Source organism: Amia ocellicauda, chromosome 7, assembly GCF_036373705.1.
Source record: "Amia ocellicauda isolate fAmiCal2 chromosome 7, fAmiCal2.hap1, whole genome shotgun sequence".
Taxonomy (NCBI): Eukaryota; Metazoa; Chordata; class Actinopteri; order Amiiformes; family Amiidae; genus Amia; species Amia ocellicauda.
This window is the reverse complement of record NC_089856.1, coordinates 47,737,031-47,807,356: the sequence shown is the minus strand read 5'-3', so window position 1 is coordinate 47,807,356 and position 70,326 is coordinate 47,737,031. Positions and strand designations below refer to the sequence as shown.

The following is a 70,326-nucleotide window of genomic DNA, read 5'->3' as shown; positions in this document are numbered from 1 at the left end:
CCCAGATTTCTGACTGACAACTAAAAAAAAAAACAGAAAGAGGACGCCATCGTTTTAGCCAGGAAAACCTCTGAGCAGAATCCCCTTGGCCCACAGGGTCAGACCCTCAGTGCCTCTCGTACCCCGAGCCTCGTCTCTCTATAAGAACGGCCCCGGAAGTACGATTCAAGTGCTGCCCCCCCCACCCCACCCCACCCTCTGTACATAAACCCCGGACTAACTACGAGCACAAAAACGCTGGTCAAACACTTCAAAGTTACCGGACAAAAAAAAAAGTAAACCTTGAACTGTTCCGTGAATTCCGTTTTCATACGTTTGAGGTTTTTCCGAAGCGAAAAGTGCCGTCTCAAGCTGAGAATTTTGATCCTGATCCCCCCCCAACCCCTGGCAATTCAGTGTTGAAGAAGCACATTGACAAACCGTCTCATTTATTTTGCCCTCGCTGCCTTTACTTCACACACACACAAAGATAATTATGTGAAATGAGTTCCTGTGGGGCCCAGAGTGGCATCTGGTTTGTTTTATTCCAGAGGTAGCCCCTGGAGCCTGCGGGGCCATGCAGTCTGTCTTCTGGGTCCCCTCGGACTTAACCGGACCGGTCATCGGCTAAACTGCAGCCCCTTAGCGCTGTTTCCAGCAGCTTTGGGCAGGAGGGTGGGGGAGGTCTCAGCAGGTCCAATGAAGAGGTGCTGCTCATTTAACACGCTCAGCCTGCACTCCACTAGAGCCGTTACAATCCGATGAAGCTACCCGTCACTACGTGTGAAAAACATTAAACTCAGTGGCAGTGTGTGTTGCTTAAAAACATTTAAATAGAGTATAGTATAGTATAGTGTAGTATAGTATAGTATAGCTGCAGAAATGGTTCTACTCTCACGTTCTGCGCAACAGGTACTGTTGGCAAAGTCGGGAGGCGCAGGGCCCTCAGACACATGAGCGGTTTGGTTGGTTTTGTTTGTTTTAATAAAAATAAAAGTAAAAAATAAAAAACCCTCCCCCGATCGCAGCAGCCTCTCAGCACGGCGCCAGAGTGGAGAGTTTAAACGCTCACACAACTCAGGCCTGGGGGACCACAGTGTCTGCTGGTTTTTGCTCAGGAGATCCCAATGACTTGATATCATTATTTACTCAGATGAGCTTATCTAAAACTTTCAAATTATAGTTTTATAGCCAATACCCGACAATTCGTTTGATTCAAAACACTGAACGCACAGAACATTTCAGAGCCTGGAAGAGAAGGGTTCAATTAATTAGACCAATTAAGGAGCCGGGTTGGAATGAAACCCAGCGGATCCTGCGGCCCCCTAGGACTGGAGTCTGACACCCGTCTTAGACTCCGTCCCCAAAAAAGCCATCGGTTTCCCCGACACCCACCCAGCCAAACCCCTGCTCTTCCGCCTCGTGTCCCAGTCGAGCTCACAGATCCGTCAGGAATGGGAACCCGTGCAGTTCCCCGTTTATAAAACAATAACATAATGGCTTTTGGATTTAAAGTTAATTATCCAACTCTAAGGACAACTGAAGACTGACTTTTGTTTTAGTTTAAGCGTTGAAAGAGAACGCCAAAAACTAAAACAAAGCTTCAAACGCACAGACTACGAGTGCGGCCGGGGAGCCCGGGAGCCGGCTCCACCCAACTCAAGGGGCAATAATAATAATAATAATAATAATAATAATAATAATAATAATAATAAACCAGAGTAACGCAAGAACATTTGGCGAGGGGGGGGGAGAAACATTCAGTTTTGTGTTTTGTTCTCAAAAATAAAAACAAATTAGTTTCCATGCACATAAGAAAAAAAACATTAATCAGAAGAAGAGAAAATAAAATAAAACAAACTAAAAACAGGTGTCACATCTATATACAATGTGTACAATGCATCTGACAATCCAGATTGCTTTCTTGTGTACAGCAGTAACAGTAGTGTTAACAGCCAGTTAGTTAACAGGTCAGGTGTCACAGAAGCAGCTCTGAAGTGGACGGATCGCATCTCTGTAAGATACTGTTTTAAATGCACAGGAGTAAGACCCCAAATTACTTTATAACTGGAAGGGTGTTAGAAGTCAGTCCTGGTGGATTTTGATCGGAGACTATCTCTTTTGAAAGTTCCTCGACCGGTTAGACGGTCTTTCAGTGCGATCCGTCACCAAACAGGACGTCCTGCATCTGCCTGGCTGCCGGGAAAAGCAAGTAAAACCAGTTGAGCTCCTTCCCTGAACGCTGCTCAGCCAAGGCTTGGTTTACCCAGTAACTGGCGACGCCACATGACAACGCCACATACATGGACTCGGGGCTTATTCTGCCACAATCCAGCGAGCGGCACATGGCATCTGGCTTAGATCCTCAAATATGTAGCCGAACAGGGATAGGAACAGGCACCGCCGAGGTCACCGCCAGTCAATATCACACCGGACCAGTCAGACCTGATCTCCAGGATGTTTAAAGTGTCCCTCCTCCCCAGTTATCGCCAAGCCCCTTTTGGGTCGGTTCCACAGAAATGAGATGTTAGCTGCCATAGGGACACCCCCCACCACCCTGCTGGCGTCGCCGCTCGCTTTTGGCGAGTCGTGCGATGATATCCGTGTTGGATCTCCCCTTAGTCCTAAGAAGTGGTTTCCCCCAGAATTTCCTAAATTCTACACACGTAAGTTTGTTTTGCATTTTGTTTTCAACAAAGTCCACTTTAGGCTGTGACGCCTGACCTTTAACCCGCAGAATTAAATTATATATAGTCTCGTTTGGATTTATTAACATTGATTAGTACTGTACAGGTAAACGTGGTTCTGGAAAAAGGCACAGCATCGCAGGGTATCAGATCTGGTTCTTAACTGGCAATTATTTTTATGAATTTTCCTCCATCTTTGAAGTGCATCTTCCATTATTTATCCCCCCCCCCCCCGGCCTGAAGCGTGCAGAGGAAACGCAGATCGCTCCTCTCGCTAAGGAGAAGACGGCAGCAGCAAAAGCAGATTAAACATCTGTGCTGTACTGGCGAGGAAGGCTCTGTTGAGCCGGGATTAACTGTAATCCATCTTCCTCCTGAATGCGGACTCTAAACTCGTGCTGCCGTTCCACCAGAGACCGGTTCTGTCCCGCCAACACGCCGCCACACAAAACAACCTTCCGGGTTCTGCTCGAGGGGAACACGGGGGGCCTGCAGGGGTGCGTCGGTGTGGATCTGGGGTTTCTCCCCCTCTGGAAGCTGCCTTATCACGGCTACACTGGTTTTTAATTGGTTTTCAAACATGTAAACACAACAGCTACTTACATAGATTAGTGCAACATGTTATTGCCAGCGTTGGACTCTCTACCTTATGGGCCGCCATACATAAGGAATACGAACGAGTGATGCTGTGCCTTTCCGTTCCTTTTTCTGTCCCTGTCCCCCCCCACCCCCACAGAAAACAGGAGCCAGAACCATTTTATCCAAACAAAATAATAACAAAACATTTTAAAAACAGTAGGAATAGAAAAGAGGAAGAGGAGGAGGAGGAGGAGGAGGCGGCGGCGGCGATGACACGTTAGAGGGGCTTTAGTTCAAGTTAGAGGGTGGTTAGGGGGCGGTGGGGCGAGGGGAGTGGGGTGTGAAGCGGGAACGGCCCTGTTATCACTTCACTAGAACTGACTTGGGAAGGAAAGGGTCCGTCTCCAGGTCTCCGTCGTCCGCCACGTGGTTCCTGACGTGGGCCAGGGAGGAAGAGGAGGAGGAGGAGGAGCTGGAGGAGGCCAGCAGCGCTGCAGAGGAGTCGGAGGCGGAGACGGCGGCGGCGGAGGGGGCGGCCGGCGCGCGGGGCAGGCTGTACATGTACACGGCTCCGATGACCAGCCCGGCGCCCAGCGTGAACAACAGGTCCACGTGGAAGCCGAAGAGGTAGACGGAGGTGACGGTGGACACTACGATGGAGAAGGACGTGGCAAAGCCCTTGAGGATGTTGTCCGCGTACTTGACCACCACAGCCACCAGCAGGCCGCCGAACGCCTGGTTGAAGATGACACCCCACACTAGCGGGGTGTAGCCAAACAGGAAGCCCCTCTCGGCCACCGCCTGGCCGTCCTTCCACCACAGCCCCAGCAGGCCCAGCGCCGTGCCGAAGATGCCCAGCTGCACGTTGCGCAACCACACCGAGGCCGAGCTGCCCTTCAGGATCTTCTCGAAGTAGACGCCCGCGAAGCCTGAGGACAGGCAGGACACCACCACGGCCACCAGGCCCATGCCGTAGTTCTGGCCGCCGCTCACCACCGATGTCTCCTTGCGGCCGCCCTCCTGCTCCACCTGCACGATGGCCACGCCCGTGAACAGCAGCACCAGGGACACCCACTGCAGCCGCGACAGGCTCTTGCGCAGCATCAGCACCGAGAAGACAGCCGTGGTCAGGATCTTCAGCTGGTAGGTCACCTGGGGGCGGGGAGACAGAGGCGGCGGGGGGGAAGGACAGGAGAGAGGGAGCGTTCAGAGGCAGAGGAGGAGAAGAGGAAGAGGGAGGAGAAGCGGAAGAGGGAGGAGAAGCTACTTTAGCTAAACTTAATCAACGATGGGGGAATGAGAAAAACATACTCAACCTTCAGTCAGCCCACCCAAAAACCCTGGTTAGACTTTCCCCTGCATATATAGATGTCTATTACACGTCACACAGAGCCCACTGCACACACATCCCACACACACGGTGCCCGTTTGGAGCACAAGGGCCCGGCGGCGCTGGCACTGACCTGGAAGGTGGCGGCAGGCAGGTTGGAGATGGCCACGTACTGGAGGTTGTTCTGCAGGGTGTAGATGAGCGAGGGCACGGCCAGCTTCAGGGTGTCCATGTACTGCACAACGATGGCGTCATACAGCAGCCCCACGAACTCCCGCACGCTCCCTGTGGACAGACACAGACACGAAATGTTAAAGACCTCCACAGATGCCAACCGCAGAACTGAAAGGACTCGAGGACATCATCACCGCAGTCCCCCCCACGCATTCTACGCGCCCAACAGGCATGGCGTCGAGGAGGACGACCGATTAAGAAGGAAGACAAGAGTCTGAGCGGCCGGCTCATGCCCGACAGGACACTGCCGTGCCGCGGGGGGATCCCGGTGTGCTCTTACCGCGCTTCTGCACCAGGATGAGCAGCAGGCAGGTGAGCACCTTGAGCACCTCAGCCAGGACGACAGCGGTGGTGGAGAGGAAGCGGTCGCCGGGCAGCGTGCGCACGTAGCGGATGCTGAGGATGAGCGAGGCATTCTGCACCACCAGGATGGCCAGGCTGATGTACTTGAGCTTCTTGTTACCTGGAGGGGGAGCGCAGGAAGAAAAACAAACTGTGAAACCCGGTCGGCAGGCAGGCCCCGGAGCACCCCCCACACAGGCCGAGTCCCTCCGCCAGCGATACCCCCCCCGCATCACAAAGGCTCCATTGTTTCTCACACAATGGTGGGGGAGGTTTCTGGTCACTCCCTGCTCAAACAGCAACAGCCTCTTGGAGCGTCTCTCACAGACGCACTGTCAGACCTGACACACTTCGTTCTTCCTTTCTTTAACAGCTGTTTGTTTATGGCACTCTATTCCACCCACACACCCAATGCACAACGCACACAGCTCTTGGACAACCCTGATACACTGCGAACAAACATCCATCATAAACCAAACACACCTGGCGCACACACGAGGCACACACCCCGCATCTCTCTCCACCTCTCACGCACCGGTTAAACCCGGGACACTCTCCACACCGGGGCCGCAGAATCAGTTCTCGGGGATTAATTCACCGGCAGTCCGTCTCCCCGCAGTCCCGCAGGTTGCGCACTGAGCCGTGGACTCGCTCGTCTTTGAACTTCAGTCCCTGCCTGCAAACAAACCCACCTTCTCTCGTGGGACCCGTTCCGGCTCGCCCTGTTCTACATACGCCCGAGAAGCGGCCAGCGACGGCCAAATGATGTCACCGTAATAACAAATACCCGAGACAGAACCGGGCTGAAGAAGGGTCGATACTACAGTTTTGGTGATCAGACCAGTTCTGCAGGTACAGGAATGCAGATTAAAAGTACAGCTGGGGAGGGACAAAGTCAATCAGACGCACGCTCAGCCAAGCGGGGTCAGACCCAATAAACTCCACACTCTTCCACCGACTTCTATGGTGGTCTGTCTGAACTACTGAAGCAAAATGTGAGAGAGAAGAACAGCCGGTATGAAGTGCCCCTCCCAGACAGGCCTTATACAAAGACAGAGCTCTATTTTCCAGCAGCACATCAGGAGACACAACCAATTAGCCCAGATAAAGTGATGCAGTTTTATTAGGTTCAAGTTGTAAAGGTCCAGAGTTGCCCTGAAATAGAATCTGACATCATTCAGTTTACTATTATGGTCGCATTAATATATAGTACAGATCTATATCGTTTATATTTCTGTCACGTCTTGAACTCAGGTCTGCATGTTACAGGAAGGCACAGCTGAACAGTCACAGTCACACCAAAATTTATTATTAAGGTTATTAACTGTTGCTCTGTAAAGGCAAGCAAATTTGAAATATCCTTAAACTTCTTAAACTTATCAGTTGATACTTGGCATTACAACAAGGGATTGTAAAAATCAACAACGCAATCTAATCTCTTAGTCTAAGCCATCCTTTCAGTTCTCAGAGAAAGACAGACTGTGCCGAGGTATGATAGCGCTGCTATTAGCTCTCCACCGCATCACACGAGGGAACTTTGCTCGGACCCGCTCACAAACGTTACCTCGCGTGCGTTGCAATTGGCGTTTCTGACGCTGTCACAGCGCTGTGGCCCCAACCAACCCTCAACCTTACTGCTGCGAGGATGTGGTGTTGTCTGGGCAGGGCTGGAAAGTAACGAATGACAACTACTCTCGTTCCTGGGTCATTGTCTTGATCTGTTTGATCTGTTTCTATTATAGCGCACTGTAGTGTTGAAAAGCGTGTTTTCTGTATTGATGTACACAGCTGTTAGACCGAGCCGTTTATTATTTTCTTGTTTATGTATATGCTCTCGTTTTGATACACAATTGCAGAATGGCAGCTGATATAGCTCTGATCGACTCAGCAAGGTTCTAACTTTCCTTTTGAATTCAATCACGACAACTTAAGAAAAACTGTTCATGCAAATCTAGAACTACTTAAAGTCCATTAAAGTGAGTTTCATAAGCCCATACTGTTAATATACCGTTATTGTTAATTTCCTGGCTGGCAGTGTTAAAATAATTGTTAAATTTTTGTCAAAAAAAGGTTATTAATTTGTAGACAAGTGTGTGAAGAAAAATATATAATCGAAAATTGAACCGAATCGAAGATGTGTGGAATCGTTCCACCCTATTAGTGAGCAAACATTTGAAGAGCTTTGTGGCAAGCACACACAATTATTGCTATGGATATACTGCTAGAGGGTACCCTCTTCACATAATATACACAGTTTAATCTAAAACAAGTTATACGTCTTGTAATCCCAATGCTAAAAGCTTTTTTCAAAACGCGACATTTCACATTCCTGATTTATATCAAAACGCAATATCTGCATCGTGCTTGTTTTCAAATTAGCACTGATCTCTGACACGGTGAACGTTCATGATCACAAGGAACACAACCTTCAGCAATGCTGATGAAATATCAGACAATATCACACATTACACACCCATACCTTTTTTTGGAAAGAGATATTTCTGTAAAATACGGCCTCCTATTGGGACCAGTGATGTCCCCTACAATAAACTAACAAAGTATTATCAACATTTGTTAGTGTTAAGTTAGCATTTTGATTTTATTTGTATTCATTAGTCCACTTGTCCCCTTAGAGGGAAGGGTCTCTGCAAATCATGACAAAGTCATTACAGAGTGATCTCCTTTATCCTGCGGTGACATTTCTCTCCTGATGGGAGGGGTGTCTTCCAGGATGACAATGCCCATCCACAGGGCACGAGGGTCACTGAATGGTGTGATGAGGATGAAAATGATGGGACTCATATGCTCTGGCCTTCACAGTCACCAGAACTCAACCCAACTGAACACCTATGGGAGATTCTGGACCGACGTGTTAGACAGCGCTCTCCACCACCATCATCAAAACCCCAAATGAGGGAATATCTTTTGGAAGAATGGTGTTCATCCCTCCAGTAGAGTCCAGAGACTCGGAGAAACTGTGCCAAGAGCATTGAAGCTGTCCTGGGGCTCGTGGTGCCCAACACCTCACTGAGACACTGTATGTTGTTTTTTCCTTTAATTTGTCACCCGTCTGTGTGTGTGTGTGTGTGTGTGTGTGTGTGTGTGTATACATATACATACATACATTTAGAGTTAGTGTTTGCTTGGAGATCATGTGACAATGCTTTGTTTGATGAAAGTAACTGAGTAACTTGTATTCAGAGTACTTTTTAAATGAGTAGTTATTTATACCAGTACTTTTACTTCTACGTGAGTGGGATTTTTCAGGACTCTTTCCCCTCCTGTCTGGGTCTGTGCATCAATATCTGTCCTCGGGCAACTGAGCTTACTCTCCAGCGACAGCATCCTCACTGGGGTTTGTGTTTTAAGGAAATGAAAATAAGAAAAGTATTCAACGCCGACCTGCACAAGCTGCCGCACAGGAGCCAATGCTGGAGCTGCGGACGGGGGGGTTTATTGCATCTGCGCGGTGTTTGCACGGTGTGAAATGCCCGCCCTGCCCTGACAAACACGGCACCACACGGATGCGGGTCCGGTGTGTGTCGCAGCGGGGACCCGGATCTGACAGGCGCAGTGTCCGGCCGACACATCCAGCCCTGAGCCCCGTCAATCCCCCACACGGCTGACATCAATTAAACTGCTCGGAAAAGTGCAGCCCGTATCACCGAGCAATCCTGGCACACAACCGGGACTGGCAGCGTCCACCTCCCCGGGTGTGCGCCGCCCCCCGAGCCCTGCGCCCCGGTGTTTCCACCGCCGGGGGGTCCGGGTCCGCCCCCGGGTCCCTCGCCTACCGTACCGTTGCCTGCGTGTCTGCGGGAGCCTCCCGCCTTGTCCCCCGCCGGCGCGGACCCCGGCGCCTCGCTCCTGGCCGCCATGTTGGCGCTGACGTGGCTCCCCGGCCGCCTGGCGCTCCGCTCGGCGCCTCCGCAACGGCTGCCCCGCTTGTGATCGACGACAAGGGGGTAGAAACGTACCCCAGCCCCGGGTCTGTGCTGTCACCTGTCCGTGTCGGCGGTCGCTGTGCGGGTCTGTCTCCTCCCCGCGGATCTGTTGCCTCCTGCGCTTCCTGTTACACTTCCGGGTCACCCGGCCTGGCAACGGCAACTTCCGGGTACACAGAGCCACGTCTGCGTGACGTCACGGCACTGGCGCCCCTGCCGGCGTGGAGGACTGCGCTGCCAATTCATCATACCAATAATAATGAATAATGTTCCTGGGTAGTGAGTGTTATTTCCTAATTGCTTATGCCTCAGATGTGGAGAAAATGGCTATTAATCCCCTCAAACTTTGCTTTTGTGACCAGGACAGTGATATTGTGAAATGGAACTATTTCCAATGAGAAAACAGTATAATCGTAATCTCGAGAAACTACTCGCTTCTAAATCTTTTGCAGTCATTTTTGTGTTACTTTAGTATAAATACATGTCAATTTGGATTCATATGTTGTTTCTTTCTGACTTTATGTGAACGAAAAGACACAAATTCACCTGCTTTCTCATTGGAAATAGTTACATTTCACAATATCACTGTTCTGGTCACAAAAGCAAAGTTTGAGGGGATTAATAGCCATTTTCTATACTTTTGAGGCATAAGCAATTAGGAAATAACACTCACTACCCAGGAACAAAAATTGTGTTACATAGTGTAATATAGCACATTAAACATCAGCCAGTTCATGAGTTTGTTGTGGTAGTGGTAGTGGTAGTAGTACAGTAGTGGTAGTTGTAGTGGTAGTAGTGGTAGTGGAAGTAGAACTGGTAGTGCTAGTAGTAGTAGTAGGAGTAATACGTCCTCCCTCAAACAAGCAAATCATTGTAAAGTGACAATTGTTCACAAGATAACATACACCATTATTAATGAATTGCTGATTATTATATTTTTTTTAATAATTGCAAATCATGGTGGCATGCCATAAAATGCCAACATCCCAACCATCCACACAGCCAGTCAGCAGGCAGGGTCTCTGCCTGGGTTTGACTCCACAGCAAGCAGCCCGGTATGTGCTGGCAAACTGCCATAAAGGCCTCACCCTTCAGCTCCTCTCCTGCTACAGTGTGTCTGTGAGAAAGAGAAAGCGAGGAGAGATTGGTGTGTTTACCTAACAGACCTGCACTTACTTATACTACCCACCAGGTGGCGATACACCCCTTGTTTCAGTAGTTTCTGACCGTGTGAGAAAAGGCAACGCTGCCAAACCTGCCTTTATTTGACAACTGAACACGCGGACTGGATTGTTTCAACGAATCCAGAAACAGGGAGTTAAATCAAACTTTCTCATATAATTTAAGTTGAAAGGACCATTACACTATGGGAGGAACAGAACTAGATGAAGTAACGCATGAGAAAGACCTAGGAGTCTATGTGGACTCCTCACTTTCCCCATCCAAACAATGTGGGGAAGCAATAAAAAGGCAAACACAATGCTAGGGTATATTGTCAAAAGTGTAGAATTGGGCAGTGATGTTCAGACTGTACGATGCACTAGTTAGAGCTCATCTGGATACTGTGGACAGTTCTGGGCTCCACACTTCAAGAAAGATATCGCTGCTCTAGAGGCAGTTCAGAGGAGAGCAACCAGACTTATTCCAGGTCTGAAGGGAAAGTCCTACTGAGAGACTGAGGACCTGAACCTTTTCACCCTGGAACAGAGGAGACTACGTGGGGACTTGATCCAAGTCTTCAAAATCATGAAAGACATCGACCACATCAAACCAGAGGAGCTTTTCCAGATCAGCAGGGACACACGTACCCGGGGACACAAATGGAAATTGGGCTTCAAGACATTCGAGACAGAAAACAGGAGACACTTCTTCACACAGAGAGGCGTCACAATCTGAACAAACTCCCCAGCGATGTGGCTGAAGAGACAATTTGAGAACATTCAAAAACAGACGGGATAGGATCCTTGATCACTTAGTTATTAATGGACACCAAACGAGCACCATGGGGCGAATGGCCTCCTCTCGACTGGACACTGTTTTGTGTTCTTATGTTCTATTATATTTTCAGAAGTATTTCCTAAAAGTAAAGTAACGCCCCCTTGCATCATAGTCTTGGATAAGGGCGTCTGCTGAGACAGCCATCATCACCTCATTTATGACTGTAGCCTGTATTTACCGTGGCTGACACCATTAATCAAGACCAATTATGTTCACAAACACAACCGCATTAAAAACAAACTGGCCGTCCTTTGAGCAATAGAGATCACGCGGCTCCCCAGTGATTCATGTTCGGCAGGTTTATGCACCACAGAGAGAGTCACACAACCTGGTCTATGGTTATAAATTTATAAAGATGCGCTGGCACTAATACACTGTGCTGTGATTTTACAGTATGTAATGAGAGGATATGATCACAACCCTGGTTCCCTGAAAAAGAAAGACAGCCGTTACCCTTCAGGGGTCGCTCGGCCAGACGACCTTCCTGACAAAGAAATGGCGGGGAGCTGCGGTCAGGAGGGGAGCTTTCACAGAGGCCGGGGGCGGGTCTTCCTCCTGCCAGCAGGGCCCCTATTGGGCAGCGTTGGTACATGCTTTCACTGATTGGCGGGTCAGAAGGCTCTTCCCATTCGTTCCCAGAAGGGCCTCTTGGTGCAAATTCACGTGAGTTTCCTTTGGATTTATTGATCTGCGAGAGGCTGCAGTTCGTTTGTACAGCTGTGGACCATCGTTTGCTTCCCCTTCAAAAAAAACCTGGAACCAAAACAGAATTGTGCATTTGTCAGACGATCTCCGCATCCTCAAGCACTGCGATATAAAATGCCGTGAGACGTGAACCGAAACCGTGCCGTCACGCTATCCTGTTTGCCATTCTTCCGCGGTGCGTGTTTGCACGGGCCCTTCCTCCACTTGTGCAAGCATAATGTCTTTGTTATTAATCTGCCGGGATGGCAAACATCAAAGCATGCCCACAAGCCGCTCATTGACATGCGCCTTCATTCCCCTGCAGTGTGTTTGTCTTGGCGATGTGCTCGATCGGCCCAGCAGGATGAACGCTGTGGAAAAAACACACCCCTGGGCTGCTCAGGGGCCTCAGTGCCCTCGATGCCCCGCCACTCCCACTCCTACCAGTGAGTTCATCCAGTTTGTAGAGTTACACACATGGCCCTCCGTGGGGCTGCTGTTCAGACACAGATATCTGGGCAGTGGGGCCTCTTGATGACTCTGTGAATCCGGTATAATTAGTTCATAGTCAGAACATTAAGGGAGTCTCCTCTTAAAAACAGCGTAGAGGCAACACTAGCGAGGGCCTGATTTGAAATGCCACAGCCGTAAACTAAGCGAAAGCCGCGGGGTTCTGCGCTTCCGCACCGTTTCAACCGCAGGCGCTTCGTGGAGGGGACCTGGACAGGGCTCTGGCTGTATTTTTGTGCTCGACGTCATTGTTAGCTCGTTAAACACCCTTCACACGGCGTCCACCAGCCCAATTAGCGAGGTGTGTGTGTGTGCGTCCCCGTCGCCGGGCGGACGCCGTGTCACAGCTGTGAAGGTACAGGGGGCGGGAGGGAGGGAGAAGGGCCGCTGTTGACACTCCTCACTGTGCCAAATCCAACACACACCAGCTGTGGCTGATCCAGCGGAGAGACAGAGACCCCCAATCTGCAGTGTGCCTCTCTGGGCAGGGGGCAGCCCCGCTGGCAGGGAAAGAGATTGGCAAACACATGGGCCGAGTCTTGATCCTCCTCTTACCTTACACTCAGTCCCCTATGTCTCATGTTGACATCCCAGCCCGGGGCATAATAGGTCTCTTCCCTGGTGAGTGTCTCTGGATAAGGGGGTCTGTCGCTGCTCGTTGACTTTGTATATGATGCAACAAAATGCAAAGAATATACAGAACTATAAAGAGCTCAGGAAAGCACAGAGGGAAATACAAAGAAACATAGCTCTTGGAGCAGATGACACTAAAATAGGTGGCTCAGCAGATACAATCTCGGCAGCACAGGCTATTCAAAGGGACTTGTGGGCGACACCTGGCAGATGAAATTCAATTCAATTCAACGTAACAATAATGTCCCTATAATTACACTATGGGAGGAATAGAACTAGATGAGTAACGCATGAGAAAGACCTAGGAGTCTATGTGGACTCCTCACTTTCTCCATCCAAACAATGTGAGGAAGCAATAAAAAAGACAAACACAATGCTAGGGTATATTGTCAAAAGTGTAGAATTGAGATCAACGGCAGTGATGTTCAGACTGTACAATGCACTAGTTAGAGCTCATCTGGATACTGTGGACAGTTCTGGGCTCCACACTGCAAGAAAGATATCGCTGCTCTAGAGGCAGTTCAGAGGAGAGCAACCAGACTTATTCCAGGTCTGAAGGGACTGTCCTACTGAGAGACTGAGGAACTGAACCTTCTCACCCTGGAACAGAGGAGACTACGTGGGGACTTGATCCAAGTCTTCAAAATCATGAAAGGCATCGACCACATCAAACCAGAGGAGCTTTTCCAGATCAGCAGGGACACTCACACCCGGGGACACAAATGGAAATTGGGCTTCAAGGCATTCAAGACAGAAAACAGGAGACACTTCTTCACACAGAGAGGCGTCACAATCTGAACAAACTCCCCAGCGATGTGGCTGAAGAGACAATTTGGGAACATTCAAAAACAGACTGGATAGGATCCTTGATCACTTAGTTATTAATGGACACCAAACGAGCACGATGGGGCGAATGGGCTCCTCTCGACTGGACACTTCTTATGATCTTATGTCTCAGTTGCCACCCCCTCGCTGAGGGAATTTCCCTCCTTCGCACCTCATGTCCTGCTTAACAATGCACAGTGGCCGCGTCTTGCTCTCCACTGACCCGTCTGCCCTGTTTTCTGTGCGACTCGATGGTACCTTTAACACACGTATCTCAGTGACGAGAGCTCTCCCTGGGCGCGGGAGTGTAAATAAAGAAGCCGCGGTGATGCACGTGCTGTCCTAGCGGGCCGGATGCATTTGCATGAGGAAAATGAGATCAGAAGCCGTATGCAAACCGGGCTCTGAGGAGCGCAGGCAGTTCCTCCCGCTCTGTGCTCGGCCTGGAGCCGCCAGCATTTACATAAAGCACTCAAAACCCTTGCCACCCATAGTTACAGCTGGAAAACAAAGTTCAATGAATGATAATTTTGTATTGTGTTTAAATGCCTTCGCACAGATGCCACACAGCACCACAGAGTAAAACAGCCTCGTACTGCCTGACAACACCAGGATGCCCACAGAGCAGGGAACTCCGCAGGAGCACAGAGCCGGCCGCGCCCAGCCCTCGTTCACGAGTCATGAGTGCTGATCTCTGCTCCGTTTAGGATAGACGCAGAATAACTACAGATCCCGATCAATGGCAAACCGGACAGGTACTGGACGTTGTGGTGTCTGTCCTCAGTAACCGATTCGGATGGGTTTGTGTGTGCAAAGGTGTAGAGAAAGGTCTGGCAAGGCTCACACAAGCTGCCAGGTTGTGTTCAAACTCCGAGAGCTTTGCCAGTTGCCACAGGTTTGCCACATCACACTTGGGAGAAGGGCGTGACCCCGAAACCAAATAAGCCTTAATAGTAGTGCCTTGAGGAGGCACAGAAAGCACAGGTGACTCGGCCACAAAGAGCCCTGTCAGCCGCCCAGCCCGCTCCGTAAGAGAACACGGTGTCACTCAGCTCCCATTGACGTTTCCCAGTTCCTGCCGGGCCGGCGCTCAGGGGCGGGGCCTGTGCGTGGGCAAGCAATGGAGGCTGCACAACAGGGCCGTCCGCACCCGCCCAGCTTCCTGCAGCCACGTTGACAGAGGCGCGGCCCCCCACTGCGGGCGGGTTGGCCCCCTGCCCCAAGAGCCAGGCGTGTGGTTCCGTTGTATCCAGACCGAGAGAGACTCCAGAGAAACACACAAAGCCACGTTCGATTTTCACTTGCTTTTATTCAGACATGGCTGAGGAAGACTACCTCCAGCCCGAGCACTGGGATTGTAATAAATAACAAACCAACCCCCCCGTCATTTCAATAACAGAAACAGAACAAGAAGTGTGACAATGGTCACATTACAGCAAAACAATACATGAGTATTTACAAAGGAAATTAAATGGACTAACCCCAGTGTATAACCAGGATTAAACAAAGCCCCTTTTGGCACTTCTGTGTTTTCTCATCACCCTGTTAGAGTTCATAGATAGTCATTTAAAACCGATGGGGCAGGATCAGAGTCCCTGGGAAGTGGAATAAAACCCAACAGTTCCTAGAGATGAAACGGTGAACCCAAGACTTTTAAAGGTCTTTGATCAACCCAATCATCTTGCCAAAGGGTTGTGATCACAGAGGTGGGTGGCTGTATGAAACCATATCCCACAATGCACTGCACCAGTCTCACATAGCTGGAGAGAAAAAGTGAAAACAAAAATAAATAAAACCCTTCAGACCAGCCATCCCAGCCAAGGGCTGAGACGGCTCCTGTCTGTGGAAGACAACCTGCCCCCCCCCCCACCCAAACCAATCTTGATCAGCACGGGCCACCCCCCCTTCTCCTCTGAGGTAAGGGATGGTGTAACCTGAAAACGCCAACACATTCCTGAGTTGTTATCTGCACCCACACACACAAAATAAAACCTCTAAAAAATGTATAAACCTGCGTTTGCAGTTCAATCTAATGACATTCAAAGTGATTTCCACTGTAATTGTCCAGCAGCACAAAGCCTGGACCCCGTGTTCGCAGACAGTGGATTCCCAGCACAGGATTTTGCAAGACAAAGGATCACAAAAAGTTGTTTGATGGAAATCCCTTCCCTTAATCAGTAACTCCCTCAGACTACATCAGCTCCTGTGTGGCCTGACGGGAAGAGACGATGGCATCCATCTTCTGCGTTAAACACGATGAGCGGCTTCCCTGAGTCTGCAATCAGCACACACCAGTCAGCGGTGCGGTTTGAAGGAGTGTCTTTCGGGTAGCTTAATCCCCGCCACGGGACCTGAGCTTCTGTTCTTCCTCGTCCCGGGCCTCCATAGCCCCCGCATCCCGCTCAAGGAGCTCAAAGAGTTTTTACTTTCCTCTTAAAATGAGGTACCACAGTCTTTGCCGTTAACAACCTGTAAAACCAGGTCTGTACGCCCCGGCGCCGCTCCCCCGGGGATGGTCCGGACATGCCATCCGACACGAGAGCCGAATAAATACAGGAGCCCCCCCAAGAGACGGGCACGAATAAATAGCGATAAATAAAACTACAATAAATTAAAAATAAATCTCAATCTCATCGGCCAGTGTAGCCTGTGTGCGTCTGCGATTCGGCTGCATCTGTAAACAAATCGTCCTACTCGGCAGATCCAGCCTGCGGGGTTGGTGGCGCCGGACCGGGCCGATCTGGGTCTCGGGGGCCCCGTGGAAGAGGTCAGTGAACCCCCGATCCCGGCGCAGGCCACAGCCACACCCCCCCACAGCTAGGACGGCAGCCGATCGCATCCCTGAGCAATGTGTTCGTACAAAATAAATACATCGTGGCAGAAAATAAATAAAATGTGTTCTCCTGCTTCGTTCTCTCGAGGGGGCAGGTAGCGGTCGCGGCCAGAGTCTCTGTGTCGGGCATGTCCGGTGCCCCCCACCCGTCCCCTCGGCGCCCCCCAGGATGCAGGTCACAGGCTGGCCTGGCAGGGCAGGATGCTGTGGGGTCCAGGCAGGTCGCCCTCCTCCTCCACGGACGCCTCCATCCAGGGGTGGAGCAGGACCTGCTCCAGGGTGGGCCGATCCTCGGGCCTGAACGCCAGACACCAGCGGATCAGAGACTGGCACTCTGCCGGGGGGAGAGAGAGAGACGCGGTTACAACCCTGAGCATCTGTACTGCGTTTACATCGTACTCCCAGTCTCCAAACCCAATCCTGTGCCAGTAATGGGTTAATGATCGTGGGACGGGTCACGTGCGACTGAACCAACAGCCCCCCGCCCCCCCGAAGCCTGGAGCCTCTTCCTGATGTTGCCCTGACACCGTGTGAGACACGGCTAACAACCGACACGTGATCAGCACTCGGCTTCTCAACGAGGAATGGCATTGTGTGACCTTATCAGACCAGGAAATCAAAAGCAAAATTACTCTGCCAGTAAACTGACGAGGAAGTGTGTGCGTGTGCGTGTGCGTGTTAGTTCCTCATGCCGAGCTCCTGAAGCAACAATAACAAAGTATTATCGCCGGTCGGGGATCCTCCCGGGGACGAGGCTCACCTTTGGAGACGCGCTTGGTGAACTGGGGCTGGGCGTGCACGATCTCCCGGTCCCTCTCGAAGGGGATGTCTCCGCACACCATGTCGAACAGCAGCACCCCCAGGGACCACACGGTGAGCGGCCGGGCGTGGTAGCGCTGGTGCAGGACCCACTCTGGAGGACTGTACACCCGCGTGCCTGCGGAGAGGGAGATGGAGGGAGAGTGAGTACACCGGTGTGGTAACGGTAGACCGCTGTGGCGATGGAAGGAGACGTTGCTGACCGCTCTTCACCGTCCCGAAACCGCCCCCGGTGTCGCGGCTCGGCTGCCCGGCCCTGGGGGCGGCGGGGACTCGAACAGCATCATGAAGGCGATAATAAAAGGCGCTCACCCTCAAAGTCGGAGTAGGGCCCGTCCTTGAGCAGGGCGCCCGAGCCAAAGTCGATGATCTTGATGTCTCCGGTACGCGTGTCCACCAGCACGTTCTCGTCCTTGATGTCGCGGTGCACGATGCCGCGGGCGTGGCAGAAGCGCAGAGCCTCCACGATCTGGCGCAGGAACCTGCCGGGCACAACAGACATGGTCAGCGTTTCGTTCCCTCCCGGCAATGGACAGAAACACACCAGCCGCTCCGGGGCCGGTCCACTGCCGACACGCCGGGGGGGGTCTGTACCTCTGTGCCAGGGCCTCGTCCAGCGCCCCCCTCTCGGTGATAAAGTCGAACAGATCCTTGCAGGGCTGCGGCCGCTCGAACACGATCAGGAAGCCCTGGCCCGGCATCTCGAACCAGTCCAGCATGCGGATCACGCCGCGGTGCGGGGGCCCGGCGCCGGGGCCGCCCCCCAGCTGCAGCAGCAGAGCGATCTCCATGGGCACCGGGTTGGGCTCGCTGGGCTGTGAGGAGACAAGAGGGACGCTGGGTCAGGCTCGGTGTGTTCATCCCCGCCCCGCTGATGTCCGAGCCGGGACTGAAACTAGACGGCAGAACCTCTGCGTCCGCGAGGGAGAAATGCGATCTTGCTGGCTTTCATTATTGATGGCCTTTCTGTTTGGGTTTTAAATCATTTAGAAGTGAAATCCTCCACCGATGACAACACAAGGGGAGATATCGGTTGTTGTTACAAATGACACCAGTGTTTTTCCACCCTAAACATCATTTGAGTTTCATTCTGAGGGAAGTCACATGACACCATCAATATGAAAGTGATCTGGAGACAAATGCCAAAAGGTCAGTCACCCCAAACAGAGTCTCGGATCATTAACACCGACCTCCCACCCACGGCTGCGAGAGAACAACGCCGGGATGACATTTACAGGCCGAGAGCGAGAGTGCGGGTGTTCAGGGGCAGCCTGGGGGGGACAGTCCCACTCGCGCCCAGGCGGAGTTTCCACACGCGGCTTTGTTTTGATATTGGAAGCCCGCGTCACGTCACTGTGACGTCACTGCCGAGAAGCCGCTCTCCTGCGAACTTTCCAGCAGGGGGAGTCCGGCCGGAATTTCCACTCTCTCTCTCTCTCTCTCTCTCGCAGATTAAACAGTGTAAACACAGCGGCAGTTCTTCCTGGGGGGGCTTGCTTCCTCCTACAGCCTGTTCTGCTCCGATTACGCCGCTGCGAGGATGCATTGCCAGTTCACTTCTAAAGGCATTGAAAGAAGCCCTCGGTACACAAGCACGTAATGACGTTGAACAGATGCACACACGCCTGTTAATGGTTTCACTACCCACTGAAATTCAACCCAAACTATCCCAGGCTTCTGGGATCAAAAGGATGCCCGCTGCTTTGTCATTCAAGGGCCCCGCCCGGGATCGGCATGGCTGGCTTTGTGCGCCCCCCCCGTGTGAGAACAGGTTTAGTTTCGTGCCCCGGGGCTGCGGGGAGGCCGGCGGATTATCTGCCTTTTCCGTGTGAAAGCCAAAGCAAAGCGCGCCGAGGCTGCCGTGTGAACTCACCAGCCGGGCCCACTGCTGCACCCGCTCGCCGGCGATCTGCTTGATGGCCACCTGCGGAGGAAGAGGAGGAGAGCGGGTTACAACACGCAGCACACAGCCAGCCGCCAGCGTTAATGAGCATGCGCGGCTCTGAAGTGCGGGCTCGGTCGTGTTCAATGGACAAGCCAGCGCACTGAAGCACTGCTCTGCAAGGACCGTGGGAATACGGAGTCTCACACAAGACAGCCCAGCCCGTCCGCACCACATTACACCCCCCCACAATACACCCCCCCACATTACACCCCCCCACAATACACACCTGAGAGCCGTCCGACAGCCGCTGCCCCGCGAACACGGAGCCGAACCCGCCGCTGCCCAGCAGCTGCCCCACCTGGTACTGCGTCTCAAACGGCTCCTTCACTGGAAACGAAAACAGCAGCCACGAATTAACAATGACACACTGCACACACTGCACACTACACACACACTGCACACTACACACTGCACACTACACACTGCACACTGCACACACTGCACACTACACACTGCACACACACTGCACACTGCACACACTGCACACTGCACACACTGCACACTGCACACTGCACACACTGCACACTGCACACTGCACACTGCACACTACACACTGCACACTGCACACACTGCACACTACACACTGCACACACACAGCTTTGCACGGCTCCTTCACTGGAAACGAAAACAGCAGCCACGAATTAACAATCACACTGCACACACACTACACACACACACACACTGCACACCAGACTCCCGCAGCTTTGCACGGCTCCGCCAGTGGGAGTGTGCAGATCTGCGCAGAGCTGCGGCAGTCTGCTCCGCTTGAGCAGTTTCTGCGTCAGGGTCGTATACGCGCTGCCGCGCAGCTCAGTGGAAAGAGAACAATCCGCAATGGAGGTTAAATGCGCGACTTCCAGCACAACGACCAGCGTGTAAACCAGCGCAAACGAAGCCAAAATTACAACATCGCAAGTAACTGCTCTGGCGAGATCTAACCGGGCCAGGTGCGTACCAGCGCAGCCCGGAGCTCTTCCTCCAGCAGAGCGCGCTTTATATCCAGGGCGGAGTGCGCTCTCCCCGGGCAGCCAGCGGTCAGCGGCCCCGGCGGGACTGTGCTCCGGGAGAGGCGCACTCCGCTGCCCCGGCTCTCCAGCCGTGATCGTCGCGGCCACAGCAGAGCGCGTCCCGGGCGCTGGGATATAAACACGCCGGCGGCGGCGCGGTTACCTGGGCTCGCCTTCACCTCCTTCTCCTGCGGCAGGTAGAGCTCGTCCCCCCGCTTGTCCAGCATCCCGAGCTGCAGGCAGAGCGAATGTCCGGCGGAGAAGCAGTCAGGAGCGGCAGCGCATGTCAACTCAGCGCACAGAGCAGCGAGCGGCGCGACTGCGGACTCCGGCGCCTCCTCTGTAACTTTGTGTCTTTATGTTTACGTTTGTAGCCACGCCCCCCCGCAGGCCTGTCCAATCAGCCGCCAGAGCGCCGGCGCTTTTCAAATGTCGCCCAACCGAGAGCGAGTTCAATGTGCGCATGTGCGTGAGCCCAGGTACTCGGAATGGCTTTTCTCAGAACGCGACCGTTCAATTGAGGTTTCTTCCAGTAAACGGGTTTATCTCACTCTCTCCCTTTTTCTTTTTTAGCTTCGCAGTGTTAGGTTAGCAAAAAAATATACGACCACTAAATATATCTGCAGAACCAGTAATAATAATTAAAAGAATAATAATGTGCATTTGTCTACAACAACTTATGTTGTTTTTTTTTCCAAAATGTAATGCACGTTATTTTTTCAGTAAGATCACGGTGTATGTTTTGGCAACCAGAGTACTTTTATTATTATTATTATTATTATTATTATTATTATTATTATTATTATTAATAATAATAATAATAATAATAATAATAATAATATAATCATCGCTTTATCCTAACTGGAGCTCCGGCTAAGCTTTCATAACATAACATGCAAGGTTTTGTGTATTTCAATATGGCAAAGTGACAAACTCACACCTCAGTTGTGTTTATTTGTATGCGACAGTGTTTAAACCTGCAGCTTTTGCATATTTGTCTCCTTTTTTCTTCTTTCTGGTCAGTGCTTACACTCCCCCCACAGGGCGCAGGAGGCGCTGCTGAGAGGACTGTCTCTCTGTCTGTCTGTCCGTCCATCTCAACGCAATTCAAAGCGTCTTTCCCGCCTGAAGACAGCGTGTGTTGGGGGAGGGGAATGGGGGACACAATGCGATAACCAGCAGCACTGTGACTGCAATTGAATCAGTTTAAATTAGGACAAAGCTTGTCAGATCAGTTAGCACTCAACCACTGATTGCGCAGCAGCTTGGACACACTGCAGACGGATTGATTAGGACGGGGCGACGTCCACATCAGTACTTTTGAGGTCAAAGGCTGGGGCATTTCACTCAAATTGATCACCTGTCTGTCTATCAATATTAGAGAGAAACCCCATCTCTCCCTCCGTTATCTACAGTTATCAGCAGCACTGCCCCTTCACAGCGACGGACAACCCAACCCCCGGGTCCTAATGACTGTCCACCACTGGGGTTTATGTCTCGCACCCCATCACCTGTTAAACGGTCAGGCCGTCGTTCACGCAGCCGCTCCACGGGCCGCACCGTTCCCACGTGGGAGTGGTTCTGGATAAAGGGGTCAGGGCCTAAATCGCAGAAAAAAAACAACAACCCAGTCACACCGAAACCCCCCCCCCCGAATCCCATTATGCGTCAGCCGGCGCTGCGATGAGTGGCCCGGGAGCCGGCGGGGCCCGGGGGAGCGCCCCACTTCGAGAGAGGCGCGCAGTTTCGCTCCCTGTCAGCGGCAGCAGCAGCAGCTCCTGCGTTTCTGCACCCCAGAGCCGCGCGGAAACCACAGCCAACGAACGATGAACAAAACAACGCGGCGGCGCTTTGTTTTTCTGAGACGTTGGGGGTGCGGGGCTGGGTTGTGCAACGTTTATTTTTTGTGGGGGGGAGGGGGACGCATTGCAGTTCAGAAACACACAGAGACACATGTCAAAAGGACTCGGATCGTGCGTCTCATCTGGGCCCGGCCAGGACTGAGGGACGCGGCATTCGAGTCCAGTGTTGGCAATGCCGCGTCCCTCGGTCCGTCCTCCGACGTCTGTTTCAGGGGGACACGACCGTCCCCGCAGCCCAAAGAGGTGTGACCTGCTCAGAGATCACCTTGCGAATTCTCCCAGGCCCGACCGCAGGGCACAGGTCTCCACTGCCATCACACAAACACACACCAAGGTCCACTGTCCACAACAATGGTTTTCCATTCTAGGCGCTACCGCGTTCCTGAGGCGCGGACACGGGTTTTGCGTCGACCCGGCCCCCCGATGGGTCGAGAGGACGAAGGGAGGCCGGGGACGCGTCTGGTCTCGGGTGTCGAAGGAAACCCGTTGAATCGGAAGCGGGACACTTTCACCGGCCGAGAGGGTCGCTCTGACCTGCAGGGCGACATCCTGCCACGAGAGATCGTATCGCGTCGGGAACGTATCCCGCTCGGCTCGTACGTCTCAACGCAAGATGCACCGGCCACACGCGAAACAGACGCAGCCTTGTTCCACAAGCTCACGGGTTCTAGAATCATGTCACAGTATTCTGGAACTCTCTGTCGGTCTGTCTCTCTCGCTCTCGGTCTCTGTCTCTGTCGGTCTGTCTCTCTCGCTCGCTCACTGTCTGTCTCTCTCGCTCGCTGTCTGTGTCTCTCTCTCTCACTCGCTCACTGTCTGTCTCTCTCGCTCGCTCAGTCTCTCTCTCGCTCGCTCACTCTCTTTCGCTCGCTCAGTCTGTCTCTCTCTCTCGCTCACTGTCTGTCTCTCTCGCTCGCTCACTGTCTCTCTCTCTCGCTCACTCAGTCTCTCTCTCTCTCTCTCTCGCTCGCTCTCACTGTCGGCCTCTCTCTCTTGCTCAGTCTCTCTCGCTCACTCAATCGCGCTCTCTCTCTCGCTCGCTCTCTCTCTCTGTTGGTCTATCTCTCACTCTCTCGCTCACTGTCGGTCTCTCTCTCTCGCTCACTGTCGGTCTCTCTCTCTCGCTCGCTCGCTCTGTTGGTCTGTCTATCTCTCGCTCACGGTCTCTCTCTCACGCACTCAGTCGCTCTTTCTCTCGCTCACTGTCTGTCTCTCTTGCTCACTGTCTGTCTCTCTCTTGCTCACTGTCTGTCTCTCTTGCTCACTGTCTGTCTCTCTCTCGCTCGCTCAGTCTCTCTCGCTCGCTGTCCGTCTCTCTCTCTCGCTCGCGCACTCAATCGCTCTCTCTCTCGCTCGCTCGCTCTCTCTGTCGGTCTGTCCATCTCACTCTCTCGCTCACTGTCTGTCTCTCTCTCTCTCGCTCGCTCACTGTCTGTCTCTCGCTCTGTTGGTCTGTCTATCTCTCTATCTCGCTCACCGTCTGTCTCTCTCGCTCACTGTCTCTCTCTCACGCACTCAGTCGCTCTCTCTCTCGCTCGCTGTCCGTCTCTCTCTCTCTCGCGCACTCAATCGCTCTCTCTGTTGGTCTGTCCATCTCACTCTCTCGCTCACTGTCTGTCTCTCTCTCGCTCACTGTCTGTCTCTCTCTCGCTCGCTCAGTCTGTCTGTCTCTCTCGCTCGCTGTCCGTCTCTCTCTCTCGCTCGCGCACTCAATCGCTCTCTCTGTCGGTCTGTCCATCTCACTCTCTCGCTCACTGTCTGTCTCTCTCTCTCGCTCACTGTCTCTCTCACCCGCCTGAATGCCACACAGGAAACAGACGCGGCCTTGTTCCACGAGCTCCCGGGTTCTGGAATCATGTCACAGTATTCCGGAACGACTGGAACACAGAACAGAAGATGACAGGATCGCCAGCATGCTCACCAGGGCAGATCCAGGCTCTATCAACCGACCCCGGGACGCCATGTGACCAGCGGGACAGTGTTGGGGGGACGGGGGGGACAAAGAATTCAAAACATGTCCGTCATACATTTTTTTTTTCTTTTTTATTCCAAGAAAAAAAACCAAGTATCTTTTTTTTTTCCATTCCCCCCCAAAAAAAAACAAAAAACAAAATTATATTAATGAATCATCGAGAAGATAAGTGACATTATTACAACTTTTTTTTTCTTTCCTTTCTTTTTCTCTTTTTTCTCTGGTCTGATGTCTGTCGTTTATTTAAACATGCACCTAAATAAGTCCGATGGCGTCTAGGTTATTAGAGGAGCTGGAGTCGAGGAGGGGGCTGCGGTTATGATGGTACTGCTGCGGAGGGGCGGGGCGGGGCGGGGCGGGACGGGGGGCAGACGGACGTCCGGAGGGTGGTCTCGGGGGGGCGGGCGGTGGTGGCGGTCGCTGTCTGTCCGTCCTGCCGGGGCGGCGGCGGCGGTGTGGCCCCCTCCCCGGATATCAGCTGCTGTCGGGGGAGGGCGCTCTGTGCACCGCGCTCTTCTTCATGCTGTCCAGGTACTCCTGCTGCGACACGGCCAGCACCGAGGCCAGGATCTCATCATCGCCCCAGTCCGTCAGGCCTGCGGAGCGGAGGACACGCGTTAGAGGACGGCGGAGGACAGCGCTCTCTCTCTCTCTCTCTGTCCCACTCTCTCAGACACAGAGACAGAGAGAGAGAGAGAGAGAGACAGAGACACAGAGAGAGACACAGACACAGAGAGAGAGAGAGAGACAGGCAGACACAGACACAGAGATAGAGACAGACAGACAGGTAGCTGGTCCCCGAGGTGACTCACCGAAGGCAGTGGGTGACATTTCTTGCATGATGGCCCGGTACTCCAGCGCAGGGTACAAAGACACGAGGGGGGCAGCGCCGGCTCGGTCTGTTCCCACACAGGACTGGCTGCTGGGACCTGGGGGGACAAGGGTACAGGGACACACACAGACAGACACAGAATTAACACTCCGGCTTGGCAAGGGCAACAGCAGTAGAAACTGCAGCAGCAGCAGTAGCAGTAGACATAACGGAAGTGGAGTAGCAGGAGTAATAGCAGTAGTAACACTGATAGTAAGAACAATAACAGGAGTGGCAGCCAGAGCGAATCTGCAGCCACGGCCACCACAGACAGCAGCTCCGGCTCCATGGAGGGACTGACCCGGGGCGCAGGGTGAGGGCGGTTTGGGCATCGCCGGCACGGCCCCGGCGGGGGAGGGGGGCTTGGCGGCCGCGTCGGGGTGGGGCTCCGGGTGCTCGGGCGAGGGGGCAGAGCTGCGCTGCCGGGGGGAACGGCCACTCCACTCCTCCGGGCCGCTGGACGCCGCCGCCGTCGCCGAGCTGCAGGTCGCGCTGGCCTTCCGGGGCTGAGAGAGAGAGAGGGGAGAGAGGGACAGTGAACACAAAGCCGGGAGCGCTGGATCTGGGCGCCCGTGCGCTGGAGGCCGGCTGGCATTTACGGGAAACCATCGGCTTAGAAGAAGCACCTCGTGACACTTTCTTCATAAACCCCAGGGCCGCGAGGTGTCAGCGCTGGTCACCCCCCCTCACACCTCCGCCGCTGCTACTTCCTCAGTCGCACCTCTCTCTCACTCAGACCCCACACACCTGTCTGTCGTTGATATCGTCTCCACTGCAGCGCCTCTCACTTCACTGCGTGAGTGGAGCCTCGTTTGTGAGTGCTGTGGGTGACTGTCACAGCGGTGTTTGCAGAGCGCTGTGTAGGAGCGCCTGCTACACAACATCATCGCTCTGTCCTTCAACACACAACACAAACTGCACAGCTGTGAGAGCATCAGATACAGCTCTGTGCACAAACATGACGTGCCACTGTCCCTTTGTCTGTGTCCCTCTACGTCTGTCTCTCCCTCTCTCTGTCTCTCTCAGTGTCTGTGTCCCTGTCTCTCCCTCCATCTCTCTCTCTCTCTGTGTCCCTCTGTCCTCGTCTCCTTCTCTCTCTGTCCCTCCGTCGGTCTCCGTCTCTCTGCCCGACTTATTTCTCAGCACGTACAGGAGCACAGATTCCCAGGAGCGCCGGCCTGGCTGTGCGTTACGGGAAGGCCTGCCGTGTCTGCGCATGCCCCTGTGGGGAGCCGGTGGTCAGAGTGAGAGCAGGCAGTGCGTGGGCGAGGTCACCGCAGCGGCACAGGCCCCATGTCTTGCACACCCCTGAGATCACACCCGCAGACATGGGGCGCCTCTCTCACTTTTCCTTTCCTTTTCAATGTCGGATTCTCTGAAACAGGCCATTTCTTATAAACGCCAGAGCCTCCCCTGTACCCTGTGGCCTCCTGTGGCCCCCTCACCTGGCGCGCCTGCTTCTCCTGGTCCTGAAGCCACTGCAGGTAGGACTCCCGCGCCACCTGCTCCTCGATGGCCTCGTTGGTGGCCTCCCAGTCTGTGGCCCGCTTCTTGTCCTCCAGCATCTGCTGCTCGATCCACGACTCCTCCGAGGTCTTGATGGCGTTCTTCATGAGGGACTGGTCTGCGTACTGCTGGGAGGGACAAAGGGGCAGAGAGAGAGAGAGGGGCAGACCGTCAGGATCGGGGGGCTTTAGGGCAGCCACTGGACCCCCAGAGGTTGACCAGGAGGAGAGAGGACCCTGTGCAAGCCGCTATCCTAAATACAGATTGACTGCAGGGCTGTGTTGTGAGGAGGGAGACCCCCCTGGGTTCATAAATAAATATCAGGGCCACGGTTCGGTGCCGCCTGGACAAGCAAACGAGCGAACACCAAAGAAATAAAAATAAAATCATAAATCACTGAAACACAACCGCCATGCCTATGCAAATTTCTGGGGGAAACCCTGAATGTTTACATTTTTTTCTTCCTTTTTTAAAGCACAGTACACAGGCCACGGAGCTGCAGCCGGCCGTCTGTGCAACAAAAACAACCGAATCAGCTGGCCAATGAATAGAGAAACGGAAACTCGAACCCACGACTGCCGTGAGCGCAGACACGCCCCCCTCAAGCGGGAGGCCGGCACTCTTCCCACACGCACACGACTTCACGATCGACCAACCGGGACGCACACGGGACAGGGGCAGAGGAGCACAGCTGCACGTATGCAGCAGCAGCAACTCGTGGATGTTAAATCTTGAAACACTCTTGAAATCCACTTATCCCAGACCTTGCTGTGTGTGTGTGTGTATAGTGGTTCCCTGGTCTCTACACGCAACATTTCTCCCCTGACGGTCGCGGGGATGCATGTGCGCACAAGAGAACAAGCGACCACACCACGGCAGCGGTGGCAACCAGAACCAGAAAACATCGACGACGACGACGACGACGACGACGACGACGACAACAACAACAACAAGAACGCACAACCCTGGGACTAAATGGCAAAACTACAAAGATTACAAGAGCGATAAAACCTCAGAGGCTGGCGGCCAGCTGTGGAGAGCACCGCCGGCCCGGTGCCCGGCCTGCTGGCGTGGGAGCGTGCCGTGCTGCGGCCGGCCACACAGGAGCCTCGGGGCGCGGGGCCCTACGCTCGGCCCACACAGGTCAAACATGCAGCACCGGCTCAGTCATCCAGCTATTGGGATGCAAGAGATTTAGGGTTGTGGTCTCGTTCACGTGTGTGTTCGTGTGTGCATGTGCGTTTCACCAGCCCCCCCCAAAGTGAGCAAGTAATTGACTTAACTGCCCTAAATTGCCGCTCTGTTTCCAGGCCTGTAGCTCAGGGGGCCGTAAGTCCCACAGTAGCCTGCGGGGCAATGGCATGGGGGGGGGGGCAGTGCATTACAGTGACTGCTAATGGGACTGAGACGTCTGGGCTCTGCGACCGGGACTGCAGTGCACTGGCCGGTTCTCGCCCAACACGCTTATTCCACTCGTTCCGGTGTCGCACGTTCACTGAACCCTGCCCTCCGATAGGAAACTAGAGAAAAGATTGTGACATCATTTCATCCTAAACATCTCATGGGAAACCGGGACACTCGCTTCTAACTCTGAACGAGTGCAAACTGAGGGAGGAGGGCAGCACTGTGAGCCAGGGTGTGAGAGAGAGAGAGGGAAGGTGAGACAGAGAAAGAAGGGCACGTGACAGCCAGAACAATTCCTCACATACGTGCCCTATATCCGTGCAGCCGTGAGCTACGTGCTCCGGGGAGGTGGGCTCCCAGAATGCACCGCGGCCCGGTGGAGACGCGCTAATTGCGGGTCTCGCTTTGTTCTGGCGGGACATGCTGTGAGGCGGGGGCCACGGCAGCACTGAACACAAACAGCTGTTACCAAGGACCCGGCGAACTGGCAGCCCGGGGGCAGCGCTAACCAGCCGGCACTGAGGAGAGGGAAGGGAAGTGTGGGGGGTGGGCTGAGGGGCCTGGAAGTCAGGAGAGAGACAGAGAGACAGAGAGAGACAGATAAACAAGCTCTGAACCCTGCTGACCCCAGCGGTCTTGTTTTGGGTAAACACAGGCCGAGGGTTTCTATACGACCCGACACAAACAGCGCCGCTCCATACGCCGCCCCCCCACATCCCAGCAACAAACACACAAACAAACACAAACAAGTACTCCAATAAATACACAGAGAAACGAAACTAAACGAAAGCATCGCGTCGGCTTTGAAGTCCCACAACCCCCTGGAGCCGAAGCGTTTTAAAGACCACAAATGCAGTTTAAGTGCCTTTAAATCTGACAATAAAAAGAGAGGTCAAATCCCAAATCTGTGCATGTAAATCTGCCCTCTCCACAACCCCCCCCGCTAGCCATCACAAACCCCCCGCGGGGTGGAGGAGCGGGCGGCTCGTGACTCTGTGAGCGGCGTGCGCGCGGGGGGAGAGGGACGCACTCTGTCGTCGCTTTATCGCGCAGGCATCTCGGACACAAACAGACAGCGGGCCTCCCCGGTGAGGGGTGGGGGGGCAGGCCGACGCAGGAATGTGGCCGGTCAGTGTGTCTCTTTGAAGTCTATTTGTTCGAGAACAGGAGCGATCCTGTCCAGGCGCTCTGTGTTGTCTCGCCCAGGCGCTACTTTGTGGCAATCCGTCTCCCTGTAAACAACAGCTACGTGTGTACATATGTGTGTGTGTAAATATATGTGTGTGTAAGTGTGTCGGTGTGTGTGTGTGTGTGTGTATATACACACATACATACACACACACATAAACGGGTGTGTAAATATATGTGTGTGTAAGTGTGTGTGTGTGTGTGAGAGAGAGAGAGAGAGAGAGTGTGTGTGTGTGTGTGTATGTGTGTGTGTGAGAGAGAGAGAGAGAGAGAGAGAGTGAGTGAGTGTGAGTGTGAGTGTGTGTGTGTATGTGTGTGTGTGAGAGAGAGAGAGAGAGAGTGGGCTCTGAGTCTGGGTGGTGTGGATCTGCGTCGGGTGTGGTTTCGGAACAGGCTGATCAGGGGCGACAATGTCTTTAATAACACAGTCAATATGAACAAATCCCCCCCCCCAGCTGAAAATCCCTGTTCCTAGGGGGTCCTGGGCCAATTTAACACTGAACTGCGGTGGAGGAAGAGGACGATGAAGAGATTTCCTTCATGAAGTCAGGGAATCCTTCTAATCGGGGAGGAAGGGACACGAGACCGGGTCTGTGCCGTGGCAGACGAGCACAGCGAGACGAGGCATCGTTTAAATCAAACGCTGAATATCCTGGGGTGGGGCTCGGTCCGCTTTTTAATTTGTACTGAACAAACGCTCTTCACTACAAACTGTGTGACAGAGCCAGGGAGCGTCTCGCTGGATTTGCAGAAGAACAAGAAGTAGTTTTCATTTTACTGTTCTTAACCTACTGGGCTTAATCGTCACCGAGCTGCTGTGCTGTCCTGGGACTGGCGCGGGCCGCCTGTCAGAGGGAGCGCTTAGTGTCCAAGTGCCGGGTGTTTTCGAGGTCATTAGCACCGCGTCCTGACCTGTCCCCTCACCCCACCCCCATTAGCGGTGTTTTTTAATTAGCACCTTGGTACCAGATCTGTGCTGCGGGCGCAGGCCAGGTCTGCTCGCACAGCGGGGCTCCGCAGAGGTGCCACATACCTTGCAGGAGAACAACACAGAAAGGAACGAGGGAAGAAAGAGAAAAATACCAGCAGCCCGGCGTCACGGGGGAGACGCAACGCCCGAGTCTGAAGTGATTCTAGTGAGCGGGCCCGGTGCCAGACCCCGGCGGTACCCACCCCTGGCTTGAAGGCGGGCAGGCCCAGCCCCACTCCAATCGTGGCCTTGTTGGGGTTCACCACGGAGTTGTAGTGGATGTTGCGGTGGTAGCTCACTCGGATCGGCTCATCGTTGTTCTGGTGGATGCCGTGGAACGTGTTGATTGGTTCTGGAGCGGGAGAGAAGGGACACAGGTCAGCAGGGCCGGGATGGGACAGATCCAGAGGGGACTGTGGAGAGAGACTCACTTATCCACGGCTGGCTTCGGTACCGGCCTAAGCCCACGGCACTTCATTAATGACAGTTCAATGAATACATTATGAATGAGACGCGCAGATGTGGAGCAGATGTTTGTGTTCTGGTTCCATGCCCAGTGACACAAGACGGGTTCTCTCTCTCCGCTATCAGCCCATCACACCGCAGTGACACAATGTTCCCGAGAGGAGGGTGTGAAACACACAATCTGGGATACAGCACAGAATACGTGCGCTAGGGCAGCTTGGAGTGAGTTACTCTCTCACACACACACACAAACTCATTCTCACTCTCTAACTCTCACACACAGCCATAGGGGCCATCCCCCGAAACGTTTCTGTCAGCCAATGTCTTGACTAGCTTGGATTCACTTTTTTAAAACTTGCAAGACTTTAAAATACTTTTTTTGAGGAGGGTGGTGGGGCGGAATATATATATATTATATACACAGAACTGACGGTGGTAGCCACTGATGACTCTCTCTCCGTTTTAAAGAAACGTCTGTGTCCAGCTCCCAGAGACGCGGGCCCAAGGGACCGGCGCCGGACAGACCCACAGCGGCCCTGAGATACAGTCTCTCTGCCCTTTGAGTCACTTCTCACTTTCCAGCAGGGGCTGCGTTCAGCACAGGCGAGTCTCCAGCCCCTGCACTTTGATCCTCGTTCGCTGTTTGAGTGGTTCAGTGGGGGAAGGGCCAGACAGAGACAAAACAACTGAAAACAGGGTGAAGGGCGCAGGAGGGTCCGCGAGCCCAGCGGGCATGAGGGCAGCCGGGCCGTACACACCTGTGCCGTACTGGTAGACCTCCACCGGCCGGTTGTACATCTCCGCCATGGCCTGCATTTCTATGTGGTTCCCATGGCAGTTGTTTTTCCTCTTTCTGTTGATGTAGGTGGTGAAGTCTTCGGTCACGTAGTTGGAGAAGTAATCTGCGTTTTTCATCTGCGAAAGCAACAACAGTGTGAGCGAGGGCGTCGTGCCTGGGGTTCGAGCTCTTGCCAGTCGTTCCCATCACTCCTATCCGTCTATCCGTTCTCCCACCTGCCCCCCCCTCCACTTGTGCAACAGCCCAACCCACACAGATGTGTCAAAGGCCCTGTGGTTACACTGATCTCGGCGGATCTCGTTACACTTCACAGAAAAACGAGAGAGAGATGACTCACCAAGTAGTCCATACAGTGCTTTCGGACCACATCGTGCATGTCCTGGTCCCCATATACTTGATCGGCTGCAAACAGATGAGACAAATGATATTATTTATGAGTGTGTGATGAGAAATACACCTCAGACTTTGGCCCCTCTGTTACGATCGCGTTTTCAAACACGAGATCAACTCAATACACTAACATACTCCACTGTAACGAGAACTTTATTACTGCAAAAAAAAACAGGCCAAGAGTTTATGAGTGTGTTAATGCATGAATTGTCGCTCTGTGCTTCTCAGACGGATTGTGAAAGTCAACGCACAAGGCTGGCTGCCAGCTCCGGGTTTCACTCTGAACAGGGTTGAGAGTCACTCTGATTAACGCGTCTTACAATCCGTGACCTCGATCGCTGGGTTAAAGACTAGACGCTGCCCTGAAGCTGTCCAGTGAACCAGACACCAGTCATCGTGTGTAGTGTAAGTGTGTGAGAGAGCGTGTGTCTGACGCCGGCATGCAAACCCCCCAGACAGCCCTGCCGGTGCTCAATGGCCTGGCCCTCGGTGGATGTGTGTGCCGGTGGTGCGGAGATGCAGTCAGGCGCTCGGGGGCGAGTGGCGGAGGAGCCGGGGGCGGTCTGTGGGCACACTGGGGACTACGGTGGCCAGTGAACACCGTGCAGGCATGTGCTCAGAGGACCCGACGCGGCTCAGACCAGCCTTCACCGATTCACGTACATCGAAAGCCCAGAGAATGGGAAGCGAAGAGCGCTGTGGCTCAGACGCCCATTGTTCATTTGAGGAAACAGTTTTGTTGTTTTAGCTCAGACTCATTTTTCATTTGAGGAAACGGTTTATTGTTTATTTTTAATAACTTATAAGGCCTCAGACTTTGGCCCCTCTGTTAAGATCGCGTTTTTGAAACACGAGATCAACTCGATACACTAATGTACTCCACTGGAGTAACGAGAACTTTATTACTGCCAAAAAACAGGCCAAGCGGTCCTGTGGGACGGGCCCTCGTGGCTCTTCAGTCACTGCAGCAGCTGCTCTCGGCGCAGAGTAACCACCTGCCCCTGCCAGCGCCCGGCGGCATCCCCACCTGCAACAGGACGCCAGTGCAGTGCCAAGTCAGAGCAGTAGTGGGAAACATCAGGGTTTTCCCCCTGCCTCAGTCAAGGGCTGTTTTTGTCCCTTTCCAGTCCAAACAGTGTTTAATAAGTGTGTGGGGGGTTTGGCTCCTGTTGTGGTTTTGCCGATGAGCAGCCTGGTGTAGAAGTCTTGTGTTAGGAGCGTCCGTCTGCTTACAACACTACCCCTGCTGTCACGATCGCTGCTGAACCGTTATCAAACAACGGAACAAAAAATGTCCATGTTTTCTGGGGCCCAGGCTTCTTCACCTGGAAGAAACCTTCTGCAAGCAAACCTCCGTCTGTCTCCCACAGTCCCTGCCCGGGAATCGCCAATCGCCGCCCGGATGCCCAGGCCCGGGAACGCTCACACGGCACACGATGGCAGGGCAACGGCGGGCGAATTGAGTTTCTTTTTTTTTTTTTGTGTAAATTTTGGCGGGCTGCTGCGGCCAGCGTCCCGATCACCCCCCACCCCTAGCCCGCGTTGAGTCACTGAACGTCGCAGATGTAAACAAGGTCTGTGGCTTTGCTCAGCTGCAAACACTCCTCCCCCCTCCTTACAACCCGATATGCAAATGAGCTCTAACTTGGGCTTGCGTTCCAGCAAGTCACATGACCGCACCGCAAAACTTCTGAGAAACTCTTAGTCAACTTCCTCTTTGCGGTCTCACCCCGAGTTAAGGGCACCCAGAAAGGGAAGCTGTGTGTGTGTGTGTGTGTGTGTGTGTGTGTGTGTGTGTGTGTTTATAAATGAGATGCCCCCTTCAGACATGTGTGAGCGCACCGTCTGTGCTGCAGTTGGGCAAATAGCTGAAACTGCGCTGTTGCTGCTGCTGTTGCTGCTGCTGCATCCGACTCAAACAAAACCACAGCTCAGATGTGAGAAGTTGCATCCAAACACAACACCAACACCAACACCAACACGAGCAGGACAGACATTTCGGGGCCCGAGAAAGAGTGAGGCCCGTCTCGCTGAGCAAAGGGCCGTTCGATGGCAGCCTCTGGGTCCAGCCTCAGTCTGAATACGAGATACTGTCTTTGTATTACGGGGCCTTACATTTGCGTGCACAGACAAGGGCTCCCAAGGCCACACTGTGGGGCCGCACAGACATGGGCTTCACGTCGGTGGGGTATAACCACCTGTCCCGTCTCAGACCGGACCATCAACATCCCCCGCTGTCCAGGCCTCGGCTCGCCTCCGTGTTTGTTTGTTCCCTATGCTGGCGTTGCTCGGTAGCTGGAGTCAGTGAAATGACCCGGCACATCCCCCCCGGAGTGACAGACGAGTGGGATCGGTGTGGCTGCCAGCGCTGCGGCGGCTCGATCACATTGACGGGCGCGGGGGGTCAGCGGGGGACCGCCCCATGCCCTCAGCTGATTCAGCGCCCGACACCTCTACGGTGCCTCTGCCCTGACAGCGCAGCCGGGTGGATATGAGGAGGAAGTTCCTCCGGCTCTTTCTCAGTAAAGAGGAAGCTGAGCTGCTGTTTGTCAACATTCACCGCCTCCTCCTCCTCCTCCCTGTGATTCCTGACCCAGATATGAACCACAGGCTCTGATGCAAACAAGCAGATATTGATATTCATACCTATATCTAGACACACATGTATGCATTCAAATATACATATGAAACTGCCTAAGGTTGTAGATAAACACACACGCTCATGTCTACAGTAGCAGAAGTAAGATGCAGAGATAGTGTTATTATTTTATTGTCCCCCGCGCCGCGCTGTACTGCGAGAGAGCCCGGTCCTCGGGAAGTCCTCTCGCTGAGCTTGTGTTTGCGTTGCTGGGAGGGGTGTGAAGGCTTGACAACAGGCTTCATGGAGACGAACGCACTGTGCGCCACAAGAACAGGGCCGGGATCTGGGGGTGTACCAGTTTGTCCAGCCCGCGAAGGGAAGTTTCTGATCGGGGGTTTGGTAGGTGCTTTTCCGGCTATATTTGTTAAGCGAAGGGGTTTTCGTTCTTGAAAATTAAAAATACACACACAGACAAAGGTGTGTATATATAGCTCTATGTGGAAAGTTATGAATATACATTAATGAATATTGTTTTAGTATCAAAAATAAATAAAAATGAATGCCGTTTTTCTTTGTTTCTCAGACACATGCCTCGGGTCGTCAGGAGGAAACAAAAAGAAATGAAAGATTTTCTAAAAAGTACGAACCAGGTGGGAGTTTTGACAGAACAGAGACCGGGGATCTGAGCGCGGGGCTCGTGGCAAGGCCCTGTTTTGATAGAAACTGAAACGTCTCTGAAAAGGTCAAAACATGATGGCGAGTCACACTGTTTTTCTCTGTCAGTCTGATGACGCTGCACCCCCCGCAGATCTCGCTGCACACCTGTCCCATCAGCGCCCGTGTGAGCACTGAGGGTAGCACTGAGAATTTCCCCGTTCGAACACAGCGGCACCACTGACTCACCGACGGTAAAATCTCTCCCACGACGGGCCGCAGCGTTAACCCTTCATGGGGATCCTCTTTGAACACAAAGTGTGCTGCGGTGTCAACATTTGAATACTGAGGAGTAGCTTAAATTGTTCTGTTGTGAAGTGCTTTGGGATGTCTTGACACTAAAGGCGCTATATAAAATTAAGATGATTATTACAACTACCACTACTGCAGTGTGAACTCCTGCTCTAGTGGGAGGCTGTAACGTGCAGGTTACAGGAAGCAGGGCAGCAGCGCACAGTGACGGGCGAGAAATCGGATCAGCAGGAAAGAGGTGGTTAACTGCAGTTCAGATGAAGGGAAGCGATCGGTGGGGGCGGGGGGGAACCCCGAGGCCAGACGGCATCTTCAGTCATGCTGTAGTTGTTAGCATCAACCTATGACCCGCAGGTCACAGATGAGCACACACACATGCACACGCACACACAACACAAAACAAAACATGGATCAGACTTCCTACGCCCTGTCTTTCCCCTCTGGCAGCAGAACACCAACCGAGCCAGAATTGACGCCTTTAATCCCTTGCCTTCAATGAGCCAGGGTGTCATGGTCGGGATTGTCCTGCGTCCGGACAGCCTGGCAGCCGCTCACCGGACGGCAGATGGCAGCCCGATTCTGGCCCGGCAGACCTGGTCTGGCCCGTCTGTGCGGAACACAGTGCGGCAGTGACATGGTTTCCGAGGGGCAGGAGAGCCACGGCTCCACTGTGGGGGGTGCTCTCACACTCGTTTGCCCCTCGAGGCCCCAGCGGTCTCGGTGATAAATAACAGGGGTCCCAGCTCTGCTCTTCCAGCTCTTAGAGCACGCCACAGAAGGGGAGATGTTGTGACCCGAGGCCGGTGTCGCCAGCACACACCACACCGTGTCCCAGATTCCCTTGGCTAGGTGTTCACACACTCACTCTAACACTGACACTGACACTGACACGCACTGTCACTTACAGACACACACACACACGCATGCGGTGGGTATGAGGGGTAGAGAGAGAACAGAGCACACATAGGCCGAGGGTGACGTGCATCGGAGCCATAAAAAAAAAAAAAAAAAAAAAAGAGAAAAAAAATGCTAGCTATACCGTGGAAAAAAAACAGAACAGAAAAAAAAACGATAGAGTTAACAAGAATGAAGAAGGAAGAGGAGTCACCAGTTCTTAGAAGAATCCACCACAAAGCCTCACCCAAATGCAGGGAAGGGAGCGAGTGCCTCAGAGCCACTGCTCAGCCCGACGCGCTTTCTCAGAAAAAGGGATGGGGTTGTGGGGCCGGCTCCTGCGCTGTGACGCCTGCCCCGGGCCGCAGCCCTGGCCTGCAGGAGCTGATAGCGCTTATCTGGGTCTCGGAGGTGGCCTGTGTGTGCCGGGGGGGCGGTGCCGGACAGTGGCACGCTCAGGGTTGCTGCCAGGTCCACCGAATCGCTCCCAACGCCAGAGCCCGGGAGTCATACTGCCCGGCGACGCACAGAGGCCTCTTGGCAGTACAACTCGCCTCTCGGGGGAGTTTTATTTTCCGTGATGTGCATGAGCCAGGTGTTACTCGTAGCAATTCCTTTACCGAGAGGTTTATAGTGCATCGAACCTCCGACATGGCTCTGAAAGGTCCCGGCGGGTCCCTAGAGAAACAGATCGTCCCAGTCCCTCTCTGCCCCTGCACAGCAACACAAGCACGTCAGAGAGGAGCTCAACGGCCAGGGGAAAGGACGCTTTCTCCCCTCCACCGTCCAGCTAACTAGACGCACCGGGGACAGGGTCAGCTGGCGATCTGTAGCTGTCGCTGCAGACACATTCACACATTTCTTAGAAATCAGACTCACTGGGCGAGACATGAACGCCCTGATCTCATTTCAGTGGAAATCGATTCGATCGGCCCGTCCTGACACCCTGGGCTGCAGTGTCGACACGCACTGACCTGCCCCGAGCTGCAATGCTGGACACAACCCAGGGCTCCGCTCTGCTGGCGCTCCTTTAGAAAAGAGGGGGATTCACGCTGTGTGTTTTACAGGGGGGGGGGCAGCTGAGGCACGGTTAACATGGGCTGCTGAGGGGCCGTCCGTGTGGTCAGACTGTGTTGGACAGCGGCTGTGGGTGACCTGGCCCGGTCCCCTTCGGCCCAGACACACGCAGAGAGCCCCGTGGCCCCCCCACCCGGCACACTTTCCCTTAGGCATGTGCAACATCCGTACAGAGACACAGGGTGGGGTGGGGATCTGCAAGGGAATCAATGGCGGCCCACGATTGAGAAAGTTTTTGTGAAATCCGCTTCGGCTTCCAAATAACTCCTGATGCTGTGTCACAGATGTGTGACCTCTCTCTCTGGGTTCGAATACAGAAATACAATCGAATGGGGTCACTAGGCTGAATACACACAGACACAGACACAGACAGACTGCAAACAAACACAGACGCACAAACTGCACAGAAACACACAGACACACTGCAGACACACTGCACAGACACACACACACACACACACACACACACACACACACACTAACACACACACAGTCCTTTAGCTCTCAAAGTATTGCAGAAGTATTTTAACGGGTCAAACACAGAGCGAGGAGGAAGAGCACTGAGTGACTCAGACGCCACACAGTGCCACAAAACAAACACCAAACGAACACCCAGAGTGGACTCTATACATCTGCTTGACTCCGTATCGACCCGGCTGAACAGCACCAACAAGCTGCAGCCAGTGTGCACTGGCACTGGCGATACACATGCTTGTTTGGCCAACGGGGCCGTGCTGTGCCGTGCCGTGCGATCGTCCCTGGCTCGGGTGGTCCGTCCCACGCACACCGGCCCGGCAGGTGAATCATAAGCAAATGCAGGCATCACTTTACATAGGAAAAGCAACCTGTGACTCACTTGTTCCCAGGATGTAAAAAAACAGAAGCGGCGGCCGTAGAAGGACCTGCCCTTCAGGCGTTCAGTTTGATTTCCATGACACACTGAACACGCACTCGGGGGGGTGGGGGAGCATTGGGGAAATCCCTCTCGCGTCCCAGGAGGAAGTGGTGACGTCACCAGATCCACTGCTCTTCTCTCCTTTGTGTTTTGAAAGGCAGACCCAGGGTCAGAGTGGAGTGACCGCTGGCCTCTCCTGCTTGCTGCCCATCGCAGGCCATTGCACCCGCGCAGTTCCCCCCCCATCACTGGACTCAAAGAGCAATCGCCCCACACCCGCGACACTGCCGTGTGGAGATGGTGAAAACCTGCACTTCCTGTCACTGGCAGAGATGAGACATCAGACTGCCACAGAGGCCCGACTCGAAGTCACAGGAAACGCTCTCCCCCCATCAACACGCACAGCACCAAGAACTCCCTTATCCTGCAGGCCACCATATCATCCCCATCAGCCCATATCCATCCACTGCTGGATGAAGCCCTCCCCAAGATGTTTCCACTGGCTTTGATCTACTGCTCCGGTTCCCACGTCACACCTGCAAAGTTAGTTATTTCATCTTCCCATCTTCCACGAGGTCGTCTTCTAGGTCCAATAGCTTCCTTGGTCCATCTTTGATATGTTCTTCTCTCACTGTGTCCGGCCCATTGCCGTTTGAACATCTTCACTCTCTCAATGATATCGCATTTTTCTCAGATCCATTAAATGTATGTTTCCATCTCTTCTCGTACTTCCAAGCAGACCTCTCTGCCTGCTCCCCTGTGGCGCCCGCAGCTTGCGTCACACTTTTGCATTGAGTGACCAGGTTTCACATCCTTAAATGAGCGCTGGTCACATGCATTGATCAAACACTTTTCTCTTGTCTTCTTCGAGTATCCCTGTTGATCCATTTACATTTCCTTAGATGTAGCAAAGCTGTGAAACATGACTTTTGTTTCGCTCAGGTTCATTTTAAGTCCAGTTTTCCTGCATCTGAGAGCTCTTGAATTTGAAGCTTCAGGTGTTCTTGCGAATAACACTATGTCATCGCAAAACTGTCAGTTGTTCAAATTAGCTCCGTTTAACTATTCCTTTTTCTTCGCAGTCCAAAGAGTTGCTGTGAAGAGCTCGAGAGATTGTCTCTCTCTGATGCACTGCTTTATCTGGATCTGGATCCAGTCAGTGTCTGGGTGGAGTCTGATTGTTGATTATTATTATTATAATATTATTATTATTATTATTATTATTATTATTATTATTAATAATATTTCTTAGCAGACGCCCTTATCCAGGGTGACTTACAAAAGCACAATACAAAGTGATGGTTGTAGAAATCTGTAGATAAGAGTTATATAGGTTTCCTCATGGTTTTGATTTTGTAGAGCCCTGATGACAGTTTGTATCGAGTGAAATGGCAAAATTTACCAGGTCATTAATTTAGGTTAGAAATAACAAGGGTCCAAGGATTGAGCCCTGAGGAACCCCGCACAGTAGCCTGGTCCTGCTAGATGCACAAAAACATCCTCATCCGTCAGAAATAGACTCGGCCATGTAGTACGTATTACACTTTACACGTGACACACACAGACACCCTTTTGTCCGTTTTGTCAATATTATGATTTTAATATATACGGTTTATTTGCTGTTTTGGGTGTGGTTTTAAAATATGCCAATTTGGGTTCCTAACCTCACCTGCCCTTTTTATCCTGTTTTTCTTTTTTTATCCTGTCTTATTTTGTTTCTCACTTGTTCTGTTTTTTGTGTACTGGGCGTGTGTGTGTGTGTGGTACAGACCACGCAGCACTACAGAGCAGCCTCCTGAGAGGGTCTGGTTTCAGCTGAACTGTCAACTACTCTGTCGGCCAACGAGAGTAAGACGGATCTCGCCGGTCTCCCTCTCCGTCACGTGCGATTATATTAAACAGGCAGACGGCAGAATAAATCCCTCAATGCCCCAAATGCAGCGTGTGGCAGAAGCTGGAAATCGCCGACCACCGGAGATGCGCTCAAATGTTAGCATTGGCGCTTGTATCTGATGGCATGTCCTCAGACAACCCCCGAGAGGAAGCCACAGCCCCAGTCTTGTCCTGATCTGCCTTGCTCTGCTGCAGGCTAGTGGAGGTTTATATTACATATGACAAACGAGTTGTCACACTCGTGTTTCACTCTCCATGCCAAACAAAACAAAATAAAAACACACAAGACGGTAACACGGTGTCCCTGCCGGAGTGAGGGACAGCCTTTTCCACACAATAACATTTTGAAGGGACAAGGCTCCCTGGCAACACAGATTTTGCTCTCACATCCCCCCCCATCCTCAGACACAGAGATCCAAAACAAACACCCTGAACTGGACACTGGAAGGCGTCCTGCGGGCTCCGTGTGGCCCTGCCCTGAGGAGACGCGGTGCAGAGAGATGCGCTGGAGACAGAGCAGCGAGTGCCGAGTCTCTCGCCCAGCAGGCCGGCGCTGCTGGGATTTATGGGCCGGATCAGCAGGTAGTGGGTTGGCAGGAGAAGAAAGGCGAGGCCAAGCCAGGGGGGACTGGTGCTGATAAATGCACAGATGGCACAGCGCAGTGTGGGGGGGTGTGCTGTGTGTGCAGGGGTTCCAGCATGGCTCAAGGGGCAAAGCAGCATCACACGCACATGCACATGCAAGCACACAGAGGGAGACGGAGCAGAAGGAAATGCTCGGCGTGGTCCCGACCCAGAGAGTCTGTGGGGTTCTGCTTCTCAAACTCCAGACAGAAACCCGGGTCCAGCGGACAGCTTCGAGACAAAATACAGGGCCGGGCCCCAAACCCCGCAGGGCTCGGTGTCCCTGCAGGCCGAGCGGCACTCTGAGCAGCCCTGGAGACGGTACCAAGGCCTGGCCCAGCCCGGCGCGTTGCCCCCACCACTGATCTAACACAGCCTCCGTGCACGCTGCTAGGCCTAGATGAGCCCCCTCAGTGCTCAGCAGTGAGGTGTGCACTCCCGTCACTTCGCTGTTAATGAATACATTTGGAATTGTATTCTGACTCGAGGGGGCGGGGCTAGTGAGGCCAGCCACAGATCCTCAGACACGCCCACTGTGTCGAGAGTGGAGATGTGAGAGTAGATTGCAACTCGGTGGAGACGCAACGAGTAAACATTTCCTGTCCCAGCTCGGCACACAAACCCCACCCCTCCGGCTGGCGAACCATACAGGGCAGCCTCTCGGATCGGGGCCATTTCATCCGTCCACTTTAATCAACTGAAACCCTCGTACAGGCCCGTGTGTCGTGTCTCGCCATGCTACTGCACAGAGCCGGCCTACGGTGGCTCCAGAGGGACACCGAAGGAACCCTGGGAACCCCAATTCACTGCGTTTCTCACGACCGGCTCATGGGCCTCCCGGCTCTCGTGGAGCTGGTTTGCATACCCAGGCATCGCTGTGGGAAAGGAGTGATCGCCTACAACAGAAACACAGCGGCCGCATCCTCTCCGGTAGCTGCCGGGCAATTCTCTCTTTCGTTTATGTAAAAATCCCCATAACAAAAAAAAGTGTTTTCCAAAAAGGTTAATCCCCTGGGAACCCGAGCTGCGGAGGATCTCACCTTTCACGCAATCGATAAGCCACGCCTCCGTGTTTATTAAATAATAAAAAAAGCACCTTGGGAGGCCGTGGGTGGACAGCGGCTCCCATCCAACTGCACAGCTGGGAGAGGAAACGCAGGTGCAGGATGTACGTGTATGCGTACGCATAAACCCGTATGCGGACAGTGAAAGATCAGAGTCCCCGAGAGGCCCTGCTCGATGCCAGAGACACAGAGACTCACACCTGTTGCCTCTCCATACACCCAGGTGCGCTTATTTGAGTGGCATTTGTGTGACCAGGTAGCCAGGTAGAAAGCAGTTTGGTTTGAGAGAAACTGTCTGCTCATACAAACGCCATGCTAAGCCCCTCTGCACGGCTGTGCGTCAGGATTAACAGCCCCTGGAGGTGGAAGGAAATCACACAAAAAAGGATCTCTTACTCTCTCTCCCTATAGATATTCAAAAATGAGAACAATATGGCTCTTGTAAAACCTAAACTGGCTTTTTAAGAGCTTTTCCGAGCCCGGCCTCATTATCACATCCCAGGGCACAGAGAGATCTAGCACACCGCCACTGTATCTGTACGGCTGCAGGTTTAAGAAATTCGTTTTGGGGCCCGTGAAAGTGCGCCAGCTCCCTCACCGGCGCGCGGTCACACAGCCTGGCACCGCTCCCACCGAGCGCAGTGTCATAAAACCGCAAGGGGCTCCGACAACAAACGAGCCGCCCGCCCGCCCGCCCGCCGGGACGGGGTGGGAAGCGTCAGCTGCTGCCGGGGAACACAGCACTCTAATGGATGGTGGGGGGGGGGGGCGGTTTACAAGCGCTGACACATCAAAGAATCGCGTCGGACATGTTGCGATTTGGAGTAGGCAGAAAAGATAAAAGACCTCCAGGGAGTTGGTTTTATTAATTTGCATATTTCGTTTTGAAACGCAAACAGATCCTTTTTATTTAACTTGACTAGCCAAGTAATTTCTCAAGCTTCGTTTCCAGTTACGACACGGGCCCGGACACAGTGGCAGGTAAATCAACTGAACACGCTCCTCGTGGGAAGCCCTGCTTGGAAACGTACCAAGAAACACAAATGCCACGCGTTCAGCTTGTTGTGTAACGAGAAAACTCCCCTCAGAGCCAATCGCCTGGCAGCTGTGGCCGGGGGGGGTTCACACTGGAATCCACAAGCGCTGTTTCTTGTTTTTGTTTCCTAGCCGGTTTGCAAAGCGTTTTTTTGCATAAACTCGCAGCTGTGAGTTCCCCAGGCCCGGATTCCATGAAAACGAAAGAGGCCCGGGGAAAGACCCCAAGCAACCCACATTTCCTCCTGAAATAAACAGCCTGCTTTGTGTTTCCTGCAAACAGAAAAACCGCCGCACTGGGGCACTTCCTGAGGTCGGGCCAGAGAGCCAGCCAGCCTCTCTCGACTGGACTTTGTTGTCATTTCACACTGAAACCCAGAGGTAGCTTCAGAGCCGGGGGGGATCGGGCCAGACCAGCGCCAGGTGCCTTGATCCTCACGACACCCAGCCCATAAACTCCTCACACAGGAGGAAATAAACCACCTCCAAAACCCCCTCCGCCGCCGCGGCACTTCCTGGTCCATTACAAGGGAATGGCAGCTGCCAGGGATGTGGAGAGGGGAGGGACAAACACGGCACACACGTGTGAGCAGGCTGTGCAGATGACAAGAGAACCCCGCGAAGCACAGCCTTCATTGTGATCGCTGCGAGCGCTGTTGTTGTTGTTGCGATGGTGACTTCCTCTTCAAGCAGGGCGTTCAGAGCTGTTTTTCTAGCAGCGAGATGCCAAGGGACGTCCCTCCCCCCTGCTTAATCACTTTCATTACTGCAAACACCTACTGCTGCTGCAGGGCATCATTACTGTGGTCATTACAGCCCGTCACCGCATTGTTTGTTCCACGTCTGTGGAGAAACAGCGAGCCTTTCATACCAAGTGTGCTGGCCTTGGAGAATCTCTCTCTCTCTCTCTCTCTCTCTCTCTCTCTTTCTCTCTCTCTCAGGCCTAGCTTGTCTCTTGTGCTCCCCCACCCCACCACCGTCTCTCTCTCTCCCTCGGTTTCTTGCTCTTATTTGCATTGAAAATGTTTTAATATCACCGGAGAGCAAGCAAGCGTGCACCTGCAAACCGCAGCGCCAGCAGCCCAGCCCCTCTACGCCCCACTGGCACTCTGATCACACACCGGCCACAACTCCCTCTGCTGGCACACATCTGCCAAACCTACACACCCTCCCTCTCCTGGGCTCTGGCTTCCATCCTTTTCAATGCACCGTATTTCTGCCAGGCTGCTGTTCACCAGAGGCCATTTTATTTTCATCCAATCGATTTAAAACAGAGATCGATAGAAAGATAAAGCGCACAGAGCAACACCAACCCCTGTGATGGGTCTGAGCACTAAACCAAGACAAAGCGACCTCCATGTGGAGTCTGGGGCCTGGTCCTCAGCGTCGACTCATTACACCTGTCCCGGGGGTGGGGGGGGCATTAGACGTGTAAAGTGGCTTAGTGGAGCTTCGGAAGGGCATTTATACCCAGAGTGCCAAAGGGCTGGCGGATAGGGGCAGCAAGTGACACACGGACCCTCCTTTTTCACCAGGAAGTGCTGTGTGCGTTTCCCACCAAAGCGTCACTAACACCCACCGAATCTCAGAATTGCAGGGCAGTCAATTAATTAATTAATTAATTAATTAGAGTGAGTGAGTGAATAAAAACAAACTCTGTATATAACCTTAATATTGTAAAACAGCAATTTACCACAGGGCCTGTTCACGGCAGCAGAAAAGCAATTTCAGAGGAAAAAATAAAAAGGGGGTCACGTCTTCCTCCCCAGGAAGCCGACTAATTAAGAGTAACACCTAATGAAGCGCTGGGCAGCGGCGACGCCACAAGGCAGCCGAGTTCTTAGAAGTCAGAGGAAGCCGCGGCACTGATCGTCAACAGCAGATAAGAGGAGTTACTGGAACCTGCTGTGGTCTCCGTCTCACTCTCACACAAGCTCGCTCTCACTCTTGGAGACGGCCTCCTCCAATTATAGCCCCCATCTGCTGCAGAGTAAATATAGCACGCTAGTGTCCGGGGTGGACGCGCTTACTGGAACGACTCGAGGGACCTTTCTCCGCAGAGCAAAGACGCACACGGCGCCCCCATTCAAGGAAAGAGCAGAGGGAGGCTGTGCAGAAACGCCACACTTGGGTTCTCGCTGTTTTGCCCAAGATAGTATAGCGCCACGGAGTAAAACAACAGGCCCGTTCCAGTCACACACTACAAACAGTGCAGATAAAGAGGCCATTTCAGGTAGCCACGCCCCCTTCAGCACCCGGCAGGGCAGGGCAGGGCAGGGCACCCGTTCCAATACTGTGGCCCCACAGTGCACGGGCCAAAGGGGGGGCAGAGTAGTGCGGTGAGCAGCCTTCACAGGGGGACAACAACCAGGGGCCGGGGCATAAACACCGAACGAGCCTTTGTCTTAGTAGGATTATAAGACACACACCTACTCAAAACAGTCACATACGGAATCAATCACACAGTGCATTCAGGGAATCATAAGACATCACACGCACACACAAAAAAAAAAAAAAAAAAAAAAAAAAAAGAACATGGCCGACACTTCCCTCAATCAGCGATGATCGCAGGTACACTGACTGGCAACACTATGTAACAATTTTTGTTCCTGGGTAGTGAGTGTTATTTCCTAATTGCTTATGCCTCAAAAGTATAGAAAATGGCAATTATTCCCCTCTAACTTTGCTTTTGTTGACCAGGACAGTGATATTTGTAAATGTAACTATTTCAGGCGAATTTGTGTCTTTTCGTTCATATAAAGTCAGAAAGAAACAACACATGAATCCAAATTGACATGTATTTACAAGTAATACAAAAATGACTGCAAAAGATTTAGAAGTGAGTTGTTTTTCAAGATTTACGATTATACTGTCAATACAGTATATGTGAACTATGTGAATGAAAAGACACAAATTCACCTGTTTTCTCATTGGAAATAGTTCAATTTCAAAATATCACTGTCTTGGTCAACAAAAGCAAAGTTTGTGGGGAATGATAGCCATTTTCTATACTTTTGAGGCATAAGCAATTAGGAAATAACACTTACTACCCAGGAACAAAAAAAAGTGTTACACGGTGCAATCTGTGTTGTTAGAGCTGCACAATGCAGAGAGATGCACACTGCTGGGGTCTCTCCAAGAGCCGAGGACTCCAAAGAGTATTATTAGCGCTCCCCAGGTGAGGATTAAAGCCCTGCGTCCGAGCTCAGCGAGAAACCTCCTCCTGCCACGAGCGCACACAGGCCGGGACTCTAAAGCCCACAGAGCAGCACCTCTGAGCCAATAGCGCCCTCTACTGTCGCCCTGTGGGGACCGCGTGAAACACACAACCGGGCCGGTTACCTCACTGCACAAGGGGCCAAGGGCTGGATCAGACCGGAGGCTTCGGTGAGGCTAGACCAGGGCTGTCAGACTCCGGTCTTCGAGGGCCGCAGTGTCTGCTGGTTTTTGTTCCAACAGGAGCTCCCAATTACTTAATTAGTGTCATTATTTACTCAGGTAGGCTTACACTTACAGTGAGGGGAAAAAAGTATTTGATCCCCTGCTGATTTTGTACATTTTCCAACTGACAAAGAAATGATCAGTCTATAATTTTAATGGTAGGTGTATTTTAACAGTGAGAGACAGAATAACAACAACAAAATCCAGAAAAATGCATTTCAAAAAAGTTATAAATTGATTTGCATGTTAATGGGGCAAATAAGTATTTGATCCCCTATCAATCTGCAAGATTTCTGGCTCCCAGGTGTCTTTTATACAGGTAACGAGCTGAGATTAGGAGCACTCTCTTAAAGGGACTCTCCTAATCTCAGCTCGTTACCTGTATAAAAGACACCTGTCCACAGAAGCAATCAATCAATCAGATTCCAAACTCTCCACCATGGCCAAGACCAAAGAGCTGTCCAAGGATGTCAGGGACAAGATTGTAGACCTACACAAGGCTGGAATGGGCTACAAGACCATCGCCAAGCAGCTTAGTGAGAAGGTGACAACAGTTGGTGTGATTATTCGCAAATGGAAGAAACACAAAATAACTGTCAGTCTCCCTCGGTCTGGGGCTCCATGCAAGATCTCACCTCGTGGAGTTTCAATGATCATGAGAACGGTGAGGAATCAGCCCAGAACTACACGGGAGGATCTCATTAATGATCTCAAGGCAGCTGGGACCATAGTCACCAAGAAAACAATTGATAACACACTACGCCGTGAAGGACTGAAATCCTGCAGCGCCCGCAAGGTCCCCCTGCTCAAGAAAGCACATGTACAGGCCCGTCTGAAGTTTGCCAATGAACATCTGAATGATTCAGAGGAGAACTGGGTGAAAGTGTTGTGGTCAGATGAGACCAAAATCGAGCTCTTTGGCATCAACTCAACTCGCCGTGTTTGGAGGAGGAGGAATGACCCCAAGAACACCATCCCCACCGTCAAACATGGAGGTGGAAACATTATGCTTTGGGGGTGTTTTTCTGCTAAGGGAACAGGACAACTGCACCGCATCAAAGGGACGATGGTACATGGCCCCGTCCATAAAATCTTGGGTGAGAACCTCCTTCCCTCAGCCAGGGCATTGAAAATGGGTCGTGGATGGGTATTCCAGTATGACAATGACCCAAAACACACAGCCAAGGCAACAAAGGAGTGGCTCAAGAAGAAGCACATTAAGGTCCTGGAGTGGCCTAGCCAGCCTCCAGACCTTAATCCCATAGAAAATCTGTGGAGGAGCTGAAGGTTCGAGTTGCCAAACGTCAACCTCGAAACCTTAATGACTTGGAGAGGATCTGCAAAGAGGAGTGGGACAAAATCCCTCCTGAGATGTGTGGAAACCTGGTGGCCAACTACAAGAAACGTCTGACCTCTGTGATTGCCAACAAGGGTTTTGCCACCAAGTACTAAGTCGAAGGGGTCAAGTACTTATTTCCCTCATTAACATGCAAATTAATTTACAACTTTTTTGAAATGCATTTTTCTGGATTTTTTTGTTGTTATTCTGTCTCTCACTGTTAAAATACACCTACCATTAAAATTATAGACTGATCATTTCTTTGTCAGTGGGCAAACGTACAAAATCAGCAGGGGATCAAATACTTTTTTCCCCTCACTGTATTTTTAAAGCCAATACAATGCGTCTGACTCAAAACACTGAACCCACAGAACATTTCACAGTCTGGAGAGAAGGGTTCAAATCATCAATTTAATTGTTTAGTTAGACCAATTAAAGAGCTAAGAGCTGGGCTGGAACAAAACCCAACAGACACTGCAGCCCCCCAGGACTGGAGTCTGACACCCCTGGTCTAGACACTTCCCACCCTGGAAAGGGAGACACACACACACACACACACACACACACACACAGACAGACCGACAGAGACACAGAGACAAACACACCAAAAACCCTGCAGAGGCCTGACAGAACCAGTGCACAGGAGGAAGCAGGCAAGAGATCGTCAAAAACAAACGTTTGAAATAACGGTGTGTCAGCAGTTGCAAAAAAAAAATAACAATAAGAAATTATTATAATGCATTTCCAAGAGTATAATCGGATTCATGCAGATACAATGAAGCCACAGAGGCGTGGGGCGTCCTCTCAGACACACCGTATTCGCCTCAAGCTGGAGGCAGATTTAAGCCCCCCGTCTGTAGCAGAGCCAGGGGCGGATGTGAAGACAGATAGAGCGGCTTTGTTTGTGTTCATTTAAACTGCTGGTGGGGTATAACGAGAACACAAAAGAACAAGGAGCGTGTGTGTGAGACTCAGTACTTGAGTACGGTGCATCCAAAGCTCCAGCAATGACACCCCGGCTCCTCCCCCCTGTCCCCCGACCCCCTCGGACGGACGGACGGACGAGCACGGACACCTACCGACCGCTCTGAAGAGGCACGCCCCATCTTCTTTCATTTTCTTAATGACAAATCCTTTCTTCTCCCCCAGCGCTTTCTCGAACCAGTGTTCCTGCTGCGAGAAAGAGAAGAGCGCTTGAAAAAGAGGCAAGAACAAATAATAAAATAAAATAAAATTATATATAAACCCACGAGCTGCTGTTGAGAACCACGCTGCAGTTAATAAACGAACAGGACCAATGCACTCGAGCGCCTCGTCTTCGAGGAGCAGGAACAGTGTGTATGGCCTGTGCGAGTGCGGCGCCGCTCGACCCGATTGGCTGTCAAGCGTCGCACTTTGGAAAGCCCCGGCTCGAACCACTGCAGCGACAACTGAGCGACAGGAGCAGCGCAGCGAGCATGCGTTCATGGCCACACGCAGACTGTACACTGGAGGGACTGCACTGGTTTCTCACACAACGCCACCCCCTGCTGGTCAGCCCTGGCCACCGACACCTCCAAGGCATGACCTCAAATAAACTCTGCTATATTTACGATTCCGCGTTCCCCTCCTGGGACCCTGTCCTCGAGTGAGTGACCCGAGCCCCCCCTTACTTCATTGACCCAGTAATTGGCTTGATTAGTCGAGATTTACGAGCTCCACGGCGCCAGCCATTAACAACCTAGAGAGCGACAATCTGCTGGGCTGGCGACTCTCAAACGCAGCCCCACCTGAGGGGGTCACGAGACAGAGCGACATCCCTGCACTCAGGCTCCCCCATCCCTATTACAGCAAACCCTGTGTTGGATGCATCCCCCCCCTGTCCTTTTAACTGAGATATAGGAGGAGGTCTGGGTGCTCAGCTGGATAGATATAGACTGGCAAACAGGGATGTGGGAACACAGACAGATGTGGACAGAGACGGGAGAGCGAGAGGAGGGAGAAAGGGAGGAAGAGAGAGATAGGGAGAGAGAGAATGAGAGAGGGAGATAGGGAGAGAGGGAAAACGAGATTTTTTAAAGATATATATATATTTATTATTTCTCCTTCTACTGTCTTTTTTCAATTCCATTAGCACTTTATTACCATAATTAGCAAATTTTATTTTCATTGTTTACTATTATTGTTAATGCATATGTATCAGCTTTGACCAAACTACTAATATCATGCCAATAAAGCAAATTTGGAATCTGAATTTGGAATGAGAGAGGGAGAAGAGGAGAGAGGGATAGGGAGAGAGAGAATGAGACGGGATGGGGGGGGAGAGAGAGGGAGAAAGAGAGAGCGAGGCAGAGGAGCCCACATCTCCTGAGCACATGTGGATGCACCGCTGCACGTGTATTTCGGGGCTGGTGGCACAACAGCTCTGGGTCAGGCCTGCCTGACCGCTCAGAGCCCCCCGGCAGCAGGGCTGACTATCGGAGCTACGACTGCAGGCCCCCCGGCTGCCAGGGCTGGGGGTCTCCAACACGAGTCACACACAGCTGGATCGTCTGAGCACCTGACAGGCCAAGGGACTGTCTACACCAGCAGCCACAACATCCACCTTCATTCACACAGGCAACACTGTGGGGCAGCGAGACAGGAGCACGGGGGGGTGCGTGGACAGCGGCCGAGTCCGGCATCGGCAGTCCGGGACAGGGGCGGAGTGGTGATTTGTTTCAGGCCGCAGTCAACCATACAGAGTCAGTGCGGTCTTTCACAGGCTGGACAGGACATTCCCTAACGCCATGTAAGCAAAAGCGAAGATCAGACGGAAAACTCCTCCTGCATTTTGAAAAGGTCGCCCCACACAGCTGCGATGCAAACCGTTGCACATAAATACGGGCAGCCCTGGAAACCCGTGTGGCGTGTAGCCGGTGTCATCACAACACAAGACGGGCACACAGCAATGAGGTCCTGGACCACAATCCTGCCTTATCCAAACACACCAACCAAAACAAACCCCTGCCGTAATAAAGTCAGCCCTGGACGGTGTGGCTGCCCGCCTGTGCGAATGAAACCATGCGATTGACCACAAAAACAGCCGCAGCACCACACGGCCACGGCTGACGGGTCCGGTCCGTCTTCTCTGAGGAGCGCCGCTCGACCTGGGAGCCGCGCAGACCGAGTTCAGCTCCCACATCAAGGGACGGCTACAGCGGACGTCAAAGCGAGACAGAGGCCAGCGTCTGTGTCCATCACAGGGGCCGGAACGGCAAACGATTCCTCACCAGCTCCGCTCACACAACAGAGTGACAGAGAGAGTGTGCAGTGTGTAGACAGTATGCCTGCTGGAGGGGACCTGTCCTGTTTATATTCTGGTTGTGGGAGGGTTGGGTGCGTGTATGTATATATATTTTTTCTGTATCAGATATTGTTTACGATTGAAAAATTGGTTCTTGTATCATTTCTGTAATGCTTTGGTACAGCAGTACACTGTTCTCATGCCAATAAAGCACACTGAATTCAAACTGCATTGAGTGACAGAGAGAGAAAGAGGCAGAGTGACAGCGGCAGAGAGACAGAGAGAGACAGAGGGACAGAGGCACAGTGACAGTGAGAAACAGAGGGACGGAGTGCCCAGTTTCGGGAGGTCTAACCGGCAGAGAGAGAGGGGGGGGGGGGACTGTGGGGAGGAATTCATCTCCCTCTTAATGACCGACCCCACAACCCCCCTTCTCAACCCGTCCGCAGCCTGAGAGGTGCAAGAGGTTCTCCAATCCCCCCCCACCGGGCCAGGTTGGTCTCTGTGGCGCCAGGTACGCTCCCTGGGGGGGCTCTCATTTCCACGCCACTGCGGGCGAACTGTCGCAGGGGGGTGCGGGGGCAGGAGAGGGGCTGCAGACAGAGGCAGGGAGAGGGGGGTTATGGTTAAGCTACTCTGCGCTCTGACTGCATGCAAGCTTTTACAGTACAGTGCTCTTTAGGAAGCGTCTGCCTAAGAAAAAAGCCCCCCCATCAGTTGACATGTCAGGCAGGACAGATTCACAAATCCCCCCCCACAGAAGAGATGTCCTGGCCAGCTGGACAGACACAGGGCTGGCAAACCCGCAGCAGCTGAGTCTCTGGTACATTTTACACTGCCTGGAAACTGCAACACGGCGCGCTGGGCCGTAAACTGCTCCGGTGGCGCTGCTTGTTTACACTGATATCCACTATCGCGACATCTGTACACGAGTCCTGGAAACGGGAAGTCAATAGTTTAGTTCTGCAGATTTACTGGTGCTAAAACTGAGGACAGTCGGCACCGTGACCCGATTCGCACAAATGGCTGTTTATGACGCCGTGCACGTCGGGATTAAGTCCTACATGGCAGCTGCAGCTGCACTAGCACTGTCCCGGCGCTGCACTCCGCTGCTGTCATTCGTTTGCACGCAGCTCTTCTCAGCGCCCTTGAGATAAAGCGTGTTTGAGCTCCGGGGTAAAGCAGCCCCTGTCCCGCCGACACCCGTGCGCCCGGCAGGGAGACTGCCACTGATCCCCGAGACCCCGACCAGCTAACCGGCCCCCCGCACTGGCGCCTACTCGTACCTGCTCCACGGTGGCCGGGTCCATGGACTGCAGCCGGGACGCGTTCTCGTACTCATCCTCGCTGTTGTAGCCGGCTCCCTCCTCCGGGTCCGGGCTGGGTCCCCCGCCGCCTCCCCCGGTCACTCCGACCACCCCTCCGCCGGCGACCCCGCCAGCGCAGGCCGCCTGTCTCCGCCTCTTACTGAGGCCGGGCCCGGAACAACAACTGCCCACCCCCCCGCCGACCCCGACCCCTCCGCCGCAGCCCACGCCGCCTGACAGTTCTCCCCGGCCGCCACCGCCGCACGCCACCCCGCCGCCAGAGCCACCGTCTCCCGGACCCACGGGCGACCCCGACCCCACGGGCGGGGGAGAGGCCTGCTGCGGCCGGGAGCTCGCCTCGCCTCTCCGATCCTCCCTGGAGGAGGGCGGCGCGGCCTGGTAGGACCAGCGCGGCGGGGAGGCCCTGGGCCTGGCGCCAGCTCGGCCGCCGTGCGGGTGTTGGTGCTGGTGCGGGTGCGGGTGCGGGTGGTTGTGCGGGTCGGAACCGCTCCGCCGATCAGTCTCGTCGGAGTGATCGGACACCCCGACCGCCGAGCTCGGCTTTTTCTTGGGGAGAATCGTCATGGTCGTGTCTTGTTGTGACGGGGAGACCGGGGGGCGACGCTCCCTCCCTCAGCGGCGCCTGTCCGAGCGCGGGCGGTGTAGGCAGTGGTCCCCGGCGCGTCGTGCGAAGCCCTGCGGCGCTTGTGTAGCCGTTGCGGGTGCGATCGGTACGATCCTGCAGCGCTGAGCCGCTCGCTCGGAGAACAAAAACAAGCCGGCCCTCCTTCCGTCCTCCAGCTCCGCAAAACATCAACACACACAGCTGACGCCGCGCCGCCGTCACTTCCGCGTCAGCGCGCCGCCCCGCCCCCTGACGTCACCCCGCCGGGCCACGGGCGGCACGCGCCGGTGGAACGCCGCGGTCCGGTGCCACGCGGCGGCGTTCTGGAACTGCGGACGGGATCAGTCCCCGCACATGCGCCCTGGACCGTCATCCGCGCTGCGGGGAGAGCACCCCAGACGCGTGGGCTCTGCAGTGGTCCAGTATCGCCAGCCTCATCGGTTGTGTGATGTTGTCCAGGGTTTCACACAGCGGTGCTGAAATGTCGCCATGCATGATGGACACATGCCAAGTGACGCTGGGGAGCCTCACTGCACACATCTCACAGTCCCTGTTCTAGGGCCGGACTGGGGTCAAAATTCAGTCCTGGCATTTTAGCCACACCAGCCCCTGCCATACACAAACCAGCCTCCTCCCACCCCATGGGGCAGGGTTCGAATTACGGGGGGGATTGGGGAGGGTTACCCCCCTAATTAAGACTTGGACCCCCCCGAAAGATATAAAAACAACAGGTTGGGGGGTCTGAACATTTATGTAACGTAAGGTAGCGTGATGGAAACACTGTCTGCGCTGCCCCCCCCCCCACTACCACCACGGACTAAACACTGTCTGCACCCGCCCCCCCATAGCACCGCACACGACACTCCATCAGCACCCCTTACACTGCTGACCCCTCCGATTGACATTGTATATTTCGCACTCTGCACCGGGGGTGATGTAACAAACCTGCGAGTATACAACAGTTTGAATCTGACCGCTGATAAATAGTCTCTGTCTGTTTGTGACCAGCACTTTTACACGAGTTTAAGACCAGCATTACAAACACAGCACCTGCAGTACAGCTCCCTCTGCCCGTCTGCGTCTCCTCGTCCCCCTCTGCCCACCCTGTTGTCAGCAGCCGTCGCAGAGGTTCATTCTTCTCTGCCACTCTGTCAAAGACAACATCTGTGTCTCGGGCCGTAAGTATTTCTTTTTCAGTCGTGTACAAATATGGCAGTGCGTTATTATTGTATATAGAAATACACCAATCAGCCATAACATTATGACCACCTGCCTAATATTGTGTAGGTCCCAAAACAGCCCTGACCCGTCGAGGCATGGACCCCACTAGACCTCTGAAGGTGTGCTGTGGTTACTGGCACCAAGACGTCAGCAGCAGATCCTTTAAGTCCTGTAAGTTGCGAGGTGGGGCCTCCATGGATCGGACTTGTTTGTCCAGCACATCCCACAGATGCTCGATTGGATTGAGATCTGGGGAATTTGGAGGCCAAGTCAACACCTGGAACTCGTGATTCATCAGACCAGGCCACCTTCTTCCATTGCTCCGTGGTCCAGTTCTGATGCTCACGTGCCCATTGCAGGCGCTTTCGGCAGTGGACAGGGGTCAGCATGGGCACCCTGACTGGTCTGCGGCTACGCAGCCACATACGCAACAAACTGCGACGCACTGTGTGTTCTGACACCTTTCTATCAGAACCAGCATTCACTTTTTCAGCAATTTGAACTACAGTAGCTCGTCTGTTGGATCGGACCACACGGGTCAGCCTTCGCTCCCCACGTGCATCAGTGAGCCTTGGCCGCCCATGACCCTGTCGCCGGTTAACCGCTTTTCCTTCCTTGGACACTTTTGATAGGTGCTGACCACTGCAGACCGGGAACACCCCACAAGAGCTGCAGTTCTGGAGATGCTCTGACCCAGTCGTCTAGCCATCACAATTTGGCCCTTGTCAAAGTCGCTCAGATCCTTACGCTGCCCATTTTTCCTGCTTCTGACACGTCAACTTTGAGGACAAAATGTTCACTTGCTGCCTAATATATCCCACCCACTGACAGGTGCCATGATAACGAGATTATCAGTGTCATTCACTTCACCTGTCAGGTCATAATGTTATGGCTGATCGGTGTACGATATTGTAGATAGGATTTGCTTTGTAAGTGTTTTTTCTCGCTCCCTACCATCCTTCATGACTACTCACAGTGCTGTTCTCTGCAGCAGAACCAGAACGTTTTGAAAGTAAGTCTGTTCATTTGGTACATTTAGCAGCGTCTGCCTCAAGAAGCTTTTTGTCTCACGCTTTTATATATACACATATACATATATATTGTTTAAACTTCAACCAGCCCACCTAACTAAAAAAATGGTCTGGCCCGTCTGCCTGTGAAGTGGCTGATATCTGGGTTGGATTGCAGACCGGCAGACGCAGGGGGTCCCCCGGACCAGGGCTGAGGGCCACTGATGTGCAGTACCGCCCTCTTCCCTGTAAGCACACTCTGGTCTCTTGCTGACACACAGCTTTGTCACGCTGGCGGTACCGAAGGTCCACAGTGTCTCTGGCCGCAACTCAGTTCAGTTTTCAGCTGCCGATGACTGGAATGAGTTACAACAAATACTGAAACCGACGGCTTCCTTCCCATCCCTGCTGAAGCATGAACTGGAGGCTGTTCATTGATATCTGTGCTTGTTGACGTTCTGTCTCTGCCGTGTGTGTGCTGTGCTGGGCCGGGCAGTCATTGTAAATGAGAATAGGTTCTCAATGGACTAACCTGGCTCAATAAAGGTTAAATAAACACACAGACATTTACTGTAGGGAGAAGAGAGGAAACAAAGCACACAACGCACCCCAGACTTGTGGTTTTGAACTTTATTGTCTTTGTCTTCAAACAAATTATATTTCTGCTTACAGTGACATTGTGTATCATTTCCAAACTGACTTTATTTGAAATATACCGTCGTATCTGGGAGAGAGACAGACAGGCAGTGCACCTTCAGACAGCACTACAACCCAGCCATCGCTCATATGTAAATAAAATCCAGCAATGTGTTTTTTAGATTATCAAAAAATACCCTGCTATTCTTCCGACAGTGATAAAAGTGCATCTCTGCCGGGGCTAAGATAGTGTCTATTGTTAGCTTGACGTGTTTTAAAGTTGCGGTGCCCCGCAGTCTACTCACATTCAGCAACAATCATAAAGAAACAGGAGGGAGATGTGTGGGTGTGTGTGTCTGCAACAATCCCCAGGAAAAGATGCAGGCTTTCAAACTCGTTTGTAGTTTAACAAATTGAAAAAGATGTAAAATAAATATATATACTTCTCAACTTCACCAGCTGGGTTTTTATTAGCATGTGTGAGAATAGCTGGTACCAATGAATGCAGAGATACATCATCTGCCTTGAGTGTCTGGGGAGTGATGCTAGTCTGGAGTAAAACCGAGAGGAACAAAAAATGGTATGCGCTACGTTATATATAATACACACATATATAAAGCATGAGCTAATATGTAATGAAAGTATTAAAAGGGAAATCCTTATCCCTTGATATGTCATTTATAAATTTCTGTCAATTACAGTTGCAGTCTGTGGCTCTGGCCAGGCCGGCAGCTCTACACTGTCAATAAATCACCTCCAGGAGGGCACTGCACCTTTAACACAACCTGGGAAACACAATATATTTACATCTATATACACATATGTACAGTCCCAAAGGAAATGAAATGCAATTATAGAATCCACTAAAGTAATACAAAGTATACCGTCTATATCTTGAGTTAGAAAAATAGGCGATAGATTGAAAGACCTCGAGAGAAAGAGGGAGCGCGTGAGACAGAGATGAGTATCGGTCGTCGCGCTCGCAGTCTGGCTGAGTTTCTGCAGACGCTACACGGTCAGATGCCTGGACATGACAAGCTGACAAAGCCTCTGTCTCTGTGCGACTCGGGATCAGCTGCTGGGGCAACACACATTACAGCATCGAAGAGCAGATCTAGGGCTCCTGCCAGACGCTCTTCCTAGCGCTTTTACAGCCGTTTTCATCTCTTGTGCAGACATCCATCTACGGCATCTGCGGCACGGCCCAGCGATCGGACAGAAATAAATAAATAAATAAACCCACACGTGGAGACTCTCCCCATCCTGCAGGGGGCAGCGGTCTCCAGTAAAGGAGCTGGGGTCTCTTGTCAGGGGGCGTGGAGACTGTGGTCTCAGGGGGGAATTATAATTAACGCTTTCTGTAAGAATGTTGCTTCTGGTTAAAAATACACTTTGATGGTTCTTAATCATCCGTCCTGGGAAATGGTTTCTCTTTCGACGCTGCCTAGAACACATAAACAGTCTGATGACTTAGAGGGGTTACTGTAACGCAGTCATTATCCGATGATGCCAATTACCGTTTGAGTAAGAGCACTTTCTGTCGAGGGGGGAGACGGGCAGCGTGGTATTTTTAACCGCACCGCTGCTATTAGAGACCACAGTGTGATTAAAACACTTGCTCTCAGCTGGGTGGATTTCTCCCCCCGTCTCCTGCAAGACTCTGGTTTGTTGTGTCAGGGCCTCAGAGACGCGACACTCAGAGGCTAAATAAGCAAAGAAACCAAGTCATCCACCGACACGTGAGCCCAGCGTCCTGAGGACAGAAATCACAAACACACATAAATACTGACAGGCAATGGAAACTTGCCAACACACACACACACCACTCATACACACACACACTGTCTCTCTCACACACACACATTCACACACATACATACAGACACACTCTCACACTCTCTCTCACTCTCACACACACATACACAAACACACACACTCTCACATACTCTCTCACACACACACGCTCTCACACACACACACATACACAAACACACTCTCTCACACACACACGCTCTCACACACACACACAAACACACTCTCTCTCACACACACGCTCTCTCACACACTCACATACACAAACACACACACACTCTCACACTCTCACACACACACATACACAAACAGACTCTCTCTCACACACACTCTCACACACACACACACACTCTCACACACACACATACACACACACACACACACACACACTCACACTCTCTCCCACACACTCACTCTCACACACACACACACTCTCTCTCACACACACACTCTCACACTCTCTCTCACTCTCTCTCACACACTCATACCGCCAGCGCTATCGCCCCAGCAGACACTCCACCGGCTCCCCTCCAGTTCCTCTCCCTTCTCATCGTTTTTTATTTTATTGATTATTACTTATCAATTTATTTCCTCCCTGTCCTCCCCTGCCCCCCTGCCGCCCACACTACCACATGTATGTCTTGGACGTGTCTATCTGGGGGTTGTGCGTGTCCAGGGCGCACTCCTTCTCTTTCTCCGCCTCGCTCTCCCACAGGTTGATGAGCGGCGGGTAGAGCTCGTTCAGGGGGATGGAGGTGGCGTGCTGCATGTACTTCTTCAGCGAGTGGTGGCAGGCCTTCTGCCGCATGCGCCGGCCCATGTAGAACACCAGCAGGCCCATGATACAGATGGCGAACATGGAGCCCATGACGGCAGCCAGGGCCACGCTGGAGCGCTCCGGCACCATCTCCACTGCGAAGGCGGCCTCCTTTGTGGTGACGTTGATGCAGGAGCGCTGGCTGTGCTGCTCCGAGGGGGCCGACACGGTCAGGCACACCTCGTACTGCGTGGAGGGCAGCAGGTGGGTCAGGTTGTACTCCTGGATGTCCACCGGCACCTTGGCCGTGTAGCTGATCTGGGGGTTGTCAATCTTCACCGTGGCGGCCGCCCACTGGGGCTGGGGCACCGGGCGGCCGGAGGGGGCGCCGGATGCCGGGGGCTCCAGCCTCCACTCCAGCACCACGGAGCGCGAGTGCACCACCTTGGCCAGGATCACCAGGCCCCCCACTGTGGCGTTTCCCGGGCCCGGCTCCACAGCCGCGCCGCCGCCATCGCCCCCCTCGCCCCGGTCCACGCGCAGGGTGACGCTGCGGGTGTCGGCGCCCTCTGCGTTCCACGCCACGCAGGTGTACAGCCCTGCGTCCGCTGGCTCCACCGCCCGGATCTCCAGCGCGCCCAGCTCTTGCAGCCGGTGCCTCCGGCCGGGAGACAGGGGCGGGGGAGCGTCTGCCTCCGACGTGACCTTGTCCCCTGTGGGGGTGACCCAATAGAACTGGGGCGCTGGGTCGGCCATGGCCCAGCAGTCCAGCGTGAGGGGCTGCCCGGCCGACACGTTGAGCTGGGGGGGGAAAGCGTGCTGGGAGATGAGGGGCAGGCAGGAGTTGCTGCCGGGGCTCCAGGCGGCCGTGACCACGTCCTGCAGCGCGCGGCCGCTCAGGTGGGGGGGGGAGGCGCACAGGGTGATCTGGGTCTCCAGCAGCCGCAGGGTGGACTGGTTCCCCACCAGCGCCGCCCAAGTGGGCAGGCAGTCGCAGCGCAGTGGGTTGCTGTGCAGGCTCAGCTCGTCCAGGCTGGGGAAGGCGGCCAGCAGCTCTCGGGGCAGCAGGCTCAGGTCGTTGTTGCTGATCAGCAGGGTGCGCAGGGCAGCCAGGTCAAGGAAGGCGCTGCGGTCGATGTAGGACAGCCGGGGGTTGTTGCGGATCTCCAGCTTCGCCATCTCGGGCAGGTTGGCGAAGGCGCCCCTCTCGATGGCCACCAGCTCCTCCATGTTGTTCAGGCTCAGCTCTTCCAGGTGGAGGAAGTCCCGGAAGTCGCCCTCCTGCACACGGCCCACAGGGTTCTTGTTGAGGTCCAGGAACTTGAGGTTGGGCAGGACGCGCAGCGCCTCCTTGGGGACGGCGGGGAGCCGGTTGTCGAAGAAGGACAGACTCTCCAGGTAGTCCAGGCCCTCGAAGGCCCCGGCAGGGACGTCCCGCAGCCCCATGCCGGCCAGCACCAGGCTGTGCAGCTTGGACAGGGGGTGGAAGTTCCGGTCCTGCAGGTCCAGGATGGGGTTCTCCCCGATCATCAGGATCTCCAGGCTGGGCAGGGACTCGAACCAGCGGCTGTCGATGGAGACCAGTCGGTTGGAGTTGAGGTGCAGCCGCAGCAGGCTGCCCAGCCCGGCGAAGGCCTGCGGGCCAATGGTGGAGATCTGGTTGTGGTTGATGTAGAGCTCCTCCAGGCTGGCCAGGTCCTTCAGACCGAAGTCGGGCAGCTCCTTCACCTGGTTCTCCTCCAGGTAGAGCGTGATCAGCTGGCTCAGGTTGGACAGGCCGATGTCTCGCACGGTGGCGAAGTGGTTCTGGGACAGGTCCAGCTCGGTGAGGTTGACCAGGCTCTGCAGCTCTGCGCTCACGGCCGAGATGTTGTTGCTCTGCAGCAGCAGCACCTGGGTGTCGCCCGAGATGCCCCAGGGCACCCGGCTCAGCTGCAGCTCGTTGCAGTCCACCGTCTTGGCCTGGTGGTACACGGACTGTGGGGTGTACCAGGGCCGGGTCTCGCACACACACTGCGGCGGGCAGGATTCGCCGGTCGGGGAGGAGCGGCAGAGACACAGCGCCAGGGCGGCCGCCAGCAGCCACAGAGCCATCGCAGCTCCGCCCATGGTGCCCATTCTGGAACCGGAAGGCCGCTTTGGAACGCTCGCTTCTGCCTGAGGTGGGACAGCGGTGGGGGGCTCAGGGAATCTGCCGGGGGAAAGAGGAGAGATTACTGTAATGCAGTTTTTGTCCCCTTGTGCTCTCTGCGGAAATGGTAACTTCAGACGGCAAACCTAGTACTTCTCATGGCAGCTCAACAGGAACGCAGAGCTGGGGGCTGTACGGCGTCACGTGACACCACATCTGCTGTCATGTCTGTCAGTGTCATAGCGGTGCATCATTAAATGGCTGCACTCAGCAGAAAAAGACACAATAAGTCACTTGAAGGGCTGAATAAATAAATGTAAGGAATTAAACGAGAAGCAGGACAGCTTAATAGAGAAAAACCAAACAGTGGGAGCTCAATACACCGGTGGCCAGCGCTCCACTGTTTCGGTCTCTCCAGGTGTCGACGGGTTTATGGCGCACAGCACACCAGCAAACCCCCCCGAGTGCCAGGTGATTTATGGATCCAGGCAGGTAAACAAAGAAGCACTGAAACCATCGCATAAATCGTGTGGAGGTATGAAATTGTGAAGCGTAAATCACAGCGAACACTCGTTGGCAGTACAGAGAGTTTCTAGCAATAAGTAATGTATATATCGGTGTGCATATTTATTTTTCTTCATGTTCCTAAGCAATAGCACGGTCTGTGAATCAGACTGAGCTCTGTGAATCCATCTTCGGAAAGCCAGACGACAACAAGGCACCGATGCGTGATCGAAGCGTGACACTTTAAAGACAAGCGTCACGCATCACTCTGTCACCGGCTGGGCTGCTGCTTCATTGGAAACGTTCATGAGGTGACAGATGACGGATAGTCTGGTGCTGCTGGTGCCATGATGCCCGCTCACCACCAGAGCTCAGTGTTGTCCGGCAGCGCTGCTCGGCACATGGTGGCCAAGCCGGGGGTTTTGGGTCAGACAGGAGTGCTGTTTACAAACAAACAAACAAACAGTGAAACAGATACACCCAGGACACTGTTTTGAAATATAATGATAGTGAGACAGGCAGCGTTTCTCTTTCTGCTTTGGATATTTATTTTACTGGCACAAATCACCTCCTTCTACATCGGGGGAACTCCGCGGGCATGGGTCTAGCCACGTTAACCCCTTCCCTCACCTCGCACTGGAACCGGTAGCGGAGACGCCGCTGGATGAGATCCCGACAGGTGGCACTCGAAAGAATGCAATATCTCAGAGCATTGATCTTATTATTCCCCGTAGAGAATAATCCTGTTTCAATACATGGCTGTTTTTCTTCCTCCTCAGTCACATTGTGTCTCTTTCTGGTTACAACAAAACACAAAACCATTTAAAGCCCCACAGAGCTGACAGATCCGCAGTAATGTGCTTGGGGATTATCATCACATTTCACAGCATAAGGCTACAATGCAGAGTGTGGGGGGGCAGATTGCATGCACACACACACATTTATACGTGCGCCTATGTGTGTGTGTGTGTGTGTGAAAGCACAGTAATCTCTGAACATATATTATGCAATGTTTCTAGAAACACTGAAATAGAGAACATTGATTCAACAAATGTGCTGCAGGAGAATTAATCTGTAGGGATGCATGTGTGCATGTGTGTGTGTGTGCGTGTGTGTGTGACAGCACTCAGTAGGTGGCAGGCCCCAGGAGGGTGGCAGATAAAGCTTTAGCCCCCATCCCATAAATGCTATTACTCCATAATCCTACTTTCACCGGCACGCCTGCTCACCACAGAGACCGGGGTTGGGGGGATCTGTGCTGGTGCTCTGCCCCGGCCCGTGTCTCTGGGCCACCCCACCGTCCCCTCACACAGCTGCGGCGCTGGTCCCACCGTCGGGCTCACCTCGGGGCTGTCCCACAAGGCCGTGCTGCTTGTGCTGGGACTGCGTTTTTCACCTTGGCTGAATTCTTTCCAATTCATAAGATCAGCGCTCAGCACAGCGGAGCAGAGATCCTCTCTCTCTCGCTCTCTCTCTCTCTCTCTCAGCCCAGAGCTGCCATCGTATCCGTCACACGCACACTATCGACACCGGGGAGGATTGCGTGGCACACTGAGGGTATATCGCCAAAACTAAACGAAGTAATAAGGAATAACTCGTTCAAGAACATGCGTGTGTCCCCTTCTGTTATTCATACAAGGTCTTGCGTTTCTTCTGCTCCAGTCGACATGTATTAGCGTTCGAATGACTGTGTGTCTGGGTTGTTTGTTCAGGAGGTTAAAGGAAACACAATCAGCACCACATGGGCAATAACACCACTTAACCACGGGCAATTATGCTCGCTTGACCCCACGGCCGCGGCGCTGCACTGAATTTCCCATCGGATTCTCATTGAATTGACTGCAGTTGGTAATTAATGACATAACAAGTTCTTTGCTCTTTTATATATTGTGTAAGGACTGCGAGTTGCTCTTGATGAGGGCAGCGTCTAATAAATAATAACGATTACAGAAGTGTCTCATTAGCCTCGTACGAGCCCGGCACAGCGCGGGGAAACGGACTGAAATGCAGATTAACCCTGAGACGCATGGTCTGAAATAATGCACTGTGTTTGTGTTGCTTTGTTTTGTGCGTCTTCAAACCGAGGCTTCAAACCCTCCTTAGGATTTTGTTTGTTTGTTTGGTGTTTATTCCCTTGCCTGAGAAACATAAAGACAGAATCCTAAAATACCAAAACACAGAACCAGAAGTCAAGGACCACGGGCCCTCCGGACACAAAACGCTTTTGTACACAGCGAGGGGGCCACAGCGCTCACAGCATCAGGGCGGCCCGCGGGACAGGGGCAGGACCGAGAATAGAGAGCCAGACAGCTCCTGGCACTGGCATCAAAGAAGTATTATAAAAGAGAGAGAGAGAGGGAGGAGAGAAGAGTATAGAGTATAGTACAGAGGCAGCCAGCCGTCCTACATGGCCCTGAAACTGAGACGGACGAATGAACTGACACACACAGACTCACACAGACTCACACAATCCCCCCGCCCCCTGCCCTCTACCCCCGCTCCCCGTCTCCGCGGTCCGCTCTGCACCAGGCTGCCGGAGAGTGTGACAGTCCCGCCACGCTTGTCTGGTCTCGTTAGCACACGGGCACAGACGGGCCCCGGGGGTCTTCTCCGCAGCAGGAAACGGGGCCACCTTGCCAGGCTGCCATGGCAACCGCAGAGAAAGCCGGGACCGGCCCCTGGCGCAGAGAGCGGAGGGGCACGCCTCCCAGCCCGGCTCCACACACAGCCGCGTGTGTGTGTATTGTACAGTGTGTGAACATGTATATATATGTGTGGTGTATAAAATATGTGTGTATATATATGTTAAGATATAATATATATATTTCAATGGGACGTGCATTTAAAAGTCATGCATTACACGGCCGAGGAAGATCTAATTATTATTACAAATACTTCGTCTTTCTTTCTCTCTCAATTATACTGTACTGTACTGTATTCTATTGTGCTGTATTCTGTCGTGCTGTACTGTATTGTGCTGTTTTCTGTCGTGCTGTACTGAACACCACCACACTTCAGCACAACAGATCGAGTGGCCTTTGGATGAGACGCAGGGGTCCTCAGCCTGCTGGGGGATATAAATATGCCTGGCGCTCTAGCGCACTGGCACAGCACTGCTGGCTGTGGATAACGGCACTCAGCTGGCTCCTCCTGCGGGGTGGTTTACTGCGGGACTCGGCCGGACAGATGGGTCTCGGGCCGAATTAAGGATCAAAATCAAAGGTGTGTGTTGGGTTTTTTGGTTGTCCGTTTGTTTTTGTTGCTGGTTTCTCCGTCTCAGTCCTCCCAGCAGGGGATGCCACCCTGCACTCCACACTTGAGCGCTGTGAGGAAGCGGGCCTTCAGACCCGGCCGAGAGTTACGCAGCCCACAAGGACTCGGCCCACGAGGTTGAATGAAACGGTTTGTCTTGGCCGTGGGTATCAAACTACAGCATGAGTAATAACAACGATGAATGAAGCCAGGGGGACGGGTGGACAGTCCGTTTCCTGTCTGAACCCTTCGGGAACGCAGTGTAGTTTTACACACCGACATGTCAGAGTGACCCACACTGCCCGGCCCGCCCCCCCACCTCACGCATGTTCAGACAAGCCCAGGCGCCCCGTTGTCCCCGGCGCTGCTATATGACCCTCCTGCAGCTCCAACCGCACAGAGAAAAGACAGGAAACCAACGGAACGATGACAACAATGACAACGACGAGGACGACACACAGACATGATCCGCTCAAAGCCATGAAAGGGGATGAAATGATGTGCGTTGTGCGGCACGCTAAGAGGAGCCCGGGCCGTCTCCCTCCTCAGTGGCCTGTCTGAGTTGAAGCACATGCACACGCACACTCACACGCGTACGCACACCTCCCATGTCCCCCTGCCCTCCGGCATGTTGTCCGTGTCACCCTGGGTCCTGTAACCCTGGCAACCGAGAGCTCTCTCTCTCTCTCTCTGTCACTGTGTCTGCATCTCCCCTCTCTCTGTGCTTTTCTGTTCTCTCCGGTCTCGCCCCCTCCACTCTCTCTCTCTCACATGGACCTTTCCCTCTCTCTCTCTCTCTCCACTCTGAGATATTTCAGTCCTCCACATCCAATATGCATGGTGAGCTGCTCGGTGCCATCCCCTCTTCGCATGCCTGTGGCCCCTCCACAGAGGGCCAGACCCTCTCAGCCTCCTGTCCCCATCACTCTCGTCTTCCTGGCCGACAGGGGGCTCCTTCCCCATCCCCCGGGACCCTCCAGAAAACATTTCATCACTTCTGTTTTTTTCCTGATGCACTCTTTGAGAGTGACTGCCGGCCGGCCTACCACCACAACACAAAAGTGCACAGACGCACACCACACGGCCAGGAGCCTGCACACGCAAACCACCCCAACTACACACCACCACCCACGAGCACAAATACTAAAAACTACTTTTCAATCCCTCTCTAATAGAACAGACACTATTATCGTTCGGGATGACGCTCCGTCAGGGTCCCGTTTCACACAGAAACACAAATCAAACTAATCTGTAATCCATAGTTCTTACACCAGCAGCTGCCGGAGAAATCACTTATTTTTTTACATCCTTTTTCCACTCTCTTTCATCAAAAACGCTTTCCTTCTCGTCTGCCTTCGAGCGCTATGAATTGTTTATGAGGGGTAATGCTCGAGCTGGGCCCGTTTCCTCGGCACACACACTCAGTACAGCCGGGCTCTGCTCCCTCCCTGGGCCTGCTTCAATCAGCGGAAGAAAAGGAACAACGAAGACAGAATGACTATGTCTTCCTTTTGCAGAAACACAGGGAAGTTAAAGATCTAAACTGGAGGCGAGGGACTCTTCAATCCCGCTCCGGAGGGATCCAATCTGAGGATGATGTCATTTTTCCTCTCGGGCAAAATCGAAACAGGCGAAAACATACTGCCAAGAGCGTGCGAGAGTTACAAACGCAGGCCCCTGGTTTGTGAACACGCAGGAACGCCGGATTGGTGTGTGTGTAGCGTGTGTGCGGTAAGAGACACACTTCAGCCAAGCCGGCACGGACAGTCCAGACGTGCACAAGGCGTACAGAGGGAAGTGCCATCGAACAGAAACAAGACACAGGCGAGGGAATCGGGAAAACACGCAATAAAGCACTCCCGCCTCATTAGAAAAGCCGACACGGACAGACACGAGCCCACGCACGCACGCAGATAAAACATAAATAAATGAGGGAAAAAGCTCCGACAGATGGTTGCTTCCCTGGCTCCTCATTAGAGAGTCTAAGCCCCCCACCGCAGTTCCGCTTCCTGAGCACCGAGCCCCCCTGCCCCGCTGCACTGCCGGCAGAGGGATTACAGGGACAGATGTTCACCGGTACCAAAACCGAGCCGCGGATTTCGTACCTTCAATCGGAACCGCCTGGACCCTCCACTGGACTCGATTTAATCTGCCTCTGCTTCACTCCGGGGTCTTAGAGAGAGAGAGAGAGAGAGAGAGAGAGAGAGAAAGGGAGAGGGAGAGAGGTTACATCATTTCTATTTAATTTCTATCTGCTTCTAAATCCCTGATCTGTTTTTACATAATACTCAGGTGTGCGTTGATTTTTATTTGTGTATTTGATTGTCACTGTTGACCAAAGCAGAATATTCTGCCTCCCATCACCTGACATGACCTGTACGACTTCGAAGCGGAAATCTAGCTTCTGTAACTTAAACATTTTCCGGATGTGTTCGTCGGTGTGGTTCCTTTATAATCACACCCATGGCACGCCTCAGACTCGGATCCTTGGCATTCACTCCGGTCGCAGTAAGACAAGTCACTATCGGCCCACACAGGCAAGACTCTCGGCAGGAGAGCCTCCGGGCTTAACAAGCAATTTAGTCGGTACAGCAAGCAATTTATTTTATTTTTTAACACGTCTGGTTTTCAAAAAAGTACCATCAGCGATAATGAGCTAACGAACTTCCAAAGGAACAAGCATTTAGGTTTAATTGGGTTTCTGTTTTTCTTCTCGTCGTGTTTTCTTGCCGAGCCAGTTTGGCAAAAGAAAGTCAGTATTTATTGACCAGGAAGCTGGTAGTTACTGGTTCATTAGGAGGTGCAACTGGGTTCTGCCACCTTCCCAGTGAGAACATTCCCACCCACTGGGGTCGTCTGGGGCCTTTGTCAATCTTGACGAAGAAGACAGCGACACAGGGGTCTCCCGAGGGGCTCAAAAAGCCTCGGCTCTGAGCGCTACAGTACAGAGTTTGCCGGTGTGACCCCGGGCTGCATTTGAACTCAATCCCGGCTCACACGTTCTACCCCTCAGAGGCTCTTGAACCCAAGCGTGTGCCTTGCGGATTACTTGCACTAGGCTTTTGGAGGAACTAAAGCTTCCTCCCTTCACCCCACACACACAAACATACACTGAGTTGAACGGACATCGGAGAGGAAGTGGGACACCGACACCCCTACTGTGAAAGTGCAGAGCCGGAGAAAATGTCGCGCGCGGGTTTTCACTCTTAGAAAGCAGCGCCGTGGGTTATTTTCTGTCCGTCTGTAGACTGATCCCCTGCTCTTGGGCGTCACTGTGTGAAGCTTTACAGGACCAGGGGACATCTGTCAGAGCAGCGGCGGGCGGAGGGACTCAAGGCTTTTAAAGTTTCCTGTGATCCCCAGGCTGTCAGGATACCTGCTGAACCACATCAGGCTCGAGAACCTCAGCTCCAACACTGCGCTCGCTCCTGCAGAATTAAACAGCCTCTCTCTGCCCCTGCAGGCCACTCGGGATATAAGACACACAGACACACAGACACACACATCTAATCCTCGCTTTGCATGCCATTTGAGATCGGGCCATTAGCAACACGATAATAAAGTTATTATTATCTCAAGATGCAGAGCGGGGTAACGATCCCGTCTCCTGGACAGGTTTTTATTTAGTGTACGACATGGGGGCCCACGAGTGCGTGTGCTGCGGACCAAAGGACACGACATTCAATCACAATGAGCGAAACTGCGCCATTACGAGAAAAGCACCTCTGTGGGGCCCGTGTCTCTGGCCTCTGGGCTGACCGCTTTGGTGACCGTCTGCATGTGACTTTAATCACGTGATCACCGACAGCCCTCTAACGAAAACTGCACTTTTTTTCCTTGTTTCTCATCATCCGGGCTCCGAGATCAGCGGCCACTCCTTCACCCCCTCCAACAGAACTATCCACCGGCCGGCTGTGCCAGCTCCTCACCGACTCAACCGTGCCGCTGGCAGAGGAACCGAGGAGGCCGGTCCCCAATCCCGGCACGCACACATCACCCCATATTTCCAGCTGTGTTGGAACTCATTCAAGTTTCATGGCCCTTTTATTAATTATTAACAACAGATTTTATTTATTTATTCTTCCCAGGGAAGCTGTTAATTGGCCGGAGCCGCACGCTGTTCCTGTTCAAGCTCGGCCCGGTCCGCAGTGCACAGACAACACCTGGAGTACACGGCGGGCGTCCCGGTGTCGGGGGTCGGCTCTTTAAGACCTTAAGTGCTGTTTTTATTTGTCAATGGGAAAAGGAGGTGGAGAGAGAGAGAGACAGAGCTGTGAGAACCAATCAGAGCTTGTCCAAATCATTAAAGGTGCAGAGTTTCACCCAGTATGCAGGTTGGTTCCTCCGCCTCCGCTGTCCCGGTTCAGTCACATCACGTACTCGGCACAGACACCCTGTCACCGTGTGCCCAAAACCCCACACCGGCTCTAGTCTGACACCAGTGGAAGAGGGGTGGGAATCAGCCTAAAAACAACCGGTTTCCTGTCATTTCCAGGAGTTGCCTACAAGGTCACAGCAGTGGGAGAGTGGAGTGGTACCAAACTGGCCCAATACCGGCTGAGCTCGTATATCGGTTATAAATGTGTCTTTATGTATTGCCGATTGTCTGCCAGCCAGTATAATCTCTCAGACCTGCGTGTTTCAGCAGCGGCCGCCTGGTCTCGCGTCTCTCGGCTCATTCTGCAGGGCAGCTGTCAGTGACGATCACGCTCTCGCTCGGTGGCAGCGCGGGCGACGCTGACAGCTCCTTCGCCCGGTACCCGCCGGCTGAACATCTGAGCTCCTGCGTCCTGCTGCGTGCGGCGGCGGACAGGGAGGCGCGCGTTCCTGAGGCGTGCCGTTTCCTAGAAGACCATGCGTTTTTTCTTTTTTTTTGTTTGACGTTTGCATGTCCCAAAACTCCCAGGTTCTTCGGCGCCGCCCACCTCACAGACAGACACGTCTGCCCACAGTTGGACAGAGATGCAGAGAAGCCATGAAACAAGTGAATACAATTCAGCTGCTAATAATCACCTTTTCATTACTATGACTGCGATGATGATGAAGAGTAGCATATCCTAGGTTATGAAAGCGTGTGTTTTTTGAGTAAGTAGACACCATTAAAACGCATTGATTTACAGGAGAGAGAAAGAGAAAAGAAATTGCTCTGCCCAAGGACACACTTTGCAGCGCTTTCATGTGCTTTTGTTCGGGGACACAACAGGGTCCGACGCACTCTCCTCCCACGGACACTCTGCTCTGAATGCTAAACTCTGGCTGCACATCATTTATTGCCACTAAAATGAATGCATAATGAATCTTCTCTCTCTCTCTCTCTCTGCCCTGCACTGCATCCGCACTCTGTGTTCCTCTGAGCTCAGGTACTTTGCTCACCAGGTAAAGGCGACTTCACGCTCAGCACACCCCAGCTCTCACTCCCGTGCCTGGACTTACTGTCCATGGGGTTTCAGAAGAAAAACGCATACAGAATCATCACCGGCCACGTAGGTGTGCGACAGAAACGGAGGATGGAACAGCCGACATTCATATTCTGCTCGATTTGTTTAAAAAGCGCACCTTAAAGGAGTATGCGACTCAAATGACCAGGACAGCGTAATAATCTGTCACACGTATCACCGGACTACCCCAACCGCCGGCCTTCCTGCAGCCGCGAGGAAATTAATAGGCAATCAGCGAGGAGGCGTGAGTGCGGACCACGGCCCGCGTGTCAGCCCGGCTTAATTAATCCCGTCTGGCCAGGAGTGGGACGCGAGAGAGCTGGCATTTCTGTGCAGAAATAATTTTTCACAGATCTACCTACACAGTCTATTTCGGGGGCCGTTTTGTCCTCTGTAGATCAGCGTCCAAATCCACAGAACAGAAGAATAAAGCACTTCATTTTCAAAAAGCACGATTCTCTTAGCCAACCAGCGGCGGTGGTGGCCAGGTCTGTAATCAGCGAGTGCGTCGGCCGTCCAGAGCGGTGGCTGTCCGGCCCGGATCGGCCTGTTTGTTTCTACTCCAGTGGTGCTCCAATTTACTTAATTGAACTAATTAATCTGCTTAATCCATGATTTTGCTGTTTAAATGGTCAACGTCAAGGGTCTTATGTCCTCTCAGAGCTGGAACAAAAACAAGCAGAACACAGTACCCTCTCCGAAACAGCGGTCTGCCCACCCCTGACCGTCCATTTTACCTCTTAAGTGTGACGACTGACACGGTAAGGTGGGACACTGTGATGT

The 70,326-nt window shown here is 53.1% G+C and overlaps 4 protein-coding genes across 6 annotated transcripts in view; all 4 read right to left on the bottom strand.

The window, feature by feature from the left end:
* Positions 1-9,229, bottom strand: part of slc35a2 (solute carrier family 35 member 2) — a 14,709-nt gene extending 5,480 nt beyond the window's left edge. The window contains exons 1-4 of the mRNA XM_066710058.1: positions 8,951-9,229; positions 5,090-5,272; positions 4,709-4,860; positions 3,628-4,397 (exon numbers count right to left, since the gene is read on the bottom strand). Coding sequence (XP_066566155.1) covers positions 3,628-4,397; positions 4,709-4,860; positions 5,090-5,272; positions 8,951-9,029 — 1,184 coding nt within the window. The 5' untranslated portion in view covers positions 9,030-9,229. The remainder of the gene's footprint in view (positions 1-3,627; positions 4,398-4,708; positions 4,861-5,089; positions 5,273-8,950) is intronic.
* A 5,805-nt stretch (positions 9,230-15,034) lies between these two features.
* On the bottom strand, positions 15,035-20,699 carry pim2 (Pim-2 proto-oncogene, serine/threonine kinase). Its single transcript, XM_066710057.1, has 7 exons — positions 20,513-20,699; positions 19,569-19,669; positions 19,271-19,321; positions 17,992-18,212; positions 17,710-17,879; positions 17,339-17,515; positions 15,035-16,912 (listed from the first exon to the last, which is right to left on the bottom strand). Exons 1-7 carry the CDS (start codon positions 20,574-20,576, stop codon positions 16,755-16,757), a joined length of 942 nt encoding a protein of 313 aa, XP_066566154.1. The 5' UTR covers positions 20,577-20,699; the 3' UTR covers positions 15,035-16,754.
* Positions 20,700-24,235: 3,536 nt separating this feature from the next.
* On the bottom strand, positions 24,236-53,010 carry otud5a (OTU deubiquitinase 5a). Of its 3 annotated transcripts, none has more exons than XM_066710054.1 (9): positions 52,137-53,010; positions 48,665-48,758; positions 31,724-31,788; positions 31,346-31,502; positions 30,326-30,474; positions 26,500-26,688; positions 25,356-25,560; positions 24,996-25,112; positions 24,236-24,779 (listed from the first exon to the last, which is right to left on the bottom strand). In XM_066710054.1, the coding sequence occupies exons 1-9, from the start codon at positions 52,740-52,742 to the stop codon at positions 24,658-24,660; spliced, it is 1,704 nt and encodes a 567-aa protein (XP_066566151.1). In that variant the 5' UTR covers positions 52,743-53,010; the 3' UTR covers positions 24,236-24,657. The 3 variants fall into 3 exon arrangements, with proteins under 3 accessions (XP_066566151.1, XP_066566153.1, XP_066566152.1); XM_066710056.1 differs by having other exon boundaries at positions 48,665-48,755; XM_066710055.1 differs by having other exon boundaries at positions 26,500-26,685; positions 52,137-53,009.
* Positions 53,011-55,625: 2,615 nt separating this feature from the next.
* The window catches only part of LOC136753720 (leucine-rich repeat neuronal protein 1), a 16,658-nt gene continuing 1,957 nt past the window's right edge, over positions 55,626-70,326 (bottom strand). The window contains exons 2-3 of the mRNA XM_066710053.1: positions 66,211-66,277; positions 55,626-60,409 (exon numbers count right to left, since the gene is read on the bottom strand). Coding sequence (XP_066566150.1) covers positions 58,087-60,336 — 2,250 coding nt within the window. The 5' untranslated portion in view covers positions 60,337-60,409; positions 66,211-66,277 and the 3' untranslated portion in view covers positions 55,626-58,086. The remainder of the gene's footprint in view (positions 60,410-66,210; positions 66,278-70,326) is intronic.

Bases quoted from the DNA above. Each gene is read 5' to 3' on its own strand.
- pim2 (XM_066710057.1), bottom strand. From the start codon at position 20,576: ATGCTGGACAAGCGGGGGGACGAGCTCTACCTGCCGCAGGAGAAGGAG. The intron at 19,670-20,512 runs GTAACCGCGCCG...TTTCGTTTCCAG, and splicing joins GGAGGTGAAGGCGAGCCCAG to TGAAGGAGCCGTTTGAGACG. The intron at 19,322-19,568 runs GTGTGTATTGTG...CTTCCTCCGCAG, and splicing joins GGCTGTCGGACGGCTCTCAG to GTGGCCATCAAGCAGATCGC.
- otud5a (XM_066710054.1), bottom strand. From the start codon at position 52,742: ATGACGATTCTCCCCAAGAAAAAGCCGAGCTCGGCGGTCGGGGTGTCC. The intron at 31,503-31,723 runs GTGAGTCATCTC...TTGCTTTCGCAG, and splicing joins AGCACTGTATGGACTACTTG to ATGAAAAACGCAGATTACTT. The intron at 25,561-26,499 runs GTGAGGGGGCCA...TCTCTCTCTCAG, and splicing joins AGGAGAAGCAGGCGCGCCAG to CCCCGGAAGGCCAGCGCGAC.